The sequence below is a fragment of the Ranitomeya imitator genome, chromosome 2 (assembly GCF_032444005.1).
Source record: "Ranitomeya imitator isolate aRanImi1 chromosome 2, aRanImi1.pri, whole genome shotgun sequence".
Classification (NCBI taxonomy): Eukaryota; Metazoa; Chordata; class Amphibia; order Anura; family Dendrobatidae; genus Ranitomeya; species Ranitomeya imitator.
The window spans coordinates 310,149,076-310,221,164 of NC_091283.1; the positions used below are offsets into that span (position 1 = coordinate 310,149,076).

At 45.2% G+C, this 72,089-nt stretch overlaps 1 protein-coding gene across 1 annotated transcript; it reads right to left on the bottom strand.

Annotated features, from left to right (window-relative positions):
- Positions 1–5,197: 5,197 nt before the first annotated feature.
- LOC138663393 (oocyte zinc finger protein XlCOF22-like) lies at positions 5,198–57,886 on the bottom strand. The gene is made up of 8 exons (XM_069749569.1): positions 57,857–57,886; positions 55,031–55,055; positions 15,003–15,153; positions 14,695–14,871; positions 14,489–14,612; positions 14,305–14,402; positions 14,015–14,105; positions 5,198–7,400 (listed from the first exon to the last, which is right to left on the bottom strand). Exons 2-8 carry the CDS (start codon positions 55,045–55,047, stop codon positions 6,220–6,222), a joined length of 1,839 nt encoding a protein of 612 aa, XP_069605670.1. The 5' UTR covers positions 55,048–55,055; positions 57,857–57,886; the 3' UTR covers positions 5,198–6,219.
- Between the last annotated feature and the right edge of the window lie 14,203 nt (positions 57,887–72,089).

Here is a 72,089-nt window from a genome sequence, read left to right on the forward strand (position 1 = left end):
AGTTCTGACTGGAGTATTTAGGTTTGCAGGACTCTTTAGTTTATTCCTGCTCTGAGTGTATTAGTCTCTGGAGTTGCAGATATACGTTCCACATCTTTAGTTAAATGGAGGAATTTTTTGTATAATCTGCTGTGGATATTTTTGGAAGGGTTTTAATACTGACCGCACAGAACTCTGTCCTATCCTTTCCTATTCTATCTAGAGCGGCCTCTTGTGCTAAATCCTGTTTTCTGACTGTGTGTCTTTCCTCTCCTATTCACAGCCAATATTTGTGGGGGGGCTGCCTATCCTTTGGGGTTCTGCTCTGAGGCAAGATAGTATTCCTATTTCCATCTTTAGGGGTATTTAGTCCTCCGGCTGTGACGAGGTGTCTAGGGCTTGTTAGGTACAACCCACGGCTACTTCTAGTAGCGGTGTTAAGATCAGGATTTGCGGTCAGTATAGTTACCACCTACTCCAGTGAAACTTTTCATGCTGCTCCAAGGTCACCGGATCATAACATTCACTGCAGATAAAACTTTAACACTTCCGCCACTATTTTCATTTTATACTTCTAAATAACACATAGAACAGTACCAGCAAAATACCCAAGATGGTGCAAATTAGTCTCACCCACTGACTCGCTACCTCGACATCTCCCTCGGACATGGAGAAGGTAACGGCAAGAATAGGAAGCTGACAGTCCATTGAGGTACAAGGCCAGGTGCCAGGAAGGTCACAACCTGGCTTCTCCGAACATCTCCATGGAGCCAGGTGACCGGTGAGTCCCATTCCTGGCTTTCACAAATGTATCCATGGGTCTCCGGTGAGTCCAAATCCTGACTACCCCAAATGTATTCTTTGGTTCAGTGATGGTCAATGAAGCAGATGTATATTCTTTCAGCTGGGGCCTGGCTGGCATCCTGTAGAATGTCTGATCTGTGTCACTCGTGATAGCTGCCAGATCATGGTTCTATCCTGTAAAGTGTTCCTAGCTATGGTTATGTAAAGAGTCTCTGGTTCTTTGGATCTCTTGGCTGTCAGGATGCATATTGTTAGAGGCATATCCCACTTATATAGCTCACAATTGTTGTCTTTCAAGCCAGCATCCAGAGGTCAAGAGGAAGACTTGATGAGGTTAACTTGTATAGTTTGACTAATCTATTTGCATAGTTCTTATTCCTTTGTTTTGTAAGTCAACAAGCCACAAGACCCACACAATGGTCATTCAATAAATTAAGCAAACATCCATTGTTCAATGACCCTGCATCAGTGTAATGCACAGAAAGCAGACAATAAAGGTACCATCACACTCAGCAACTTCCCAACGATCACAACCAGCGATATGATCTGGCCGTGATCGTTGGAAAGTCCTTGTGTGGTCGCTGGAGAGCTGTCACACAGACAGCTCTCCAGCGACCAACGATACCGAAGTGCCCAGGTAACCAGGGTAAACATCGGGTTACTAAGCGCAGGGCCGCGCTTAGTAACCCGATATTTACCCTGGTTACCATTGTAAATGTAAAAAAAAAAAAAACACATACTCACATTCCGGTGCCTGTCACGTCCCCGGCGTCTGCTTCCCTGCACTCCTCCTGCATCCTGTGTAAGCGCCGGCCGTAAAGCAGAGCGGTGACGTCACCACTGTGCTCTGCTTTACGGCCGACCGGCGCTGACACAGGATGCAGGAGGAGTGCAGGGAAGCGGACGCCGGGGACGTGACAGGCACCGGAATGGGAGTATGTTTTTTTTTTTTTTTACATTTACAATGGTAACCAGGGTAAATATCGGGTTACTAAGCGCGGCCCTGCGCTTAGTAACCCGATGTTTACCCTGGTTACAAGTGAAGACATCGCTGGATCGGCATCACACACGCCGATTCAGCGATGTCAGCTGGTGATTCAGCGACGAAATAAGGTGCTGGCCTTCTAGCGCCAACCAGCGATGTCACAGCAGGATCCTGGTCGCTGCTGCGTGTCAAACACAACGATATCGCTATCCAGGACGCTGCAACGTCACGGATCGCTATCGTTGTTAAGTTGTTCAGTGTGAAGGTACCTTTAGTTGTAGGAGCTGATGTAAGAGGCAAACAGCCATTTAAAATGATCAAAAATCAACATTTAAGACTCATGACAACAGTGTATGGTTTTTGACCAACTGAAGAACAATTGCATAAATTCAAAAGTCGTCATATAGATAACAGTCTATTCCTCCTGGCTTACTGAAAATAGACATCTGGTTAACTAAAATAAAATGCCGTGTCATCACACCCCCATTTAAAATTTTGCTAGACCTTGCACCGTGCATAAACTTTATGAGTCTAGAAGTCCCACTTCCTAACAATTTTAAAATAATTTTTTAAGAGACCCTCCTTTATGTCTAATACAGGGTGTATCAGAGTCCCTCTTCCTACTAATTTTTGGAAGTTCTTACATTGTCCGCATAGGATTTGTGATTTTCAGAGTCCCTCTATAAAGTAAACAGGATGTGTCTCACTAGGTCACACACATGTCCAGATAAGGTATTAAAATATTAAAATTACATTTACAATGAATGTTTTTTTCACCATTTAAAGCAATGAGAAAATGGAAAAATGCAGCAAAGAGGCTACGTGTAAACACAAACTAAGGGGTGAAGGAAGCTTATTTTTTCTCTTTTTTAAATTGCCTTATATACAAGAACAAATGTTTTTACTTGTAAAACACATTTTATTTTCGTAATGCAAATGCTGAACCAGCAAATGGCGCTAGTCACGATGTGCCCGAAGCCAAAGCAGCAGGCAATCCGACAGGTGTGTTGTGTAAAACTGCCTTAAAACCGAGAAATAAATGAACAGTAAAAGTTAGATTGCTGTGCTGAGAGGCACTTATAAGTGCACGTGTGGTCCTGTAAAGGGTGGTCGGACTTGCGTGGTAGTTTCCTGCCCAATGTCCACTTGTATCAGATGCGGGAGCGTCCTCCCAAAGCTGCAACACCCTGTGAAAATGCTGGTGTTCACAGCGGTTAGCCTCAGCCGATGGCGCCGCTGTAGGAGTAGCGTGGTGAGCGGGAAGGGGGGGTGACTGAACGGTGACGTCACCTGTCCGTTAATGACGGACGTGAGTAGGGGCCAATCCCCCTGTAAATTTTATTTTCGGTTTTGGATGTTTTGTTGTCACTCCTTAAAAGTGGCGTACTACTCCGACAACATTGATCCCAAAAGCGACCTGAGAGTCAGAGATGCATCCAGCCATCTTCCCCATGCTGTTCTCATTCCAATTTAGCGCTGTTTTCATCCATTTCAGCAATTTTCCTGCCCCCTCAGTCTTCCTGGAAACGTCTGCTGAGCATGCGACCTGTTGACTCAAATATTTTAGTGCTCGCTCATCGCTAATAATGACTGCTATCTGTGTGGGATTTTAGATGTTTAAAAGGGTTGTCCACTACTAGGACAACCCCTTCTTATTCCTCATGATTGGTCTATTTAACCCCTTAAGAACCAGGGTTATTTCTGTTTTTGAGTTTCCATTTTTTGCTCCCCTTATCCACACAGCCATAGCTTTTATATTTTTCCGTCAATATGTCCATGTGAGGGCTTGTTTTTTGCAGGACAAGTTGTACTTTTGAAAGGTACCATTTATTTTACCATACCATGCAAGGGAAAATGGGAAAAAAATCCAAATGCGGTTTAATTGCAAAAAAGTGCAATTCCACAACAGGTTTTTTTATTTATTTTTTTACCATGTGAACTAAATGCTAAAAATTACCAGACATTATGATTCTCCAGGTCATTACAAGCTCACAGACACTAAACTTTTTTATTTAAGTGGTGAAAAAAAAATTCCAAAGTTTGTAAAAAAAAAAAGTTTCCATTTTCCGAGACCCATAGCCTCTCCATTTTCGGGACCTGGGGCTGGATGAGAGCTTATTGCTTGCACACCGGTCTGACGTTTTTATTGTTACCATTTTGGTGTAGATACGATCTTTTGATTGCATTTTTGCATTGTATTGCAATGTTGCAGCATTTCAATTTTTTTTCTCGATACACCATTTACTGATTGGATAAATTCTTTTCATATATTGATATAGCAGGCGATTCTGAATGCGGTGATCCTAAATATGTGTATATTTGTTTTTTTAAAAATTTTTTGAATGGCGCGAGAGGGGGGTGATATGAACTTTTATATATTTTTTTATTCAATATTTTTTAAAACATTTTTGTTAACTACCGTATATACTCGAGTATAAGCCGACCCCCTTAATTTTGCCACAAAAATACTGGGAAAACTTAATAACTCAAGTATAAGCCTAGGGTGGAAAATGCAGCAGCTACCGGTAAATGTCAAAAGTAAAAATAGATACCAATAAAAGTAAAATTAATTGAGACATCAGCAGGTTATGTTTTTGAATATCCATATTGAATCAGGAGCCCCATATAATGCTCCATAAAGTTTGATGGGCCTCATTAAATGCTCCATATTAAAATATGCCCCATATAATCCTGCATAAAGGGTAATAAGGGCCCCATAAGATGCTCCATAGACACATTTGCCCAATATAATGCTGCACAAAAGTTATGGCCCCATAAGATGATCCATACAGTCACTTGCCCCATTATAGTGCTGCACAATCGTTATGGCCCCATAAGATGCTCCATACAGTCATTGCCCCTTATAGTGCTGCACAATCGTTATGGCCCCATACAGATGCTCCATACAGTCACTTGCCCCATATGCTGTGGCTGCCATAAAAAAAAAAAAAGATCACATACTCACCTCTCAGTCGCTTAGGACTCCAGCACTTTCACCTGCTCCTCGTTCGGGTGCGGCTCCATCCTCAGCACTGATGTTCAGCAGAGGGCGCGCACTGACAACGTCATCGCGCCCTCTGACCTGAGCGTTACAGCCAGAGGACGCTGATGACGGAGCCGCATCGGAACGAGGAGAGGTAAATATCGCGCTGCACTCTCCCTCCCCGTATACTTACCTGCTCCTGGCGCGGTGCAGTCCCTGCTTCTCCCGGCGCTGCATAGTCTTCCTGTACTGAGCGGTCACTGTTACCGCTCATTAGAGTAATGAATATGCGGCTCCACCCCTATGGGAGGTGGAGCCGCATATTCATTACTGTAATGAGCGGTACCATGTGACCGCTCAGTAAAGGAAGAATATGCAGCGCTGGACGAAGCAGGGACGTGCAGGGACCGCGCCAGGAGTAGGTGAGTATAATTAGATAGCCCCCGCTCCCCCTCCCCTGCCGACCCCTGGGTATGACTCGAGTATAAGCCCACATTTAGATAGGAGAAAAAAGGATCATCCCCGCGCTGCCGCAAGAAGAATTTCAAAAATTGTAGAGGTTTTCAACGTGGTTTATTCTACGCGTTTCAGGGTTCAGGTGTTCCCTTCATCAGGACATACCACAAATATTGTACAAGAGTCATAGGTATACAGGGTTTAAGTACATGTCAGCATTTGGAAGCAACGTCCAATGGATCAGATAACATCTAGTGTCAGTTCAGGCTCATCAGGAAATTCACATACCAAAATTAACAATCATCAGAGAAATACAAATTGATATTTTAAACATTTAGCCTTATTTTTGTTTATAGGATAACAAAAATTGAAAAGAGAGAGAAGAAAAAAAAAAAGAGAAGCACGGTCTCACAAAGTGGAACCGAACTCACATCGGAAAAAATAAAACATTCAGAGGTGAAGGCATTTACTTTGAGCTACTGAACTGGAGGATAGACTCTTGGAGAGCACCTCTGAATGTTTTATTTTTTCCGATGTGAGTTCGGTTCCACTTTGTGAGACCGTGCTTCTCTTTTTTTTTTTTTTTAAATTCTTCTAGCGGCAGCGCGGGGATGATCCTTTTTTCTCCTATCTAAATGTGTGCTTCAATCAGGTCCTACACTGATATATGTCCTTCCTTCAATCTCACCAGGTGAGTAGTTTTCTTGGTGGGCAACTTTGTGTAACGTTTGATAAGACCCTATTTGCGCTTTTGTGTCTCCCTCTTTTCACTGTCGAGTATAAGCCGAGAGGGGGACTTTCAGCCCCCAAAAAATGGGCTGAAAATCTCGGCTTATACTCGAGTATATACTGTATCTACTTGCTTCAATAGTCCCCATGGGAGACTAGAAGCTGCACTTGTCTGATTGCTTCTCTTACATAGAACAGGGCTACAAAATATTTTCCACATTCTGAACAAAAAAAGGCTTCTCCCCTGTGAGGAGTCTCTGGTGTCTAACAAGATCTGATTTTGTCAAAAAACATTTTCCACATTCTGAACAAAAAAAGGCTTCTCCCCTGTGTGGGTTCTCTGGTGTTTATCAAGATCCGATTTCCGGACAAAACATTTCTCACATTTTGAACATGAAAAAGGCTTCTCTCCTGTGTGGGTTCTCTGGTGTCTAACAAGATGTGATTTTGTCAAAAAACATTTTCCACATTCTGAACAGAAAAAAAGCTTCTCCCCTGTGTGGAGTCTCTGGTGTTTATCAAGATCCGATTTCCGGACAAAACATTTCTCACATTTTGAACATGAAAAAGGCTTCTCTCCTGTGTGGGTTCTCTGGTGTCTAACAAGATCTGATTTTGTCAAAAAACATTTTCCGCATTCTGAACAGAAAAAAGGCTTCTCCCCTGTGTGGAGTCTCTGGTGTTTAACAAGATCTGATTTTGTCACAAAACATTTTCCACATTCTGAACAGAAAAAAGGCTTCTCCCCTGTGTGGAGTTTCTGGTGTCTAACAAGATCTGATTTTGTCACAAAACATTTTCCACATTCTGAACAGAAAAAAGGCTTCTCCCCTGTGTGGAGTCTCTGATGTACCATAAGAGTTGATTTTGTCACAAAACATTTTCCACATTCTAAACATGAAAAAGGCTTCTCCCCTGTGTGAGATATTTGGTGTCTAACAAGATTCTCTTTGAGGGCAAAACATTTCCCACATTCTGAACAGGAAAAAGGCTTCTCCCCTGTGTGGAGTCTCTGGTGTTTAACAAGATCTGATTTTGTCACAAAACATTTTCCACATTCTGAACAGAAAAAAAGCTTTTCCCCTGTGTGGAGTCTCTGATGTACCATAAGAGTTGATTTTGTCACAAAACATTTTCCACATTCTAAACATGAAAAAGGCTTCTCCCCTGTGTGAGATATTTGGTGTCTAACAAGATTCTCTTTGAGGGCAAAACATTTCCCACATTCTGAACAGGAAAAATACTTCCTTGCTTTAGGAGCAGTTTGTTTTTTAATGCCTCTTTTGGGTCTTTGATTTTCCTCAGTAGTCGGTAGTGAATCAGATGGCAGATATTTGCTGTGAAGGGATGATACTCCAGATACACTAATGGCATTCACTTCAATTGTATCCTGTGAGATCTCAAGATCATCTGATTTTAAAATTGAAGATGTCAGCTGTCCCTCTGATTTCCAGGTACAGTCATCTGTCAAGAATAAAACCAATTATTTTTCAATAAGATATCCTTGAACTTTATATTTTTGAAGATTTCCCCTAAAACTGTCTGTAAAAATGGTAAGTTGATGTATATACTCGAGTATAAGTAGAGGTTTTCAGCACATTTTTTGTGCTGAAATCACCCCCCCTCAGCTTATACTCGAGTGATGTGTCCAGAACATGGAGGGGGAGAGGCAGCGGCGGAGCAGAGGGTCACAGAAGTAGGACCTGGCTGCTGCAGCTAACTGCGGTGCCCGCTGCTAAAAAGAAATTAATATTCATTTCTCTGTAAAAGCTCGCGCAGTGTCAGCTGCAGCAGCTGGTCCTGCAGCTGCCGGGAGGTAATGTGTGCCTCTACTTAACAGAGATGAATACTCATTCTGAATATTAATTTCTCTTAAGTAGTGGCACACATGACCGCCTGTCAGTTGATGCTGTGTGCGCTACTGAATACTCACTGCCCCACACACATAGTTCCGGCATTGGGAGCGGTGAGTATTCCGGAAGTCGTGCTCTGCTTGTGAGCAGCGCATGATGTCCCTGCCATGCAATGCTTACAAGCATAAAGCAGCTGCTGGCATTGAGACAAGATGCTGCGAGGGAGCGAAGTAAGGTAAGTGTAATGGTTTATTTGTTTAATGTTTTTTGATGGAGGCCAATCATACAAGGATAATATTGGGGGCCATGCATGCAAGGATAGGAATGGGGCCGTGCATACAAGCATAGGGATGGGGCCGTGCATACAAGCATAGGGATGGGGCCGTGCATACAAGGATAGGGATGGGGCCGTGCAAACAAGGATAGGGATGGGGCCGTGCATACAAGGATAGGGATGGGGCCGCGCATACAAGGATAGGGATGGGGCCGTGCATGCAAGGATAGTGATGGGGCCGTGCATACAAGCATAGGTATGGTGGCCAATCATACCAGGATAGGGATAAGGAGCCTTGCATACAAGGATAGGGATGAGGAGCCTTGCATACAAGGATAGGGATGAGGAGCCTTGCATACAAGGATAGGGATGAGGAGCCTTGCATACAAGGATAGGGATGAGGAGCTATGCATACAAGGATAGGGATGAGGGGACAATGCATACCCGGCTTATACTCGAGTCAATAAGTTTCCCACTTTTTTTAGGTAAAATTAGGTGACTCGCCTTATATTCGGGTCGGCTTATGCTCGAGTATATATGGTATGTAAAAATAGCTTTATTGATTTATTCTCATTTGCACAAGGAAAGACTAGAAGCAATGGGATGAAACTGAAGTGGAGGAGACACAGATTGGTATTAGAAAAAAACCTTTTGACAGTGAGGGTGATCAATGAGTGGAACAGGTTGCCACAAGAGGTGGAGAGTTCTTCTTCAATGGAAATGTTCAAATAGCATTATGACTTCCCATCGCTTCTGAGCCTTTCAGTGTGCCCAAATCAAAATTAGGACCCATGTAGTTGTCATTATTATTGTGAGAAGAACCCACTTAATTTACGGTGTGTGTATCTTGGAGCAGAATCTGGGCACTATGTGGTGAGTAATAAAATGGTATATTCACAGTTTTCACTCTCCAACATCCACTGCGCGCTAATTTTTGGAAAGTGGCTGTGGAGTCAAAATAGTCACTACTATAGATTAATTCACTGAAGGTTAATGTAGCACTCCAGGTAACCGGTTGCTACAGTGATGTTGCTTTTCTTTCGGGGAAGGTAATGTCATGATCAGAGGCAAGGGAGTTCTCTTCACCAGGTAAGGCACCCACATGCAACACATTCTGAATCCAGGGGAGCGTCCCCCAGCTATATGTATCCTGACCTGGAGGAGGAGTTAGGTTAGTTGGAGAGGAACAATGAAGTGGACGGACGTCTAGGAGAGACGCAGAGAGGTCTGACAGCCACGAGGGAGCTGCAGCCTCTGGGAAAGAAGAAAGAACCTGGAGGGTTGATGTGGAGTACCTGGAGAGGAAAGGAGCAAAGGTTATGAACAGGGCTCAGAGGGGAACTGTGACCGGGCACCCTCAGAGCCATAGCACAGGAACCAGGTACCAGGAGCTTGAGGGTTTTGTGGAACTCTAGGACACAGAGCAGAACCGGAGGGCCAGGAACTGTATGTAATTGGCCCACACCTCGCCTGAGACGCAGCAGCACCTAAGGAGCTCGGGGCATGATAGAGTCCCTGTAAAACAGCTCGAACTGCCCATCGTGCAGGTACCTGTCCCAGGACAGGGGGAAAATGGAGGACCCTTTTGGAAATTTCAGGCAGCAGGGACTTCATCTTTAAGAGGCGCTAGAGGAAAGGCTCATGGACCTCACCTGGAGAAGGGGACCCTCCATTGCCTCTGAGCTGGCCGGACCATACCACCACCCGTGCCTGGTGCCCTGGACTGTGGCCAGCCAACTGCAGTAAACCAGGTAAAGACGTACAACTTATGTCCTATCTTTATTCACCGGCAGATAACATCCACGCCTTACATCTTAGGACTCTGCTTCACCTGTGGGAAGAGTAACATCAGTGCTGCCAACAAATCCCCCAGAGAACACCTTTAATGCAGCGTCGGTCTCACTATTGACCGAACTCCACAGGTGACATCACGACAGGCTTTAGTCACTTTTCCCTTAAAAGACCGTTCCCCTTTAACGTTGAGGCCCAGGGCCACGGACCGGATCGCAGCCACCGTGACATTCCCCCTCGAGACCGGACCCGATACAGAGTACCCCACTGCCCTGGGGGTGACTCATAATCATTTCCAAAATGGAGTCACTTTATGAGGTTTTAAACTGCTCTGGTTTTCTGCATTTTGTCATATTAAGGCTTGTGAAAATGGCGTGTACCATCTCGCCTGGGATCCACATCTGCCACCTCTACTTCTGTCACCAGGCATGGCCTCATTCATTCTGCAGTCAACACTGGGGATGGAGGAGATATCGGAACCAGAAGCTCTGGATGGTGCAGGCTCTGTTCAGCCTCTTAGATTAGGGTTGCTGTGAACTGTAGTACTGTCACGCTGTAAGCGGCGATAAAGGGGCAGGACAGCATACTGGGACCCGCACCTGTCCCTACCACTTTAATGGGGCCCTGGCTTTCCCTTATCTTGGGGGTACCAATGATGGTTAGGAGGCCCGATCTGCCAGCGTATCCCTGTCGTCTGTGCAGGCTTTATCAGTGGCCCCTATCCCCCAAAGGAGGTGGACTGCACCAGTGTAATAATACAACAAATAACAGGGCATACAGACAAGGTAACTAAAAGTCTCAAACTCACCAAATGCTCACACAACCACAGAGGAAACACAGAGATGGGAAGAGAAGGAATAAACTTAGGAAGGAAAACAGGTTTAACATGCAACCAAAACAGCAGACACCAATCTCTGTAAATAAACCTCCAACACCAACACTATACTCCTTCAACCTCCAAGCCAGGCAGTAGAACTGATCACTGACAATAGCTTGAAGTCAGGACTGGGTCTATATAGAGGAACAGATCACAAAATCCACTTCAGCTGAGAGAGACCCAGCTCTCAGCAATAAGGTTAACTCCTGCACTGCTGGCACAAAGGTCAGAACACAGGTGAAGAGCTTCTGTTCACGGTGTGTGAACGAGGCCCAGAGCGCTGCGGTTCTCTGGAACCTCTCTGTCGCGGTAGCCCCATGACAAGTACCATCCAGTCAGGCATTATGGGTGTGTGTGCTGTCCATCTGGAGTAATCTGCTTCCTGCTTTTGCCAATTGGAAAGCACCCCACCCTACTAAAGCTCAAAGCAAATTGCAGGAAGATGCCAGATACAGCCTTGTTCTCCTCTGGTTCAGTCCTCTCTGTGCTAAGCTGCTGTGACCCCTTAATCTTGCTTCTTATGATTTTGTATTTTCTCTGCCCTCGTGGATCTGACCCAACTACTTGACTATTCGTCATCCTACCTCACTCCACAGAACAGCAGGTAACACCATGGCCCAAGCCTAGGGATCTCTGTGTAAGAACAGATCCATGTAAAGAATGTTGAGCAAGGTAATCCTTGGGATCTGCAAAGCTGAGTAGATAGTGCCAAGCCTGATTGTGGTAGCCACATTTTGAGCTGCCAGGTAACCAATACATTGTGTCTGGAATCTATTCCAACAAGATATGCATTCAAATAGCCAAATGGTGCTTCTTCCCTTCTTAACCCTGCCATGTGCCCAGACAGTAGTGTACGACCGTACAACCGTATACAGGGTATTGTTGGATTCAAGAGATGTTGGAAAATAATTTGTGAGGTCCATTTGTTTCCTATTATTCTTTGTGAAGAATTCTAAAGTTATCACCACAAAAAGCGACATGTCAGATGTGAAAAATGGGAGTATGTTGGGCAGTAACTACTGTAGTCAAAAACTGTGACTATGGACAATAACATCTATCAAAATGTTCAAATTCAACAGTCTTCATCAGTAAAATATGAGTAGTGGTATCAACTCTCTGGAGTAATTAGAGTATGGTGCTCAGTGGCTCTTGGCAATCTAAACTATCATAAGGGCCAATATTTTCTATCAGATGAGATTCAAGAAAAAAATATTAGACATTTAAAGAGAACTTTTTATAATACTGCAGAGCTGGGGCATCTTCAATTTAGATCTCGCACATTTGGAAGAGGTAATGGAGACTTTAAAAAAAAAAAAAAAGATACCAGGGAGTTCCAAACTTACAAACTCACCGAACTGAGGCAGGCTGATCCTACCACAGTCAAAGTATCAACCAGAATGAACATGTAAAAAAAAAAACCATAGAACAAAAAATATGTTATATCTCCCCCAAAAAAGTATGTACGAGGGGAGAACTCCAACACTAAACTGGAGTTGCACTCGTTTATGATGGACAATTGGAGCTACTGAGTCCTGACCAGAAGAGTAGAGAAAGTATTAGCGCCCCCATTTCAGGAGAGATTGTGCAGTAATCTAAATTTCTTATGATTGAAAACATAATGTAATTTATGACATGAAATGAATCTATGAAACCAGGACTCGAGCCATGCCAACACATCTCCTGCAGGCATGCTATTCCTTCCGGTTTGCGTTTAGTTGGACCATCATTTATTTTTCAACAGGATAATGACCCCAAACACACCTCCAGGCTGTGTAAGGGCTATTTGACCAAGAAGGAGAGTGATGGGGTGCTACGCCAGATGACCTGGCCTCCACAATCACCAGACCTGAACCCAATCAAGATGGTTTGGGGTGAGCTGGACCGCAGAGTGAAGGCAAAAGGGCCAACAAGTGCTAAGCATCTCTGGGAACTCCTTCAAGATTGTTGGAAGACCATTTCCGGTGACTACCTCTTGAAGCTCATCAAGAGAATGCCAAGAGTGTTCAAAGCAGTCATCAAAGCAAAAGGTGGCTACTTTGAAGAACCTAGAATATAAGACATTTTCAGTTGCTTCACACTTTTTTGTTATGTATATAATTCCACATGTGTTAATTCATAGTTTTGTTGCCTTCAGTGTGAATTTACAATTTTCATAGTCATGAAAAATACAGAAAAATCTTTAAATGAGGTGTGTCCAAACTTTTGGTCTGTACTGTATGTATATTTATATGTAAATATACTCAATGGGTACTGTTTATAGGATTGGGGCTAGAATAGGATAGGCTAGAACTGTAGTGGGGCTAGAATAGATGGGGGCACGGTAGTGATAGATGATATTATAGGATAGAGCAGGAGGTAGGCAGCACAGGGGTTAACTAAAGGGGAGGTACAGCAAGGAGCAGGGAAGTATAATCAGGATACTTCCTTATTAGAGACAGACACCCGGGCAGCCTTGCCAAGGGCAGGATGCATGCAGTGTATGAGACAGCTACAGGTCAAAGCAGGGTAAAGCTGCGGATGGCAATAAGGGGCCCCAGGCTGGAGAATAGTACAGTCGGGCATCAGCTCAATAGGATCATCCTCAGGGCGGTTCTGGGGTCTACGACTGGGGCTGGAGTCAGTAAGATGGAACTCCTGGCACCTTTGCAAGATGGAATCGGACAAGGGGCTGACAGGGAGCTGGTGATGCAGGTAGTACGGAAGGGGCACAGATTGTCCATAGAAATTGCATGAATTGCTGGGAGAGAAGAACAAGAGGTTATAGAGGAAATGGAGTCTGCCCAGAAGGCAGGGAAAGTGCAAAATATGATGCTTTGTGTGAAATGTACTGCAAAAGTGATGGGTGCCCATGTTGTCAGTAAAGTTGAACTGTTTGAAAAGGACTGTGACGCTGCAGTGTTTTATGGAACCTGGAATCCTGAAGCTGGAGTGAAAGAAACCGAGGGAACTGAAATGAGTACTCTGCTGCACACATCACACACAAACACACCAGAAAGAACTTTGTATTTCATCTGCGGGGCGCCAGGGTGTGGAAACACTACAGTTCATTGCCACGACTACCACCCTGGCCGCCTTACACTTGCAGGTTGTAAGCGCTATACAAAAGAGTTTTCACAATTTCACAAAGCCATTTAAACATTTTCGGATGGAGGAGAATGTTATGCTCTACCCGCAAAATGGGGATCACATGATGCCACGTCCGAACTACACCATTGATAAAGCAGCCACAGCCGGTGACTGAGAAGAATCTGTGACTTCTCTGTAGTTAGTGGTCACTACTCACCTGGGTAGTCATATGCAGGAATCTCCTCTTTACACCGCTCATCACCCCTCACATATGTCTCTGTAGTATTAATATGGGTCAGATCTTCACCCTGAAATAAACATTGTAAAAGTCACAGACAGATGGAGAAAGTCACATCTATAATCAGCTCTAATCCTGCCATCTCCACCATTCTCATGAAACCAGTATGAAACATGTAATACTGGGGGATAAAACAAGACTGAGTACAAGACCTTCACCACCGTCTACACATCATAAGAGAGATCTCAGGACACCTTCTCTCCATCTACCTGATGATCCTGAGGAACATTAGGATCTTCTTGTTTACAGTCCTGTGGAAGAAGAGAACGGGGACATCTCTCGGGTGTTGTCCTCTTACTGGATAGATCTGGAGGAAACACACAGGGACTGAATTCATTCCTTACATACAGATAATACAGATAATTATAGGCTGTGTGTATTTAATCCTATTACCTGGTGATGTGGGGGGCTGGGGAACCTCCATCATGATGTCCTCATACAGATTATTGTGTAATTCTAAATACTCCCACTCCTCCATGGAGAAATAGACAGCGACATCCTGACACCTTATAGGAACCTGACACATACAATGATACAGTCACCCCCCGATCCCTTCATAGTTTTACTGTATAATGTCCCAGCATTCCCAGCAGTGTCACCTCTCCAGTCAGCAGCTCAATCATCTTGTAGGTGAGTTCTAGGATCTTCTGGTCATTGATGTCCTCATGTATCAGTGGTTGAGGTGGAGGCTTTGTGATTGGGCGCAGGGGTCTTTCCCATCCCTCAGACACAGGGTCCTGACAGCGCTCACTAGAGGTCTTCACTACTATGTAATCCTGGTTATGGAGAGACACATTAATAAATCTCTCTACAGACATTTCCAGATTCCTCACCTCTTAAGTTCTGTTCAACAGTTTTATTGCCATAAATAAGAATTATTTAATGTGACGCTATCAAAATCTCTCACCTCTCCAGTAAGACGGAAGAGGATCTCCAGGGTGAGGTGTAATATCCTCTCTGCCATCTTGTCCCTCTTCATATCCATTCTTGATGGGTAGTTAGGAAAAATTCTCTTAATATAGAAGATGTCTACTGAAAGGATCGGATATTGTAGGGACCTGAATAGGAAGACGATGAGAGGATGAATCATTATAAAGAATTCTAATAATAATAAAATTACCGGAGATAGCAAGGGAAACATTTCAGAAGACAGAACGTGTAGATGTTGTATTCTCTAGTCTTGTATGGACTGGAACATAAGCTGAATTACTGAGTAAGACATCTCCTCCATGCAACCAATCACTGGCTATGTTACTCACTGCTTCGGCAATTAACTTGCTGTAGGAATCAAAAGTTCATTGGGACAGACCAGAAAATACAGAGTCTGGCGGGGACCCAAGCAGCAATTACCGTATTTTTCGGACTGCAATATGCACTTTTTCCCAAAAAATTTTTGGGTGGAAAATGGGGGTGCGTCTTCTAGTCGGAATATACTTACAATTAGTGTGACGGCAGCAGGAGTCGGGTGATTCTACGGCAGTCTTACACTGCAGGGAGGTCACACTCCCTTCCTAGGCTGGGGCGGAAGTATTCGGCGGTGTGCAGTGGTGTGGGGCTCTGTCAACATTTTTGGAAAGACCGGAGCACTGCACATCCACACTGCTGCCATGCGTTAGACCCTGGTAAAATGTCCACCGGGTTGGCACATGTACACATTGAGATCTCGGGAGATGAGCTCTTGGAGCCGAGATCTCAATTTACAGTGGCATTTTCCCAGAGGCCATTTTACCGGAGGCCACCGCATTGCAGCAGTGGGGGTGTGCGGGGTTCGAGGGCTTTCACAAAATGACAGCGTAGCGCCCGCAACCCTGAGCACCGACAAACCTGCCGCATCAGCCTGGGATGGGATTTCCCAGAGGCTACTGCTTCACAGCAATGGATGTGCGGGTGCTCCGGGCTTTCAAAAAATGTTGGAGGAGCCACCGCACCACGAGAACCTACCGCATCAGTCTGTGATAGGAGTCATATGCTGGACCACCGAACACCCCCTGTGACCACCCTCCACCAGCGTTACTGATTTCCCACGGTAAGCTGAATTCGGTCTGCATGACGGACCACCATTTGACTTTTTTTTTCCCCCATTTTCCTTCTGTAAATCTGGGGTGGGTCTTATGGTCCGGTGCGTCTTATAGTCCGCAAAATGTTTTTTTTAATTATTTTACAACATTTTTTCTCTGACATCTTCTAATAAAACCTATAAAGTTTAGGCCACAGACAACAAATAGTTTCTTCCTCGGAGTCGGCAGCTGAAAACGTTTCTCATAGACTCATCTTCCATCACGCTAATTCTCGTCTCATTTACAGACCCTGAAATCGGCATTAACAATACTGCAGGAGATATTCATTACACGTGACAGGAGAAATAACTACTTCATGATGAGGATGACATCATCTTCTACTACGGCTCTAGGAACATATTTTTCCAGAGTCCATCACTGACTACATCACCACCGGCCTCTATATGAATGTTTCCAGTCTTCCCTGCACTGTAATCTTTTATCATGTGAGATCTCATGCCTGATTTACACACATAAGTTTGAGGCTTTTATTAACCCCTCTCTGGCCTTAGACGTACTATCCCGTCGAGGTGCCCTGGGCCTATCTGACCCTCGACGGGATAGTACGTCATAGCGATCGGCTGCACTCACGGGGAAAGCGCGGCAGGGTGTCAGCTGCCTATCACAGCTGACATCCGGCACAATGTGCCAGGAGCGGTCACGGACCGCCCCCGACACATTAACCCCCGGCACACCGCGATCAAACTATAAAACTGGCCCACTAGTTAACCCCTTCAGTAAACACCGTAAGAAAAAAAAAAAGAGGCAAAAAACAACGCTTTATTATCATACCGCCGAACAAAAAGTGGAATAACACGCGATCAAAAAGACAGATATAAATAACCATGGTACCGCTGAAAACGTCATCTTGTCCCGCAAAAAATGAGCCGTCATACAGCATGATCACCAAAAAAATAAAAAAGTTATAGTCCTCAGAATAAAGCGATGCCAAAATAATTATTTTTTCTATAAAATAGTTTTTATCGTATAAAAGCGCCAAAACATAAAAAATAATATAAATGAGGTATCGCTGTAATCGTACTGACCCGAAGAATAAAACTGCTTTATCCATTTTACCAAACGCGAAACGGTATAAACGCCTCCCCCAAAAGAAATTCAGGAATAGCTGGTTTTCGGTCATTCTGCTTCACAAAAATCGGAATAAAAAGCGATCAAAAAATGTCACGTGCCCGAAAATGTTACCAATAAAAACGTCAACTCGTCCCGCAAAAAACAAGACCTCACATGACTCTGTGGACTCAAATATGGAAAAATTATAGCTCTCAAAATGTGGTAACGCAAAAAATATTTTTTGCAATAAAAAGCGTCTTTCAGTGTGTGACGGCTGCCAATCATAAAAATCCAATAAAAAACCCGCAATAAAAGTAAATCAAACCCCCCTTCATCACCCCCTTAATTAGGGAAAAATAAAAAAAAATGTATTAAATTTCCATTTTCCCGTTAGGGCTAGGGTTAGGGCTAGGGTTAGGGTTAGGATTACATTTACGGTTGGGAATAGGGTTGGGATTAGGGTTAGGGGTGTGTCAGGGTTAGAGGTGTGGTTAGAGTTACCATTGGGATTAGGGTTAGGGGTGTGTTTGCATTAGGGTTTCAGTTATAATTGGGGGGTTTCCACTGTTTAGACACATCAGGGGCTCTCCAAACGCGACACAGCGTCCAATCTCAATTCCAGCCAATTCTGCGTTGAAAAAGTAAAACAGTGCTCCTTCCCTTCCGAGCTCTCCCGTGTGCCCAAACAGGGGTTTACCCCAACATATCAGGTATCAGCGTACTCAGGACAAATTGGACAACAAATTTTGGAGTCCAATTTCTCCTGTTACCCTAGGGAAAATACAAAACTGGGGGCTAAAAAATAATTTTTGTCGGAAAAAAATTTTGTTTTATTTTTATGGCTCTGCATTATAAACTTCTGTGAAGCACTTGGTGGGTCAAAGTGCTCACCACATCTCTAGATAAGTTCCTTAGGGGGTCTACTTTCCAAAATGGTGTCACTTGTGGGGGGTTTCAATGTTTAGGCACATCAGTGGCTCTCCAAATGCAACATGGCGTCCCATCTCAATTCCTGTCAATTTTGCATTGAAAAGTCAAACGGCGCTCCTTCGCTTCCGAGCTCTGTCATGCGCCCAAACAGTGGTTTACCCCCACATATGGGGTATCGGCGTACTCAGAACAAATTGTACAACAACTTTTGGGGTCCTGTTACCCCTGGTAAAATAAAACAAATTGGAGCTGAAGTAAATTTTTTGTGAAAAAAAGTTAAATGTTCATATTTATTTAAACATTCCAAAAATTCCTGTGAAACACATGAAGGGTTAAAAAACTTCTTGAATGTGGTTTTGAGCACCTTGAGGGGTGCAGTTTTTAGAATGGTGTCACACTTGGGCATTTTCTATCATATAGACCCCTCAAAATGACTTCAAATGTGATGTGGTCCCTAAAAAAAAATGGTGTTGTAAAAATGAGAAATTGCTCGACAACTTTTAACCCTTAACTCCCTAACAAAAAAAAATTTTGGTTACAAAATTGTGCTGATGTAAAGTAGACATGTGCGAAATGTTACTTATTAAGTATTTTGTGTGACATATCTCTGTGATTTAATTGCATAAAAATGCAAAGTTAGAAAATTGCTAAATTTTCAAAATTTTCGCCAAATTTCCGTTTTTTTCACAAATAAACACAGGTATTATCAAAGAAATTTTACAACTATCATGAAGTACAATATGTCACGAGAAAACAATGTCAGAATCACCAGGATCCGTTGAAGCGTTCCAGAGTTATAACCTCATAAAGGGACAGTGGTCAGAATTGTAAAAATTGGCCTGTTCATTGACGTGCAAACCACCCTTGGGGGTAAAGGGGTTAAAAAAAAAAAATGTTGTTTTCAAAAACCCCATGCTCAGAAATTACCATAAGACGCACCCAGGTTTTACATTTTATATGTATACAGCTCTGGCAAAAATTACGAGAACACTGCAAAATTTTCAGTCTCTCTGATTTTTCTCTTTGTAACATAGTAACATAGTTAGTAAGGCCGAAAAAAGACATTTGTCCATCCAGTTCAGCCTATATTCCACCATAATAAATCCCCAGATCTATGTCCTTCTACAGAACCTAATAATTGTATGATACAATATTGTTCTGCTCCAGGAAGACATCCAGGCCTCTCTTGAACCCCTCGACTGAGTTCGCCATTACCACCTCCTCAGGCAAGCAATTCCAGATTCTCACTGCCCTAACAGTAAAGAATCCTCTTCTATGTTGGTGGAAAAACCTTCTCTCCTCCAGACGCAAAGAATGCCCCCTTGTGCCCGTCACCTTCCTTGGTATAAACAGATCCTCAGCGAGATATTTGTATTGTCCCCTTATATACTTATACATGGTTATTAGATCGCCCCTCAGTCGTCTTTTTTCTAGACTAAATAATCCTAATTTCGCTAATCTATCTGGGTATTGTAGTTCTCCCATCCCCTTTATTAATTATGTTGCCCTCCTTTGTACTCTCTCTAGTTCCATTATATCCTTCCTGAGCACCGGTGCCCAAAACTGGACACAGTACTCCATGTGCGGTCTAACTAGGGATTTGTACAGAGGCAGTATAATGCTCTCATCATGTGTATCCAGACCTCTTTTAATGCACCCCATGATCCTGTTTGCCTTGGCAGCTGCTGCCTGGCACTGGCTGCTCCAGGTAAGTTTATCATTAACTAGGATCCCCAAGTCCTTCTCCCTGTCAGATTTACCCAGTGGTTTCCCATTCAGTGTGTAATGGTGATATTGATTCCTTCTTCCCATGTGTATAACCTTACATTTATCATTGTTAAACCTCATCTGCCACCTTTCAGCCCAAGTTTCCAACTTATCCAGATCCATCTGTAGCAGAATACTATCTTCTCTTGTAGTAATTGATTTACATAGTTTTGTATCATCTGCAAATATCGATATTTTACTGTGTAAACCTTCTACCAGATCATTAATGAATATGTTGAAGAGAACAGGTCCCAATACTGACCCCTGCGGTACCCCACTGGTCACAGCGACCCAGTTAGAGACTATACCATTTATAACCACCCTCTGCTTTCTATCACTAAGCCAGTTACTAACCCATTTACACACATTTTCCCCCAGACCAAGCATTCTCATTTTGTGTACCAACCTCTTGTGCGGCACGGTATCAAACGCTTTGGAAAAATCGAGATAGACCACGTCCAATGACTCACCGTGGTCCAGCCTATAGCTTACCTCTTCATAAAAACTGATTAGATTGGTTTGACAGGAGCGATTTCTCATAAACCCATGCTGATATGGAGTTAAACAGTTATTCTCATTGAGATAATCCAGAATAACATCCCTCAGAAACCCTTCAAATATTTTACCAACAATAGAGGTTAGACTTACTGGCCTATAATTTCCAGGTTCACTTTTAGAGCCCTTTTTGAATATTGGCACCGCATTTGCTATGCGCCAATCCTGCGGAACAGACCCCGTCGCTATAGAGTCCCTAAAAATAAGAAATAATGGTTTATCTATTACATTACTTAGTTCTCTTGGTACTCGTGGGTGTATGCCATCCGGACCCGGAGATTTATCTATTTTAATCTTATTTAGCCGGTTTCGCACCTCTTCTTGGGTTAGATTGGTGACCCTTAATATAGGGTTTTCATTGTTTCTTGGGATTTCACCTAGCATTTCATTTTCCACCGTGAATACCGTGGAGAAGAAGGTGTTTAATATGTTAGCTTTTTCCTCGTCATCTACAACCATTCTTTCCTCACTATTTTTTAAGGGGCCTACATTTTCAGTTTTTATTCTTTTACTATTGATATAGTTGAAGAACAGTTTGGGATTAGTTTTACTCTCCTTAGCAATGTGCTTCTCTGTTTCCTTTTTGGCAGCTTTAATTAGTTTTTTAGATAAAGTATTTTTCTCCCTATAGTTTTTTAGAGCTTCAATGGTGCCATCCTGCTTTAGTAGTGCAAATGCTTTCTTTTTACTGTTAATTGCCTGTCTTACTTCTTTGTTTAGCCACATTGGGTTTTTCCTATTTCTAGTCCTTTTATTCCCACAAGGTATAAACCGCTTACACTGCCTATTTAGGATGTTCTTAAACATTTCCCATTTATTATCTGTATTCTTATTTCTGAGGATATTGTCCCAGTCTACCAGATTAAGGGCATCTCTAAGCTGGTCAAACTTTGCCTTCCTAAAGTTCAGTGTTTTTGTGACTCCCTGACAAGTCCCCCTAGTGAAAGACAGGTGAAACTGTACAATATTGTGGTCGCTATTTCCTAGATGCCTGACCACCTGCAGATTTGTTATTCTGTCAGGTCTATTAGATAGTATTAGGTCTAAAAGTGCTGCTCCTCTGGTTGGATTCTGCACCAATTGTGAAAGATAATTTTTCTTGGTTATTAGCAGAAACCTGTTGCCTTTATGGGTTTCACAGGTTTCTGTTTCCCAGTTAATATCCGGATAGTTAAAGTCCCCCATAACCAGGACCTCATTATGGGTTGCAGCTTCATCTATCTGCTTTAGAAGTAGACTTTCCATGGTTTCTGTTATATTTGGGGGTTTGTAACAGACCCCAATGAGAATTTTGTTACCATTTTTCCCTCCATGAATTTCGACCCATATGGACTCGACATCCTCATTTCCTTCGCTAATATCCTCCCTTAAAGTGGACTTTAGACAAGACTTTACATAGAGACAAACCCCTCCTCCTCTCCGATTTTTACGATCCTTTCTAAACAGACTGTAACCCTGTAAGTTAACTGCCCAGTCATAGCTTTCATCTAACCATGTCTCGGTTATTCCCACTATGTCAAAGTTACCTGTAGATATTTCTGCTTCTAGTTCTTCCATCTTGTTTGTCAGGCTTCTGGCGTTTGCGAGCATGCAGTTTAGAGGATTTTGTTTTGTTCCAATCTCCTCGCTGTGGATAGTTTTAGAAATGTTCTTACCTCCCTTCTGAGTATGTTTTCCTGGGTCTTCTTTGTTCAAGTCTAATGTTTTTCTTCCCGTCCCCTCTTCTTCTAGTTTAACGCCCTCCTGATGAGTGTAGCGAGTCTTCTGGCGAATGTGTGTTTCCCAGGTTTGTTGAGGTGTAGTCCGTCTCTGGCGAGGAGTCCATCGTACAAGTAATTCACACCATGGTCCAGGAATCCAAATCCTTGTTGTCTGCACCATCGTCTTAGCCAGTTGTTCGCATCAAGGATCCTGTTCCATCTCCTGGTGCCATGCCCGTCTACTGGAAGGATAGAAGAAAACACTACCTGTGCATCCAGTTCCTTTACTTTCTTCCCCAACTCTTCAAAGTCTTTGCAGATTGTCGGTAGGTCCTTCCTTGCCGTGTCATTGGTGCCAACATGTATCAGAAGAAATGGGTGGACGTCCTTGGAGCTGAAGAGCTTTGGTATCCTATCGGTCACATCCTTGATCATCGCACCTGGAAGGCAGCATACTTCTCTTGCAGTTATGTCCGGTCTGCAGATGGCTGTGCCTCTCAGTAGTGAGTCTCCCACCACCACCACTCTTTGTTGCTTCTTGGCTGTACTTTTTGCTGTCACTTGTTGCTGTGTGCCCTTTTCTTTTTTGCTTGCTGGTATTGCTTCATCCTTAGGTGTGCCATCTTCATCCTCTGCAAAGATTTGATATCGGTTCTTCAGTTGTGTGGTTGGTGATTTCTCCATGGTCTTCTTGCTTCTTTTGGTCACATGCTTCCACTCATCTGCTTTTGGAGGTTCTCTGACACTTTTTTCACCTTCTGTGACCAGTAGAGATGCTTCTGTTCTGTCTAGAAAGTCTTCATTCTCTTTGATGAGTTTCAAAGTTGCTATTCTTTCTTCCAGACCCCACACCTTTTCTTCTAAAAGGGCCACTAGTCTACACTTCTGACAGGTGAAATTTGATTCTTCTTCTGGTTGATCTGTGAACATGTAGCACATGCTGCAGCTCACCATGTAGGTTGTCACATCTGCCATGTTGCTCCTAGATCCTGCTGACTTACTGTGTGTTTTCCTTCTTGTGTAATCTACTCAGCCAAGCTCTCTTGCAATAATGTCCTAGAGGCAAAAATTCGGCGCGCGGTTTGGTGATGCTTTCCAAGCAGCTGGTCCCGGCTGTACCCAACGATCTTCTAGCTTAGGGAGACGCTTCGCTTTTCCCAGAAGGCACCTGGAATATGCAAATTAGCCTCCTCAAGCTTGAATCCCTGGTTTGGTGATGCTTTCCAAGCAGCTGGTCCCGGCTGTACCCAACGATCTTCTAGCTTAGGGAGACTTTTCGCTTTTCCCAGAAGGCACCTGGAATATGCAAATTAGCCTCCTCAAGCTTGAATCCCTGGTTTGGTGATGCTTTCCAAGCAGCTGGTCCCGGCTGTACCAAACGATCTTCTAGCTTAGGGAGACTCTTCGCTTTTCCCAGAAGGCACCTGGAATTTGCAAATTAGCCTCCTCAAGCTTGAATCCCTGGTTTGGTGATGCTTTCCAAGCAGCTGGTCCCGGCTGTACCCAACGATCTTCTAGCTTAGGGAGACTCTTCGCTTTTCCCAGAAGGCACCTGGAATATGCAAATTAGCCTCCTCAAGCTTGAATCCCTGGTTTGGTGATGCTTTCCAAGCAGCTGGTCCCGGCTGTACCCAACGATCTTCTAGCTTAGGGAGACTCTTCGCTTTTCCCAGAAGGCACCTGGAATATGCAAATTAGCCTCCTCAAGCTTTAATCCCTGGTTTGGTGATGCTTTCCAAGCAGCTGGTCCCGGCTGTACCCAACGATCTTCTAGCTTAGGGAGACTCTTCGCTTTTCCCAGAAGGCACCTGGAATATGCAAATTAGCCTCCTCAAGCTTGAATCCCTGGTTTGGTGATGCTTTCCAAGCAGCTGGTTCCGGCTGTACCCAACGATCTTCTAGCTTAGGGAGACTCTTCGCTTTTCCCAGAAGGCATCTGGAATATGCAAATAAGCCTCCTCAAGCTTGAATCCCTGGTTTGGTGATGCTTTCCAAGCAGCTGGTCCCGGCTGTACTCAACGATCTTCTAACTTAGGGAGACTCTTCGCTTTTCCCAGAAGGCACCTGGAATATGCAAATTAGCCTCCTCAAGCTTGAATCCCTGGTTTGGTGATGCTTTCCAAGCAGCTGGTCCCGGCTGTAACCAACGATCTTCTAGCTTAGGGAGACTCTTCGCTTTTCCCAGAAGGCACCTGGAATATGCAAATTAGCCTCCTCAAGCTTGAATCCCTGGTTTGGTGATGCTTTCCAAGCAGCTGGTCCCGGCTGTACCCAACGTTCTTCTAGCTTAGGGAGACTCTTCGCTTTTCCCAGAAGGCACTTGGAATATGCAAATTAGCCTCCTCAAGCTTGAATCCCTGGTTTGGTGATGATTTCCAAGCAGTTGGTCCCGGCTGTACCCAACGATCTTCTAGCTTAGGGAGACTTCGATTTTCCCAGAAGGCACCTGGAATATGCAAATTAGCCTCCTCAAGCTTGAATCCCTGGTTTGGTGATGCTTTCCAAGCAGCTGGTCCCGGCTGTACCCAACGATCTTCTAGCTTAGGGAGACTTTGCTTTTCCCAGAAGGCACCTGGAATATGCAAATTAGCCTCCTCAAGCTTGAATCTCTGGTTTGGTGATGCTTTCCAAGCAGCTGGTCCCGGCTGTACCCAACGATCTTCTAGCTTAGGGAGACTCTTCGCTTTTCCCAGAAGGCACCTGGAATATGCAAATTAGCCTCCTCAAGCTTGAATCCCTGGTTTGGTGATGCTTTCCAAGCAGCTGGTTCCGGCTGTACCCAACGATCTTCTAGCTTAGGGAGACTCTTCGCTTTTCCCAGAAGGCACCTGGAATATGCAAATTAGCCTCCTCAAGCTTGAATCCCTGGTTTGGTGATGCTTTCCAAGCAGATGGTCCCGGCTGTACCCAACGATCTTCTAGCTTAGGGAGACTCTTCGCTTTTCCCAGAAGGCACCTGGAATATGCAAATTAGCCTCCTCAAGCTTGAATCCCTGGTTTGGTGATGCTTTCCAAGCAGCTGGTCCCGGCTGTACCCAACGATCATCTAGCTTAGGGAGACTCTTCGCTTTTCCCAGAAGGCACCTGGAATATGCAAATTAGCCTCCTCAAGCTTGAATCCCTGGTTTGGTGATGCTTTCCAAGCAGCTGGTCCCGGCTGTACCCAACGATCTTCTAGCTTAGGGAGAATCTTTGCTTTTCCCAGAAGGCACCTGGAATATGCAAATTAGCCTCCTCAAACTTGAATCCCTGGTTTGGTGATGCTTCCCAAGCAGCTGGTCCCGGCTGTACCCAACGATCTTCTAGCTTAGGGAGACTCTTCGCTTTTCCCAGAAGGCACCTGGAATATGCAAATTAGCCTCCTCAAGCTTGAATCCCTGGTTGTTTTTTGAGTAAAATGTACACTGTTTAATTTTATAAAGTACTGACATGTCTCCGAAATTTAAAGCTAAAAATGTTGTATTTATTTTCAGCAAATGAGAAATTGACAAAATAATAAAAAAGAAACAGTGCTTTCAGACCTTAAATAATGCAAAGAAAACAAATTCTTATTCATGTAGAAACAACAATACTAATATTTTAACTCAGGATGAGTTCAGAAATGAATATTTGGTGGAATAACCATGATTTTTAATCACAGTTTCCACCAGTCTTTCCCACTGCTTTTGGGTGACCTTATACCACTCCTGGAACAAACATTTAAGCAGTTCTTTGTTTGATGGCTTGTGACTATCCATCTTCCTCTTGGTTACATTCAAGAGGTTTTCAATGGGGCTCAAGTCTGGAGATAGGGCTGGCCATGACAGGGTCTTGATGTGGTGCTCCTTCATCCACACATTGATTGACCTAGCTGTATGGCATGGGGCATTCTCCTGCTGGAAAAACCAGCCCCCAGAGTAAGGGAGCATTGCCTGAGCAGAAGGAAGCAAGTGGTTTTCAAGGATAACCTTGTATGCGGCTTGATTCATACTTCCTTCGCAAAGATTAACCTGCTCAATTCCAGCCTTGCTGAAGCATCCCCAGATCATCACCTATCCTCCACCAAATGTCACAGCGGGTGCAAGACGCTGTGGCTTGTATGCCTCTCCAGGTCTCTTTCTAACTATTAGACGACCAGGTGTTGGGCAAAGCTGAACATTAGACACATCAGAGAATTACTTACTCCAGTCCTCTATGGTCCAATCCTTAGGGTCTTTGGCAAACTTCAGCCTGGCTCTCCTTTGCTTCTCATTGATGAAAGGCTTTTTTTCTAGCTTTACATGACTTGAGGCCTGCCTCTAGGAGTCTGTTATGAACTGTTCTTGCTGTACACTTCACCCCAGCTGCTATTTGCCATTCCTTTTGTAGGTCACTTGATGTCATCCTGGGGTTGCTGAGTGACATTCGAATAAGAGGAAAGTCATCCCGGTAAGTGGAGAGTCGCTTTCACCCTCTGCCGGTCTGTAGCTTTGTTGTCCCCAAGGTCTGCTGCTTGACTATGTTGTAATGGACTACAGTCCGTCTACTAGTAAAGCCAGAATTGAGCCCATCTTTTCCTCACTCAAGAACTTTCTTTTCAACTTTTTTGACATGGTTACAAATTATTTTTTCATTCAAATTACCGTAATTAACTATTAACTAAATAACTATTTCTAGCACTTGTTTGGTCATCCAGCTTGTCCTATTGCAAGAGGATTGTGAAGACCACAACAGTGTTTTTTTTATACTTTCCCTCGTTGAATAAGATTTTGTTCATCTGATCACCTAATCTGAATCACATTAAGTAGAATGAGGTGTACTTTGGTTGGAAATGAACTGACCCTGGAATGGAATGGCTGTCAGACATGCAGAGATGGTGATTTTTATAAAACTGTGCAGTGGTCTCTTTATTTTTGCCAGAGCTGTATATGTTTTAATCCTGATATAAGTGGCTCCATTCAGGTATATATAACATCTATCATGGTATGTATGTCCTCATTCAGTTATATATGGCCACCAATCCTCCAGGTATATGTGCCCCCCACTGAGTATACATGGCCCCTTATCCTGGTGTATATGGCCCCCACCCCCATCCTGGTTTACATGGTTAACCATCCTGGTATATATGGCTGGCCCCATCCCGGTATACATGGCACCCCATCCTTGTTTACACGGCCACCATCCCCATCCTAGTATACATGTCCCCCATCTCCATCATAGTATACATGGCCCCTATCCCCAACCTCATATACAGTACATGGCCACTATCCCCATTTTGGTAAACATGGCTCTCATCATTGTCATGGTATAGATGCCACCCAATCCTGGTAAACATGGCCCTATCACGCTGCTCACATAAAAAATAAACGATTTTATGCACCCTTTCTCTGCTCAGCGCCATGTTTGATTTAATCAGCTGATTTCAGAGTGCAAGCAGCGCACAACGTGTAAGTAGTCTCCACACGCTGAGGTCAGCTTCCAGAATATTCACTGCTCCCCACGCCCATATTTTTGGGCGTGGTGAGCAGTGAATATTCATTTTCTTTAATAGTGGGTGGGCGATCATGTGTGCCCGCTATTAAAGAGAATGAATATTCACTGCTCCACAGGCCCAGTGAGAGGGACTGTGGGCGAGAGGGACTATGGGCGTGGGGAGCAGTGAATATTCATGTTCTTTAACAGTGGGCAAATGTGTTAGCCACAGCTGCTGGCTTCTGCCTCCTGTAACCTGCTCCTCTGTCTCTGCCACTTCCCCCCCGCCCATAGCCACTATAAAGTACATCTGGGCTATAAGACGCACCCTTTTCTCTAAAATTTTGGAGGGAAAAAGTGCGTCTTATTGTCCAAAAAATATGGTACTTGACACCAAAGTCTCCATATACAGTGTTTTATGGGGTTTATTTCTGGCCTTAGGCTTTTCTACATTACAAGAAAGACAACAGAAAAAAGCAAATATTAAAATGTTTAAAAAAAGAGAAAATAGACACCAACAATTCTTGAAGAAAAAAAAACATAAAAAAGCAGAAGACACATTCTATTATTTTTAACACGCTAAACATTTGTTTTTAAATAAACTCTTTTGGACCCCAGAACATAGATGTACACCGCAGGGACAGAACAGGTGCGGCTGCAACAAAAACCCTGGCAGTTTAGGGGTGGATGACTGTATGAAAATAGTCGTGCGGTCAGGCTTCCACTAAGTGCGCCTAGTGGATCCTGTGCCTCGGGCAGGTATTGTCAACCCACAGGATATTAACCTAAATGAGACCCAACTGAGGTCTCATTTAGCGGTAACCCTGATGAAGAAGGACGCTACTCCTTCGAAACGCATCGGATACCCTCTTGGCCTCAGCACTGCTCCATCACATGCCAGGCTTTCCCACGGCCACTCTTCCCCCGCTCGTATCCACGGACGCCACCGGCCGGGGCTCTCCCTGACTCTACGCAGCTTCTTTGCATTCCTGCTGTGCCGCGGCTGCCACTAATCCACCTTCCTGCCATCTGAACACCAGGACCGCCACCACGGATCTTTTCAGGCAGCAACATATAAAGCAGAACCACATCCACAACTCATTTGGATCCTGTTGAGTCCTCAGCCGGCCCTACCGATGTATGTGGTTTACACAATTTACATGTGTGCATATATACGCCACACACCCATACCCTGTAGTGTGCAGAGCACTTTAGTCAGGTCACATTTAAGTTAATATCCTGTGGGTTGACAATACCTGCGCGAGGCACAGGATCCACTAGGCGCACATAGTGGAAGCCTGAACACACGACTATTTTCATATAGTCATCCACCTAGAATATAAGACATAATTTCAGTTATTTCACACTTTTTTGTTAAGTATATAATTCCACATGTGTTTATTCATAGTTTTGATGCCTTCAGTGTGAATGTACAATTTTCATAGTAATGAAAATACAGAAAAATCTTTAAATGAGAAGGTGTGTCCAAACTTTTGGTCTGTACTGTAGATGTCCATCTGTAGCCACGCGCCCCGACGCGCAATTCGCAATGTCTTCCTTGGGGGGCTGGGATTTAATTAGAAACACCTGGAAATCTAATTATCACATGTGTTTAACACCTTCATGACCCAGCCTATTTTGACCTTAATGACCTGGCCGTTTTTTGCAATTCTGATCAGTGTCCCTTTATGAGGTAATAACTTAGGAACGCTTCAACGGATCCTAGCGATTATGAAATTGTTTTTTCGTGACATATTGGGCTTCATGTTAGTGGTAAATTTAGGTCAATAACTTTAGCGTTTATTTGTGAAAAAAAAAATGGAAATTTGGCTAAAATTTTGAAAATTTTGCAATTTTCAAATTTTGAATTTTTATTTTGTTAAACGAGAGAGTTATGTGACACAAAATAGTTAATAAATAACATTAACCACACATCTACTTTACATCAGCACAATTTTGGAAACAAAATTTTTTTTTACTAGGAAGTTATAAGGGTTAAAATTTGACCAGCGATTTCTCATTTTTACAGCAAAATTTACAAAACCATTTTTTTTAGGGACCACCTCACATTTGAAGTCAGTTTGAGGGGTCTATATGGCCCCATTCTAAAAACTACACCCCTCAAGGTGCTCAAAACTACATTCAAGAAGTTTATTAACCCTTCAGGTGCTTCACAGCAGCAGAAGCAACATGGAAGGAAAAAAATGAACATTTAACTTTTTAGTCACAAAAATGATCTTTTAGCAACAATTTTTTATTTTCCCAAGGGTAAAAAGAGAAACTGGACACCAAAAGTTATTGTACAATTTGTCCTGAGTACGCCGATACCCCATATGTGGGGGGGAACCACTGTTTGGGCGCATGACAGGGCTCGGAAGGGAAGGAGCGCCATTTGACTTTTTGAATGAAAAATTAGTTCCAATCATTAGCTGACACCATGTCGCATTTGGAGAGCCCCTGTGTGCTTAAACATTGGAGCTCCCCCACATGTGACCCCATTTTGGAAACTAGACCCCCCATGAAACTAATCTAGATGTGCGGTGACCACTTTAAACCCCCAAGTGCTTCACAGAAGTTTATAACGCAGAGCCATAAAAATAAAAAGTCATTTTTGTTTCCTCAAAAATTAATTTTTTAGCCTGCAATTTTTTATTTTCACTAAAATAACAGGAAAAATTGGACCCCAAAAGTTGTTGTCCAGTTTGTCCTGAGTATGCTGATACCCCATATGGGGGGGGGGGAAACCGCTGTTTGGGCACACGTCGGGGCTCAGAAGCAAAGTAGTGACGTTTTGGAATGCAGACTTTGATGGAATGGTCTGCGGGCGTCACGTAGAAACCCCCCACAAGTGACCCTATTTTGGAAATTAGACCCCCAAAGGAACTTATCTAGATATGTGGTGAGCACTTTGAACCCCCAAGCGCTTCACAAAAGTTTACAACGCAGAGCCGTGAAAATAAAAAATCATTTTTCTTTCCTCAAAAATGATGTTTTAGCAAGCAGTTTTTTATTTTCACAAGGGTAGCAGGAGAAATTGGACCGCAATAGTTGTTGCCCAGTTTGTCCTGAGTATGCTGGTACTCCATATGTGGGGGTAAACCACTGTTTGGGCGCACGTTGGGGCTTGGAAGGGAGGGAGCACCATTTGACTTTTTGAATGCAAGATTGGCTGGAATCAATGGTGGCGCCATGTTGCGTTTGGAAACCCCTGATGTGCCTAAACAGTGGAAACCCCTCAATTCTAACTCCAACACACCCCTAACCCTAATCCCAACTCTAGCCATAACCCTAATCACGACCCTAACCCCAACACACCCCTAACCACAGCCCTAACCCCAACACACCTCTAACCCTAACCCCAACCCTAATCCCAACCCTAACCACAACCCTAACCCCAACACACTCCTAACCCTAACCATAACCCTAATCACAAGCCTTATCTTAACCCTATTTCCAACCCTAGCCCTAATTCCAACCCTAACCCTAAGGCTATGTGCCCATGTTGCGGGTTCGTGTGAGATTTTTCCACACCATTTTTGAAAAATCTGCATGTAAAAGGCACTGCGTTTTACCTGCGGATTTACCGCGGATTTCCAGTGTTTTTTGTGCGGATGTCACCTGTGGATTCCTATTGAGGAACAGGTGTAAAACGCTGCGGAATCCGCACAAAGAATTGACATGCTGAGGAAAATACAACACAGCGTTCCCGCATGGTATTTTCCGCACCATGGGCACAGCGGATTTGGTTTTCCATAGGTGTACATGAAACTATAAACCTGATGGAAAACTGCTACGAATCCGCAGCGGCCAATCCGCTGTGGATCTGCAGCCAAATCCGCACCATGTGCACATAGCCTAATTCTAAGGGTATGTGCACACGCTGCGGAAAACGCTGCGGATCCACAGCCTATCCGCAGCTGCGGGTCCGCAGCAGTTTCCCATGAGCTTACAGTTCAATGTAAACCTATGGGAAACAAAAAACGCTGCGCACACGCAGCGCTTTACATTCCGCAGCATGTCACTTCTTTCTGCGGATTCCACAGCGGTTTTACAACTGCTCCAATAGAAAACCGCAGTTGTAAAACCGCAGAAAAACCGCAATAAATCCGCAGCGGTTTTGCACTGGGGATATATCAAATCCGCTGCGGAAAAATCCGCAGAGGACCAGAATACGTGTGCACATAGCCTTACCCTAGTCCTAACCCTAGTTCTAACACTAACCCTAGTGGAAAAAAAATATATATATATTTTCTTTATTTTATTTTTGTCCCTACCTATGGGGGTGATAAAGGGGGGGGGTCATTTACTATTTTTTTTTATTTTGATCACTGTGATAGGTTACTGTGATCAAAATGTACCTGGAACAAATCTGCCGGCGGGCAGATTCGGCGGGCCCGCCATTTTGGAAGATGGCAGCGCCCATGGAGAAGACGGACAGACACCGGGAGGCTCATCGGAGCACGGGGGGGGAGGGAGGTGGATCGGAGCACGAGGGATCGGAGCACTGGGGTGGGATCGGAGCACGGGGGTGGGATCGGAGCACGGGGGAGCGGACAGGAGGATGGAGGGGAGCGGACCACAGAACGGAGGACTGGGGAGGAGATCGGTGGCGGTAGGGGGGGGGGGGGGCAGATCAGAGTTTCCAGCCATGGCAGATGATATTACAGCATCGGCCATGGTTGGATTGTAATATTTCACCACTTTTCATAGGTGAAATATTACAAATCGCTCTGATTGGCAGTTTCACTTTCAACAGCCAATCAGAGCGATCGTAGCCACGGGGGGTGAAGCCACCCCCCCTGGGCTAAAGTACCACTCCCCCTGTCCCTGCAGATCTGGTGAAATTGGAGTTAACCCTTTCACACGATCTGCAGGGACGCGATCATTCTGTGACACAGCATATGCGTCACAGGTCGGATTGGCACCGACTTTCATGACGCATACGCTGTGTCACAGGTCGGGAAGGGGTTAAGATTGATTTCAGTGATCCATTGAGCGCTGAGACACTATACCATCCACAAGTTTATTTGAAAAACAAAACAATGAAATCTTTATGACACTTAAATCCAATTTGTATAATAATTTGGAAACATTATCCTGTGTGAATAGCAAGCTGCTATTGTTGGAAAAGTATACTATGTAGGGGGGTGGCGGTAATGTGGGAACATTATACTGTGTGTAGGAACCTGCTATTGTGGGAACATTATACTATGTAGGAGGATGGTGGTACTGTGGGAACATTACACTGTGTGTGGTGGGATGATGGTACTATGGAAACATACTGTGTGGAGAGAATGGCGGGACTGTGAGATTATACTATGTTTGGGGGGTATGGTGAAACTGTGGAAATATCTTTTGTGTGAGACATGCCAGTACTGTGGAAACTTTATACTGTGTGAGGGGAATCATATATACTGCATAAGGGGTGTAAAAACATGTGTCATAAGAAGAAGAAATCCTCAGGATTGGCGGCATTTGTACAAAAAGACTGCCATCTGCCATTCAGACAGGACCCTTCAGAATCAATGGGAAGAGAAAGAGTTTCAGGAAGAAACAGTGTAGATGGTACACCAGGTCAGGTGACCTTGATGACACAGTTTCCTGTTATTATAAAGGCCATAGCCCCAAAGCCAGAACATGTTTAGCAACAAGCAAAAAAACAGGGTGCCAGTGAAGAATCTGAGGTACCAGGCCATGGTAAACTGCCCGAGGCAGCTGGTTGTGGTGGCAGTACCCAGGCGGCACCAGATGAGTCCCAGAGTCCAGACTATGCCAGCCAAGGCTTGAGAACCACACCTGCGCTGATCAAGACCCGGAGTCCAGACTATGCCAGCCAAGGCCCGAGAACCACACTTGCGCTGATCAAGACCCGGAGTCCAGACTATGCCAGCCAAGGCCCGAGAACCACACCTGCGCTGATCAAGACCCGGAGTCCAGACTATGCCAGCCAAGGCCCGAGAACCACACCTGCGCTGATCAAGACCCGGAGTCCAGACTATGCCAGCCAAGGCCCGAGAACCACACCTGCGCTGATCAAGACCCGGAGTCCAGACTATGCCAGCCAAGGCCCGAGAACCACACCTGCGCTGATCAAGACCCGGAGTCCAGACTATGCCAGCCAAGGCCCGAGAACCACACCTGCGCTGATCAAGACACGGAGTCCAGACTATGCCAGCCAAGGCCCGAGAACCAGACCTGCCCTGGTCAAGACCCGGAGTCCAGACTATGCCAGCCAAGGCCTGAGAACCAGACCTGCGCTGGTCAAGAGTAATACCAAAAAAGTCCAAATATATAAAGCGAATGGTACTTCCTAAATACATATAAACCAACCACAAGATGGCAGTAAAATCCCTGTCATCTATAAAGAAGCTGACCATAGATAAAAAAAAAAAGCAAATAAATTTTATTACACAAAAAAATATAAAAAAAAATATGAATAGTACACATATATCTAAAAAAGCTACAGCATTTCATCCGGGTAATACCCCATGGGAAAGCCGTGAGAAGCACACCACAAAGATATCCTCAGAGCAAAATAAGGTACATATATAACAGACCGCCTATACTTCTAAATGGACATATACAAATATAGGTGCAGACCGCATCCCTTCCTAAATATCAATGTCCCATATATAGAGGCAGCCCTAAAACACTACTACCCTACCATATCTCCATAAACCTGTCATAAGACCCGTATCAACGTAAGGTAAGTAAGAGAAAAGGTATATATGAGCGGTTACCAAATAAAGGTCTGGATGATGTGCGTCCTCCCACGTCTCCTTCCCAGCGCCCCGATGCGCGTTTCGCCCTGGCTTCTTCCGGGGGCGTGTCTATACCCGGGCAGAGTGACCTTATATAATGCCTCTGATCCAATCCCATGCCGCCAAAAATCACGGTACTACCGCCAGTGAGTTACCGCCAGTCTCCATGGATGACCCGGCGGCGCATGCGCAGATCAAACTAACTCCGGAAGAAATAGCACTTCATGACAACCGCTGGGTGGACCGCAAGCTGGAACGCAAGCGGATACCACCAGTGACGCTGGCTGAAGCGCACGGAGAGGGAGACCCGCGCACAATCATCCCGGAGACTGGGGGAAGAAAAATAAATAAATAAATAGCCCCAGAAAGAACTAATGAGATAAGGGACCATACTGCCGATATTACTCCCAATAAACAGATATAGATAAATACAATAAGGGTCCAAAAAACCAAATGGACTAAATGAATAAATAGATATAAAGTGCATGGTGAACGAGTTAATACCCTAATACGTGTAAAGTGCGTCCGATATTAGAGCCATAAAAATAAATAAATATATATAAAGTGCATAGTGATCGAGTTAATACCCTGATACGTGTAAAGTGCGTCCAATATTTGATCCACATGTATAGTAATACATAAATAAAAACAAATCTATCTATAGTAAAAAAGTTAAAAAATCACATGGACATACATAGATGGATCACAGTGTACAGTGACAACAATATCCATAATAGAGCGGTGCATAAAGTGCGGACTAATAATAAAGATACAGTGAAGTGATAAGTTTGGGCACACGGCCGGGCTTGGAAGGGAAGGAGCGCCATTTGACTTTTTGAATGAAAAATTCGCTCCAATCGTTAGCTGACACCATGTCGCGTTTGGAGAGCCCCTGTGTGCCTAAACATTTGAGCTCCCCCACATGTGACCCCATTTTGGAAACTAGACCTCCCATGGAACTAACCTAGATGTGCGGTGACCACTTTAATCCCCCAAGTGCTTCACAGAAGTTTACAACGCAGAGCCGTGAAAATAAAAAATCATTTTTCTTTCCTCAAAAATTATTTTTTAGCCCGCAATTTTTTATTTTCACAAGAGTAACAGGAGAAATTGGACCCCAAAAGTTGTTGTCCAGTTTGTCCTGAGTACGCTGATACCCCATATGTGGGTGGAAACCACTGTTTGGGCACACGTCGGGGCTCGGAAGGGAAGTAGTGGCGTTTTGAAATGCAGACTTTGATGGAATGGTCTGCGGGTGTCACGTTGCGTTTGCAGAGCCCCTGATGTACCTAAACAGTAAAACCCCTTATGAGAAAGGAAGCGATGGCGCACTACCAATATAACATATCATATCACAGGGGTGCAAACTAGTGGTAATAAAGCTGAAATGACCTCAAAAGAACAAGAAAACCACCATAGGGAATGCACACCACTATTGAATAAATATAAAAGGTAAACTTTTATTGACACACTGTTTAAAAACAATTAAAAACTAAAGACCAACCAACACCTCCCACGCATGTGAATAACCCCACAATAGTACAGGTATATGGCACAATATTGCATGTGAATGTATAAACGTACTTACAACATTATATGTCAAACCATTGTATGTCCATAATGATGCAAAATACCTCAACCATAGTAATCCCTGCACACCCCTGATAATGGCAAAAAGATCCTAAATGTAGGATAATGAGGAAAAAATCTCCTAGAGCAATAATCTGCAGAAATAACCACAGGGAAGCAAAAGGTACGCCAAAAGGACACAATGCGTCAATTGCCCATGATCAGAGCTGGGGGGCCCGTGGGCCTGCTGAAATAAGCGATCTACCTGAGTCCACGTAAAGGGAATAACCCCCAAAGTGATCACAGCACTAATGCTGAAGGGACTTGGAGCGATGAAGTGGACTGCTGACATGTGCAGATAGAGCCAAGGCGTGCAGTTCCCGAGGAGAGAAGAGCCAGGGGGAGGGGAGCGGGGAAAGCGTGGGAGGCAGGAGCCCAACGCGTATCGCTGTTGCACGGACGGCTTCGTCAGGGGAAGTGTGAGGTATAATGTCAAAACCCAAGTATAAATACCTTACAATCATCGCATCAGTGAGCGCAGGTGTGTGAGCCTGGTCAGCCGGCGAGAAACCGGAAGTGATGTAAGACACAAAAACTAAGGGCAGACGTGTCTGCCCATACAATCCAATGCGCACGCGCCAGACATAGTCAGTGCGGTGCATTGGAAAGAAAATTGACCACCAGAGAGCGCATGCGTAGAATGAAAAGTGACTCAAAGCAGACCAGGCTAATAGATGAAGGCAGCCGAAAAAGTAAGATTACAGCAGGAGCAAAGAGTAGCGCTGTGGAACTTCAAAAAAACAAAACTGCACATATTAGGTAATGCATACAATAAACCAAAATAAATAAACACACATAATTCAATAAAGAAAAGAAAATAAATAAATACAAAAAATGAATAAATAAAGAAAACTAAATAATAAAAAATAATGAAAAAAAAAAATAAACGGTCAAAGAATATTATTATAATGCTCCTGAATATCAATGCCAAAAACAGAGTATAGCCACATAACAAGATCCAGAGTGTAATAAAAGGCAAAGTCCACTGCTGACTGGAAAATAGTCCATTGGCGTAATAGGCCACAAAATCTTCGCAACCATTGGTACAGTAAGCCGATCCGGACACAATGCATGGACCCATATTGAGAGAAGACGTATAAAATCCGGTCCATTATGATAATATTGCCGTGATCACAAGAGCCATGATGTCAAAAAAGGAAATTCCAAATCCAATGGGTCCACAGCACCTGCTGTGAATCCGTGTCCAAAATACATAGTTCTACCAGCCGTGATATAAACTTGATGACCTGAGGGAAGTACAAGATCAATGAAATTCAAAAAGAAGCAGGTAAGTTACCCAAGAAATCCCGTAAATAGGAGATCCTCATTCATGCCATTCGGCACTGAGGAGTGTAACAAGAAGATCCACCATGCTTCAATTTGTAAAAGTTTTTGAGCCAGTGAACCACCTCTGTCCGAGCACCTAATGTGCTCAAGACCCACAACCCTCGTATTTAGGCACCAACCTCCATGGTGAGTCAAATAGTGGGAGGCGACTTTTTGAACGCAAGATTAGCTGGAATCAATGGTGGCGCCATGTTGCGTTTGGAGATGTGCCTAAACAGTGGAAACCCCTCAATTCTAACTCCAGCACTAACCCCAACACACCCCTAACCCTAACCACAGCCCTAACCCCAACACACCCCTAACCCTAATCCCAACCCTAAACATAATCCTAACCCTAATCCAAACCCTAACCCCAACACACCCCTAACCACAACCCTAACCCCAACACACCCCTAACCATAACCCTAACCACAAGCCTAATCTTAACCCTATTTCCAACCCTAGCCCTAATTCCTACCCTAACTCTAATTCCAACCCTAACCCTAAGGCTATGTGTTCACGTTGCGGATTCGTGTGAGATTTTTCCACACCATTTTTGAAAAATCCGCGGGTAAAAGGCACTGTGTTTTACCTGCGGATTTACCGTGGATTTCCAGTGTTTTTTGCGGTTTTACACCTGCGGATTCCTATTGAGGAACAGGTGTAAAACGCTGCGGAATCTGCACAAAGAATTGACATGCTGCGGAAAATACAACACAGCGTTTCCGCGTGGTATTTTCCGCACCATGGGCACAGCGGATTTGGTTTTCCATAGGTTTACATGGAACTGTAAAGCTGATGGAAAACTGCTACGATCTGCAGCCAAATCCGCACCGTGTGCACATAGCCTAATTCTAAGTCTATGTGCACACGATGCGGAAAACGCTGCGGATCCACAGCGTTTCCGCCGCTGCGTGTCCGCAGCAGTTTCCCATGAGTTTACAAAAAACGCTGCGCACATGCTGCGGAAAAAACTGCGCGGAAACGCAGCGTTTTACATTCCGCACATTTCACTTTCTGCGGATTCCGCAGCGGTTTTACAACTGCTCCAATAGAAAACCGCAGTGAAATCCGCAGAAAAAACGCAATAAATCCGCAGCGGTTTTGCACTGCGGATTTATAAAAACCGCTGCGGAAATATCCGCAGAGGACCAGCATACGTGTGCACATACCCTCACCCTAACCCTAGTTCTAACTGTAGTGTAAAAAAAAAAAATTTTCTTTATTTTATGATTGTTCCTATCTATGGGGGTGATACAGGGGGGATTCATTAACTTTTTTTTAAAATTTTGATCACTGTGATAAAACCTATCACAGTGATAAAAATGTACATGGAACGAATGTTCCGGCCGGCAGATTCGGCGGGCGCACTGCGCATGCACCCGCCCTTTTGGAAGATGGCGGCGCCTATGGAGAAGACGAACGGACACGGTGAGCCTCGGTAAGTAAAAGGGGGGGGAGATCGGGGCACGGGGGGGCGTCGGAGCACGGGGGGTGGCATAGGAGCACGGGGGGAGCGGACAGGAGGACGGGGGAGTGGAGCACAGGACGGAGGGGAGCGGACCACAGATCGGTGGCTTGGGGGGGGCGATCGGTGGGGTGGGGGGGCACATCAGTGTTTCCAGCCATCGCCGATGATATTGCAGCATCGGCCATGGCTGGATTGTAATATTTCACCAGTTTTTTTAGGTGAAATATTACAAATCGCTCTGATTGGCTGTTGAAAGTGAAACTGCCAATCAGAGTGATCGTAGCCACGGGGGGTGAAGCCACCCCCCCTGGGCGGAAGTACCACCCCCCGTCCCTGCAGATCGGGTGAAATTGGAGTTAACCCTTTCACCCGATCTGCAGGGACGCGATCTTTCCATGACGCCACATAGGCGTCACAGGTCTGTTTGGCACCGACTTTCATGATGCCTACGTGGCGTCATGGGTCGGTAAGGGGTTAATAATGGCCCTTTAAGAAGATTAATGCTGCCTGATGCACCAGTAAAAATAGGCCCTGTGACTTTAAGGCTAAGTGCACACGTTGCAGTATTGCCGCGGAAATTTTGCAACTCCTGACGCAGGTATATCGCATGCGGAATCGGCATGCCTTTTCCTGCTAAATGCTAGCGTTTTGCAAGCGTAATTAGTTTGCAGAATGCTAGCGATTGACTGGTTGGTCACACTTGTCAAATTTAGTGTTTGACAAGTGTGACCAACTTTTTACTGCCTGTGCAGCATCAATAGTAAAAAGATCGAATGTTAAAAATAATAGAAAAAATAATAAATCGTGATATTCTCACCTTCTGGCGTCCCCCGACAGCCTTTCCCGCTCCTCGCGATGCTCCGTTCCCAGTAATGCTTTGCGGCATGACCTCAGTTGACGTAGCGGTTTCGCGAGACCGTATGTCATCACAGGTCATTTTCGCAATGCATTACTGGGACCGGAGCGTTGCGAGAAGCAGGAAGCCTGCCGGGGGACTCTGGAAGGTGAGAATGTCATTATTTTTTATTTTAATTATTTTTTTTAGCAATTATATGGTACCCAGGGCCTGGAGGAGAGTCTCCTGTCCTCCACCCTGGGTACCAACCGCACATGATCTGCTTACTTCCCACATGGTGGGCATAGCTACATGTGGAAAGTAAGCGGATCAATGCATTCCTATGTGTGTGGAATCCCCACGATTCCGCACAAGGAATGAACATGCTGCGTTTTTTCCAAAATGTGATTCCGCTGCGAAAAAAAGCATGTGCACAAAAAAATGCGGAATGCATTCTAATAATAGGATGCTTAATGTATGCGTTTTTTTCGCGGTTTTATCGCGAAAAAAACACGAAAATTCCTAAACGTGTGCACACAGCCTAAGAGTCCCTCCTTCATAAATGAAACAAGATGGGTCTGCTTATGTGTCACATACCACATGGCCAGCTAGGGGTGTTAAATGTTACAATGACATTTTCCAGTGAATGTATTTGTAGTGGTTGAAAGCAATGTTAAAGTTGAAAAACTCTTAAAAAACGCTGCGTCTGAACTAAGCCCAAGTAGGGGAGGAAATTTTCGGTCTGCGGTTAATTATTTGGCCTTACAGGCAAGTCATTGACCTGCAAAGGATGTGCCTTAACATATTTCCCTGCAAAATCCGTTTTGGTTTTGTTTTAGTGTGTTTTTTGCGTCATGAATCTCAGAAAAAAATTGTTTAAAGCTGTGAACTAGGAGTCAGGAATGCTTTCAGGGGCGATCCCCATGAGGTCCCTGTGTCATTTGAGCAGTGTTTCCATCATTTTCAGACGTTTTTAGACCTTAAAGGACCCCCGGGGGGAATCGTGGTAAAAATACTCGGGTCTCCCATAGACTTACATTGGGCTCGTTGCTCGGGTCGAATTAACAACAAGTGGAACACAATTGTGAAGTTGAACGAAATGTATTACCGTATATACTCGATTATAAGCCGAGATTTTCAGCCCATTTTTTTGGGCTGAAAGTCCCCCTCTCGGCTTATACTCGAGTCATACCCAGGGGTCGGCAGGGGAGGGGGAGCGGCAGCTGTGTAATTATACTCACCTACTCCTGGCGCGGTCCCTGCGCGTCCCTGCTTCTTCCAGCGCTGCAGCTTCTTCCTGTACTTCCCATAGAAGTGGAGCTGCATATTCATTACTGTAATAAGCAGCAACTGTGACCGCTCAATACAGGAAGAAGATGCAGCGCTGGAAGAAGCAGGGATGTGCAGGGACCGCGCCAGGAGTAGGTGAGTATACGGGGAGGGGAGCGCTGCGCGATATTCACCGTTCCTCGTTCTGGTGCGGCTCCGTCTTCAGCGTCCTCTGGCTGTGACGCTCAAGTCAGAGGGTGCGGTGACATTGTCAGTGCGCGCCCTCTGCGTGAACGTCAGTGCTGAAGACGGAGCCGCACCAGAACAAGGAGCGGTGAATATTGAAAGTGCCGGGGGTCCTGAGCGACGAGAGGTGAGTATGTGATATTTTTTTTTAAACACAGCAAAAGCATATGGGGCAAATGACTGTATTGAGCATCTTATGGGGCCATAACGTTTTTGCAGCACTATATGGGGCAAGTGACTGTATGGAGCATCTTATGGGGCCATAACGTTTGTGCAGCACTATATGGGGCAAGTGACTGTATGGAGCATCTTATGGGGCCATAACGCTTGTGCAGCTATATATGGGGCAAGTGACTGTATGGAGCATCTTATGGGGCAATAACGTTTGTGCAGCATTGTATGGGGCAAGTGACTGTATGGATGATCTTATGGGGCCATAAAGTTTGTGCAGCATTATAAGGGGCAAGTGTCTGTATGGAGCATCTTATGGGGCCATAAAGTTTGTGCAGCTTTATATGGGGCAATTATCTGTATGGAGCATTTTATGGGGCCATAACGTTTGTGCAGCATTATATAGGGCAAATATCTCTATGGAGCATCTTATGGGGCCCTTATTACCCTTTATGCAGGATTATATGGGGCATATTTTAATATGGAGCATCTAATGGGGCCCATCAAACTTTATGGAGCATTATATGGGGCTCCTGATTCAATATGGATATTCAAAAACACATAGCCTACTGATGTCTCAATTAATTTTACTTTTATTGGTATCTATTTTTACTTTTGAAATTTACCGGTAGCTGCTGCATTTTCCACCCTAGGCTTATACTCGAGTCAATAAGTTTTCCCAGTTTTTTGTGACAAAATTAGGGGTAGAGGGGTCAGCTTATACTCGAGTATATACGGTAGTTATTTTAAATTTTTGCGGAAATTCAAAAACTGAAAAGTGAGGAGTGCAATATTATTCAGCCCCTTTACTTTCAGTGCATCAAACTCACTCCAGAAGTCCATTGTGCATCTCTGAATGATCCAATGTTGTCCTAAATGCCTAATGATGATAAATATAATCCACCTGTGTGTAATCAAGTCTCCGTATAAATGCACCTGCTCTGTGATAGTCTCAGTGTTCTGTTTGAAGCACAGAGAGCATCATGAAGACCAAGGAACACAACAGGCAGGTCTGTGATACTGTTGTGAAGTTTAAAGCCGGATTTGGATACAAAATGATTTCCAAAACTTTAAACATCCCAGGGAGCACTGTGCAAGCGATCATATTGAAATGAAAGGAGTATCATACCACTGCAAATCTACCAAGACCCGGCCGTCCCTCTAACTTTCATCTCAAACAAGGAGAAGACTAATCAGAGATGCAGCCAAGAGGCCTATGATCACTCTGGATGAACTGCAGAGATCTACATCTGAGGTGGGACAGTCTGTCCATAGGACAACATTCAGTCGTACACTGCACAAATCTGGCCTTTATGGAAGAGTGGCAAGAAGAAAACCATTTCTCAAAGATATCCATAAAAAGTGTCATTTAAAGTTTTCAACAAGCCACCTGGGAGACACACCAAGCATGTGGAAGAAGGTGCTCTGGTCAGATGAAACCAAAATTGAACTTTTTGGCAACAATGCCAAATGATATGTTTGGCGTAAAGGCAACACATCTCATCACCCTGAACACGCCATCCCCACTGTCAAACATGGTGGTGGCAGCATCATGGTTTGGGCCTGCTTTTCTTCAGCAGGGACAGGGAAGATGGTTAAAATTGATGGGAAGATGGATGGAGCCAAATACAGAACCATTCTTGAAGAAAACCTGTTGGAATCTGGAAAAGACCTGAGACTGGGACGGAGATTTGTCTTCCAACAAGACAATGATCCCAAACATAAAGCAAAATCTTCAATGGAATGGTTTACAAATAAACGTATCCAGGTGTTAGAATGGCCAAGTCAAAGTCCAGACCTCAATCCAATCAACAATCTGTGGAAAGAGCTGAAAACTGCTGTTCACAAACGATCTCCATCAAACCTCACTAAGTTCGAGCTGTTTGCCAAGGAAGAATGGGCAAGAATTTCAGTTTCTCGATGTACAAAACTGATAGAGACATACCCCAAGCGACTTGCAGCTGTAATCTCAGCAAAAGGTGGCGCAACAAAGTATTACATTAAAGGGGCCGAATAATATTGCACGCCCCACTTTCAGTTTTTGAATTTCCACAAAATTTAAAATAACCAATACATTTCGTTCAACTTCACAATTGTGTTCCACTTGTTGATTCTTCACCAAAAATTTGCATTTGGTATCTTTATGTTTGAAGCGTGATATGTGAGAAAAGGTCGAAATGTTCCAGGGGGCCGAACACTTTTGGAAGGCACTGTACTTTATCAAGGACAATCTTAGCTCTAAAAACGTATATGTGAAGAGGTGGAAGTCCGGCCTTGGTACAGACTTGCGAACTGAACAATGGGACAGCGCTGAAAAAAACACATACCAGTCAAACATATCTATGGCGTTCCAGGAGTCCTACTTTAAAATAATGACAAGATGGTATCTAACGCCCATCAGATTGTCACATATAAACCAGGAACTCTCCCTTATGTTGGAGAGACTGCGGACAACAGGGTAATCTCTTTCACTTATTTTGGGGTTGTCCGATAATAAAAAAATCTCTGGTTCGAGGTATTGCGCCATATTACGGTAACTCCTTTTCTGAAAACGTTGTCATCACCCCTCAAAGGGCGCTTCTTTCCCTTGACATGGAGCAATGTGACCCCTCGGTTAGAAATTTCATCATACAGATCCTCCTAGTTGTCAAAAATGCATTGGCATTCTGGTGGAAAAAACCCGAAACATTTTTGGACAAAATTCACCAACATAGCGCTCTGGAATGGAGATTTGCGGCTAACAATAGCAGTGTTTACAAATATTCTAAGAAATGGAAGATCTGGAACAGCAAATATAAGGTTTAAAATTGCCATTTTGTGTCTCTTTCCTCGGAATTGTATACATTTAACTATTACATAAACATACAACATTCTTCAAATTGCAAATCATAATTTGTTAGAGACTGTTATTAGGGTTCTCTAATTTTATTGAACCCTTCCACTGTCCACTGTTAACCCTTCCCTTCCCTTATTTCCCTCATCCCGTTTTTTAATACAAAACCTAATAAAAATATTTTAAAAAGAAAAAATATGGGACTAGTGTGTTAGAAGTAGAGTTTCCTCTTCTGCACAGGGGGAATCTCCATCCGTGTCTGCTGCGGTCTCCCATTCTGCATCGGCCGCAGTGGAGCCTGCTCAGCGGAGACGTCGCTCCCAGTGTCTCGCTGAGACTGGTACTGTGCAAAGGGTTACTACTGCCTCTCCAGGCTCTGCTATTGTACCCTGCACTGTTCTGCGGTGAGCAGGCTTTTCTGGGACTAAGTCCTACTTTGCACACACTGAGCATGCCCAGGGCAGGATCTCTCAGTGGAGATCTAGGGTCACATGCTCAGGTACTGCAGCGACTTCCATTGTTCCTACTTGGAAGGTCCTGAAGGTGCTGCAACTATTTAAGGCTCGCATGGCATGTGCTAGTATCTTCATATGTTATGTGCTTTGCGCCAGTATGGTCATGTGTTTGCATGTGTTCAGGGACCCGGCTGAAATAAGCCCCTAGAATGCTGGCACCTCCGGCGAGGAGTTTTGTGTGCATGCATGACCACTGACTGCTCTCATTTGGGTAGTTAGCCTGTGCCTCTTGTGAAAGTCTAACAGGGCACAGAGCTTTGCCTTCTCGGCTGCTCTGTGAAGCTAACAGAGCTGGTTCTTACCGCCATATAGTGCCGCCATTTACTTAGCAGCAGGTTCTTTCCTGCACGGTGGATCTCGGGTTGCGAACGCACCAATCTCACTTAATAAATATATTCGGTGCGTTCCGCCAACCCTAACAGTATACTAGCGCCAGGATCTGGCTAAGTAATGGCGGATGAACAGCGATTGCAGGGGTACATCCAGCTGCTGGAGGGCTGGTTGGCGTCTCTTGAGCGTGCAACCTTGGGGGTGGATGTTACCGCAATAGCTGTTCAGGCTGCTAGCGTGGCTGCAGCAGCTTTACCCACTGCCCCCTCTGTTCCGACCCTACCTCACCTCCCTTTGCCTGAGAAATACTCTGGGGACAGTAAGTCCTGTAGGGGTTTCGTGAGCCAGTGTGGTATACACTGTTATGAAAGGCAATTCAGTATCACAATGGACATGGAGGTCAGAGCACATACAGTGATCTGACAATAACCCAAAATAATAGAACGAGCTCTGAGACGTGGGAACTCTGCAGACCGCAATCCCTGATCCTCTCCAAACACAACTAGAGGCAGCCGTGGATTGCGCCTAACGCTCCCTATGCAACTCGGCACAGCCTGAGAAACTAACTAGCCTGAAGATAGAAAAATAAGCCTACCTTGCCTCAGAGAAATACCCCAAAGGAAAAGGCAGCCCCCCACATATAATGACTGTGAGTAAGATGAAAAGACAAACGTAGGGATGAAAAAGATTCAGCAAAGTGAGGCCCGATATTCTAGACAGAACGAGGATAGGAAAGATAACTTTGCGGTCTACACAAAACCCTAAAGAAAACCACGCAAAGGGGGCAAAAAGACCCTCCGTACCAAACTAACGGCACGGAGGTACACCCTTTGCGTCCCAGAGCTTCCAGCAAAACAAATAGACAAGCTGGACAGAAAAAATAGCAAACAAATAGCAAAGAAGCACTTAGCTATGCAGAGCAGCAGGCCACAGGAATGATCCAGAGAAAAAACAAGTCCAACACTGGAACATTGACAGGAAGCATGAATCAAAGCATTAGGTGGGGTTAAGTAGAGAAGCACCTAACGACCTCACCAGATCACCTGAGGGAGGAAACTCAGAAGCAGCAGTACCAGTTTCCTCCACAAACGGAAGCTCCCAGAGAGAATCAGCCGAAGTACCACTTGTGACCACAGGAGCGAGCTCTGCCACAGAATTCACAACAATACACCTCGAGCTCCTGGCTGCACGTTTTCTCACAGAGCGGGCAAAGGTGGGATTCATAATATCTCTCTTGTTGGACAGGGCGTTGAAGTGGGCTACGCCGCTGTGGGAGCGCAACGATCATGTGGTGCGGAGTGTTCCTCGGTTTTTGAACACTCTGAAACAGGTCTTTGTAGGACCTCAAGTCACCCATGATACAGCGCTCCAACTGCTGGCTTTGACTCAGGGTTCAACCATGGTCAGCCATTTTGCTGTTCTCTTCCGGACATCAGCGTCTGAGTTGGAATGGCCAGATAAAACCCTCATTCCCGTATTTTGGAGGGGGCTGGCTGACCATGTGAAGGACGCTTTGGCTACTAGGGAGATTCACGCCACACTGGAGGAGCTCATAGCTGTATCTACTCGCATAGACCTTTGTTTTCACGAGAGAAGGTTGGAGCGAGCCCAGTGTAGGCAGAGGTATCGTCTGGCTCCCACCTTCGCCAAACCTTTGGAATCTCCAGTCCAGGCGTCCGAGTCACATGAGGCCATAGAGGTGACACGAGCGGGATCCAAGTCCCAGTCCACTCATGCACATAAGGTCTGTCATGTTTGCCGGCAGTCAGGACATCTTGCCTCCAAGTGTCCTCAGCGGTAAGGGAGACGTCAGCGTCTAGTGGCAGTTGGAGGAGGTACACTAGACACGGCGACGTTTGCCTCAAAGTTGTCCTTCAAGGGGACAATTACCAAAGGCCCATCCACTCTTATGGTAGAGCTATGTGTGGACTCTGGGTAATTTTATGTCATCTGCTTTCGCCCAGCGTCACGCAATACCCCTGGTGATGCTCGCCAAACCAGTAACCGTTCGAGTGGTAAATGGGTCGACACTACCCTCACAGATTACCCACCAAACCATTCCTATCATGCTTTCTGTGTCTCCATCACATCAGGAGATTATCTCCCTATTAGTCATTCCTGAGGGAATTGATGTGGTCCTGTTGGGGATACCTTGGCAACGCTATCATTCTCCTCATATAGAGTGGTCCACAGGGAGAATTTTGTGATGGAGTAAATCCTGTGAGGGTAGATGTCTGAGGGAGTGCGTTCAGGTTGCTACAACACAGGTACCCGCAGATCTTTCCTCTCTCCCCAAGCACTATTGGCCCTATGCTGACGTGTTCTCCAAAAGGGCTGCGGAGACCATTCCGCCTCACTGCCCCTATGACTGTCCTATTGACCTATTGCCTGGTGCTGAGCCTCCCCGGGGTCGAGTCTATCCGTTATCTCTCCCGGAGACGGAGGCAATGTCTCAGTACATCCAAGAGAATCTGGCAAGAGGATTCATCAGTGTCACCTGCAGGGGCTGGATTCTTCTTCGTACAGAAGAAGACTGGAGACTTACGTCCATGCATAGACTACAGGGGTCTTAACGCCATCACCATTAAGAACAAGTACCCATTACCCCTGATATCTGAGCTTTTTGATAGGCTTAGATCTGCGGGGTGCTTACAACCTGATTCGCATCCGTGAGGGGGACGAATGGAAGACGGCTTTTAACACCAGGGATGGGCACTATGAATATCTGGTGATGCCCTTCGGGCTCTGTAATGCCCCAGCCGTTTTCCAAGACTTTGTGAACGACATTTTCCGGGATATGCTCACCACCTCGATCGTAGTTTATCTGGATGATATTCTCATCTACTCTCCAGATATTGACTCCCATCAGAGAGATGTTCGCAAAGTCTTCGACCTCTTACGGGCAAACTCCCTCTACGCCAAGTTGGAGAAGTGTCTGTTTGAGCAGGAGTCCTTGCCTTTGCTTGGTTATATTATCTCTGCCCAGGGTTTGGCTATGGATCCTGCCAAACTACAGGCTGTGATGGACTGGCAGGAACCCCATTCACTTAAAGCGGTGCAGCGCTTTATGGGGTTCATTAACTACTATTGTCAGTTCATTCCACACTTCTCAACTTTGGTAGCTCCCTTGGTTGCCCTCACCAAGAAGGGAGCAAACCCAAGTTGTGGTCAGAGGAGGTCTCCAAAGCCTTTCTCTTGATTAAGTCACACTTCGCTAGCGCTCCCATCCTACATCGCCCCGATGTAGATAAGCCATTTATCATGGAGGTGGATGCCTCATCCATTGGTGCTGGAGCAGTCCTTTTCCAAAAGGATGCTCAAGATCGGAAGCATCCTTCCTTCTTCTTCTCCAAGACCTTCACACCAGCGGAGAGGAATTATTCCATCGGGAACAGGGAGTTGCTGGCCATGAAGTTGGCTTTATGGAGACACCTCTTGGAGGGAGCTTGCTTTCACTTCCAAGTGTTCACTGACCACAAGAACTTGGTATATATACAGACGGCCCAGCGGCTGAATTCTCGCCAGGCTAGATGGTCCCTGTTCTTCTCCCGGTTCCATTTTAATCTCCATTTTCTCTCTGGGGAGAAGAAAATTCATGCCAACGCTCTCTCCCGCTCCGTAGTGTCATCTGAGGAGGAGGAGCCTCGGCTGATAATAATAATAATAATCTTTATTTATATAGCGCCAACATATTCCGCAGCGCTTTACAGTTTAACAGTTTAAAACACAAAAGTCATAAGTAACAACGTTAACAATACAATAATTAAAGCAAAATATGACGACCCTGCTCGTGAGAGCTTACAATCTACAATGAGGTGGGGGAGATACAAAGTACAGGTGTGTATTTACAATGATGTATTTACAATCATGGTCCAGCCATCTTCAGGGGTTGGGGAATAGATGGGGATGGTGAATGGGCTACACACAAACATAACATAACTTTGATTAGTGAACGTGATAGGCCGCTCTGAACAAATGTGTTTTGAGCGAGCGCCTAAAACTATGCAAATTATGGATGGTCCTAATATCTTGGGGTAGAGCATTCCAGAGGATTGGCGCTGATTGTCCCTTCTGAGAGCCTGAGAACTGTAGCTCCGGTTTCGCTAGAGTCTGTGCCCCTGGGCAAGACTTTCATGCCAGCGAATTTGCGAACGGAGGTTCTCGCTTGGGCTCACTCGTCCAGAGTGGGTGGCCATTTTGGGACCAAAAGGACATCCGAGCTTTTGGCGAGAACGTACTGGTGGCCGCATATGGCTCGTGATGTCGGAAACTATATTCCAGCGTGTGTTTCCTGCGCCCAGAATCGGTCTCCTCGGCAACGGCCTGCTGGGTTGCTTTACCCTCTACCGGTGGCAGACAGGCCCTGGGAGATGGTTGGGATGGACTTTGTGGTGGGATTACCCATGTCACGTAGCTGCACCTTTATCTGGGTTGTCACCGACCATTTCTCTAAGATGGTGCACTTGGTGCCGCTTCCACGATTACCTTCTGCACGGGCCTTGGCGGCGTTGTTCATTAAGCACGTTTTCCGATTACATGGTATGCCTGATAAAATTGTCAGCGATCGGGGTCCCCAGTCCGCGTCTCGGTTTTGGAGAGAGCTCTGCCGTTTACTCAGCATAGAGTTGAACCTCTCTTCTGCATACCATCCAGAGACGAATGGGTTGGTGGAGAGGACCAACCAGACTCTGACATATTTGTGACATTTTGTCTCTGCTAGGCAGGATTACTGGGCATCTTTGCTACCTTGGGCGGAATTTGCCTTGAACAACGCCATAGCCAATTCCACTGGCCAGACTCCTTTTCTCCTTAATTACGACCAGTATCCGCGTGTCCCTGTGCCCATGCCCATGTCATCCACCGATTCTAGGGTGGCAGACTGGACGGTGGAGGCACGTGACATCTGGGACGGCACACAGGATGCCATCCGGGCCTCCAAGGAGAGAATGAGGGTTTCGGCTGATACACACCGGCGTCCCGCTCCGACCTTTGCTCCTGGCGACTTAGTGTGGCTCTCCGTCCATAACATCAGGCTGCGAGTTGAGTCCACTAAGTTTGCTCCTCGCTACTTTGGCACGTTCAAGGTTCTGGAACAGGTCAACCCTGTGGTCTACCGTTTGGCTATTCCTCCACGCCTTGGTATCACCAATACTTTTCACGTTTCCCTCTTAAAGCCCGTTCATTTGTCCCGGTTTTCTGAGTCATCTGCCGGGACATCGGGTTCATCCACGGATGAGTTTGAGGTGAATGCTATCGTGGGGTGCAAGGTGGTACGTGGCAAGAAATTTTATCTGGTGGACTGGAAGGGTCACGGTCCAGAGGAGAGAACCTGGGAGCCTGTGGAGCACATTCGAGCGTAGCGAGGCTCAAGGAGGGGGGGCCATGTTAGGAGTCGAGTTTCCTCTTCTGCACAGGGGGAATCTCGATCCGTGTCTGCTGCGGTCTCCCATTCTGCAGGTACTGCAGCGACTTCCATTGGTCCTTCTTGGAAGGTCCTGAAGGTGCTAGGACTAAGTTCTGCTTTGATATATCTAATTTGGCCTGCACTCTATATTTAGATAGGGGTGCTGGTGAGACAGACCGTAAGGTCTAGTATCAATATTATTGAAATCCACCGCACTCCCTGTGTGGAATATCTTAGAAACAAAATAATTTTTTGAAACTTGCTAATTTATTCAACTGAAAAACAGAAATCAATCAAATGTGACAGATCAAATAGTAGGCACTTATTAAACAATTGTACAAGCGACTCAATGTGATTGACGTTTCGACCCTCCCGGGTCTTACTCTAAAGTCGCACTGTGAATACAAAACAGTATATACAAAATCTTTAGATACATAATATACAAAAATTACAAGACAACACATATACAAAACAATATATACAGTATAAAGAGTATGTTTAGACTTATAATATTATACCCCAATAGACTACGTTGTGAGGCCAAGTTGTAGCATGAGGTCTGTCAAACGGGAGTCAGTCACGTGACAATGTGTCTACGAGTGCTTCTGTAGTAAAAAGTATAGCTGTTACCTTAATCCAGGATTTATGAGTGGCTCTTATGGTAAAGAGGATGTTCTTCCTGTCGTGTCAAGGGGCTGAGGAGAATGATAGTGACGTTAGCAGCCTGTGATGGATAGGCAGTTACATAGAGGCCCAACATACGTCCAAAAGTAATAGTGATTTACCAGGTACAGTCTCTTTGATACCAAGTATGGCCTAATAGTTGATTTTTCTCTGAGTATGACCTGTAATACCATATACATAAGTGTCAGTGAAAGGTAGTTAATATTAGTACCCTGGTGTATCTAGAATGAATAATCACTTTGTTGAGGAATAGCAGCGGTGCATCAGGGTCTTGCTGCTGTTTGCATATATGCGATTTAAATAAAAAGTTGGTATGTCACTGGAGACAACCTGGAATGTATAATCACGATAGTAAGGGGCGATAACCATATATGTTAGTGGTGTCCAGAGGTTGCTAGAGGGGAAAATACCTTTTTTGCAGGTGCTAGCGTATCAGCCTTAAATTGCTGGTAAGTTGTATGTGGTTTAATGGATTTGCCAATTCTGGATAAAGCCTGCAATGTTATAGATAATTGGTCAGCCATGCTGTTGGTATTGGGCAGTGTCCTAAGGGAGGTAAGATGAGTTTTTACCTTGTAGAGGGGTAACAGTGGCGCATCTGCGTCTTGCTGGTGGACATGTAGGCTTAACCCCTTTCTGACCTCGGATGGGATAGTACGCCCGAGGTCAGAAGCCCCGCTTTGATGCGGGCTCTGGCGGTGAGCCCGCATCAAAGCCGGGACATGTCAGCTGTTTTGAAGAGCTGACATGTGCCTGTAATAGGCGTGGGCAGAATCGCGATCTGCCCGCACCTATTAACTAATTAAATGTCGCTGTGAAACGCAGACAGCGGCATTTAACTACCGCATCCGGCCGGGCGACCGGAAATGATCGCATCGCCGACCCCCGTCACATGATCGGGGGTCGGCGATGCTTCAGTATTGTAACCATAGAGGTCCTTGAGACCTCTATAGTTACAGATCCCCGGCAGCTGTGAGCGCCACCCTGTGGTCGGCGCTCACAGCACACCTGATTTTCTGCTACATAGCAGCGAACATAAGATCGCTGCTATGTAGCAGAGCGGATCGTGCTGTGCCTGCTTCTAGCCTCCCATGGCTATTGAAGCATGGCAAAAGTAAAAAAAAAAGTGAAAAAAAAAGCATTAATTACATTTTTTTGGTCACCGCAACATTGCATTAAAATGCAATAACGGTCGATCAAAAGAACGTATCTGCACCAAAATGCTATCATTAAAAACGTCATCTTGGCACGCAAAAAATAAGCCCTCACCCGACCCCAGATTATGAAAAATGGAGACGCTACGAGTATCGGAAAATGGCGCAATTTTTTTTTATATTTTTTTTTAGCAAAGTTTGGAATTTTTTTTCACCACTTAGATAAAAAAAAAACCTAGTCATGTTAGGTGTCTATGAACTCGTACTGACCTGGAGAATCATAATGACAGGTCATTTTTAGCATTTAGTGAACCTAGCAAAAAAGCCAAGCAAAACAACAAGTGTGGGACTGCACTTTTTTTTGCAATTTCACCGCACTTGGAATTTTTTTCCCGTTTTCTAGTACACGACGTGCTAAAACCAATGATGTCGTTCAAAAGTACAACTCTTCCCGCAAAAAATAAGCCCTCACATGGCCAAATTGACGGAAAAATAAAAAAAGTTATGGCTCTGGGAAGGAGGGGAGCGAAAAACGAACACGGAAAAACGAAAAATCCCAAGGTCATGAAGGGGTTAATACCCTGGGGGGGGGGGGATCACCAAAGTGCGGTAATCAGTATATTACATGCATAACCAGGCATATACAGATCGGCTTCCTCAAACAGAAAATGTAAGGTGCTCAGCTTTGTTACCTTAGTGGATGGGGGATAGCGCTCCTGCGTCCTGTGGGAAGGCATGATATGTTCCATGTGGGGCTCTTTAAATAGTCTGACTGCTCTAATGGGGATTGCTAACCGGAAATGACGTTGTGCTCCCTTAAACTGGGCTACTGAGCATGCCCGAGTGTTTGTGTACTCAGTAACCATGGTGCTGCACCCTGGTGAGTGGGAGGTGGGTTGCCGACGTAGCGCTTGTGGCTGTGCATGTCAGGAGATTGTCTTGCTTCAGCTCTGGCTGGAAATGATATACCTCACTGTCCAAGCGTAGGTAACCATGGCGCTGCTGTGTACTGAGTGATCTCACGGAAAAAAACGCATCCATGTGCACAAAACATGCAAAATACATTCTAAATGATAGAATGCATAATGTGTGCGTTTTTAACCCCTTACCGGCATCGGACGTACTATACCGTCCGATGCCGGCTCCCCTGCTTTGATGCAGGGCTCCGCGGTGAGCCCGCACCAAAGCCGGGACATGTCAGCTGTTTTGAACAGCTGACATGTGCCCGTAATAGGCGCGGGCAGAATCGCGATCTGCCCGCACCTATTAACTAGTTAAATGCCGCTGTCAAACGCAGACAGCGGCATTTAACCACCGCTTCCGGCCGGGCGGCCGGAAATGACGTCATCGCCGACCCCCGTCACATGATCGGGGGTCGGCGATGCTTGTGAATGGTAACCATAGAGGTCCTTGAGACCTCTATGGTTACTGATTGCCCGTCGCTGTGAGCGCCACCCTGTGGTCGGCGCTCACAGCACACGTGCAATTCTGCTACATAGCAGCGATCAGCAGATCGCTGCTATGTAGCAGAGGCGATCGAGTTGTGCCTGCTTCTAGCCCCCTATGGAGGCTATTGAAGCATGGCAAAAGTTAAAAAAAAAAGTTTAAAAAAATGTGAAAAAAATAAAAACAACATAAAAGTTTAAATCACCGCCCTTTCGCCCCAATCAAAATAAATCAATAAAAAAATATCAAATCTACGCATATTTGGTATCGCCGCGCTCAGAATCGCCCGATCTATCAATTAAAAAAAAGTATTAACCTGATCGCTAAACAGCGTAGCGGGAAAAAAATTTGAAACGCCAGAATTACGTTTTTTTGGTCGCCGCGACATTGCATTAAAATGCAATAACGGGCGATCAAAAGAACGTATCTGCACCGAAATGCTATCATTAAAAACGTCATCTCGGCACGCAAAAAATAAGCCCTCAACCGACCCCAGATGATGAAAAATGGAGACGCTACGAGTATCGGAAAATGGCGCAATTTTTTTTTTTTTTTTTAGCAAAGTTTGGAATTTTTTTTTCACCACTTAGATAAAAAATAACCTAGTCATGTTTGGTGTCTATGAACTCGCAATGACCTGGAGAATCATAATGGCAGGTCAGTTTTAGCATTTAGTGAACCTAGCAAAAAAGCCAAACAAAAAACCAATGTGGGATTGCACTTTTTTTGCAATTTCACCGCACTTGGAATTTTTTTCCCGTTTTCTAGTACACGACATGCTAAAACCAATGATGTCGTTCAAAAGTACAACTCGTCCCGCAAAAAATAAGCCCTCACATGGCCAAATTGACGGAAAAATAAAAAAGTTATGGCTCTGGGAAGGAGGGGAGCGAAAAACGAACACGGAAAAACGAAAAAAAAAACCCGGTCATGAAGGGGTTAATGAGTTTTTATAGCGTGAAAAAACGCGAAAAAAAACGCAAAAAAACCTGAACGTGTGCACATGGCCTAAGTGATAAATTCTAGATAGTGTAAGGAATTAACCCCTGACCAATAAGCCTCTTTGGTATGTTGAAACAAATAGATTCATGCACTGCTACAGCTGGAAAGATGAATGGAAGGAAATAAATAAATGTGGATGACCTGGATGATGACGTAATGGAAAATTAAAAATAATAGTAAATATAATGAAAAAAACAATGTATAAAGAAAGAAAAAATGAAAAACCGCAAACACGGGAAATTTTTTAGAAGATAAAATGACATGAAAATCATGAAAATAAAGTTGAATAAAGACAAAAAATGAAAAAAATAAAATAATATATCCAGGGGAGTTAGGAGTGGACACTCACCTAGAACCGAATGGCATCAGCGTGTCTAAAAGGCAAAAGGAGAGTGGTTAGAGATATTTAGATGAGCCAATTGATTTCCCTATTAAAGGGAACCTGTCACCCCGAAAATCGCGGGTGAGGTAAGCCCACCGGCATCAGGGGCTTATCTGCAGCATTCTGTAATGCTGTAGATAAGCCCGCCGATGTTACCTAAAAGAGGAGAAAAAGACGTTATATTATACTCACCCAGGGGCAGTCCCGCTGCTGGTCAGGTCGGATGGGCGTCTCCGGTCCGCTGCGGCGCCTCCCATCTTCATTACAAGACGTCCTCTTCTGATCTTCAGCCACGGCTCCGGCGCAGGCGTACTTTGCTCTGCCCTGTTGAGGGCAGAGTAAAATACTGTAGTGCGTAGGCGCCGGGCCTTTGACCTTTCCGGAGCCATGGCTGAAGATCAGAAGAGGACCTTGTGTCATTATTGTCTGATCATTGTTATGATTTTAAAATCACAATGTTTTGTACTTTGAATAAAGATTATTTATGAATTTGATTGATCCAGTTTTGGTCGTCTCTTGTGGTTTCCACACCCCCCGTTGTATTGGTTAATAAACGACTTGGTTTTGGTATAGTCCGCTACATAGGCAACAGAAATATATTTTACATCTACGTGATGTTGCTACTTAATACCTTTATTATTTTGCACACACTGAGCATGCCCAGGGCAAGATCTCTCAGTGGAGATCTAGGGACACATGCTCAGGTACTGCAGCAACTCCATTGGTCCTTCTTTGAAAGGTCCTGAAAGTGCTGCAACTATTTAAGGCTCGCATGGCCGCATGGCCATGCGCTAGTATCTTCATATGTTATGTGCTTTGCGCCAGTATGGTCATGTGTTTGCATGTGTTCAGGGACCCGGCTGAAATAAGCCCCTAGAATGCTGGCACCTCCGGCGAGGAGATTGTGTTTAAGTGTGTTCAGGGACACGGCTGAAATAAGCCCCTAGAATGCTGGCACCTCCGGCGAGGAGATTGTGTTTAAGTGTGTTCAGGGACACGGCTGAAATAAGCCCCTAGAATGCTGGCACCTCCGGCGAGGAGATTGTGTTTAAGTGTGTTCAGGGACACGGCTGAAATAAGCCCCTAGAATGCTGGCACCTCCGGCGAGGAGATTGTGTTTAAGTGTGTTCAGGGACACGGCTGAAATAAGCCCCTAGAATGCTGGCACCTCCGGCGAGGAGTTTTGTGTGCATGCATGACCACTGACTGCTCTCATTGGGTGGTTGGCCTGTGCCTCTGTGAAAGTCTAACAGGGCACAGAGCTTTGCCTTCTCGGCTGCTCTGTGAAGCTAACAGAGCTGGTTCTTACCGCCATATAGTGCCGCCATTTACTTAGCAGCAGGTTCTTTCCTGCACGGTGGATCCCGGGTTGCGAACGCACCAATCTCACTTAATAAATATATTTGGTGCGTTCCGCCAACCCTAGCATAGTGAATGCAATATTACTGTGCAAAAAGGGAAATAATAAAAGTGCAGATGTGCTGCTAAGTACTAAACTCAAAGTTATCCCAATTGTAAAATATGTTTTTTGCTGTTATTGTGAACAGGTAAGCAAGTTAAAGATTAAATGATGTCTAAAAGGCCTAAAGTTAAAGATGACACATTTCCTTTGTGTGTTAGGTATATATATTTGCATTTTTTATATTTTAAAAAGTACAAAAAGGAAAAGGGGGTGATGAAAAAGTTTGGGCAACGCTTGGAGATGTGTGCGCTCAGATAACTTTGACCCAGGTTTCAGACCTTAATTAACCTGTTAAGGTATCGTCACATTTAGCGACGCTGCAGTGATATAGACAACGATGCCGATCGCTGCAGCGTCGCTGTTTAGTCGTTGTGTGGTCGCTGGAGAGCTGTCACACAGACAGCTCTCCAGCGACCAACGATGCCGAAGTCCCCGGGTAACCAGGGTAAACATCGGGTTACTAAGCGCAGGGCCGCGCTTAGTAACCCGATGCTTACCCTGGTTACCATTGTAAAAGTTAAAAAAACAAACACTACATACTTACATTCCGGTGTCTGTCCCCCGGCGTTAGCTTCCCTGCACTGTGTCAGCGCCGGCCGTAAAGCAGAGCACAGCGGTGACGTCACCGCTGTGCTCTGCTTTAGGGCCGGCCGGCGCTGACACAGTGCAGGGAAGCTAACGCCAGGGGACAGACACCGGAATGTAAGTATGTAGTGTTTGTTTTTTTAACTTTTACAATGGTAACCAGGGTAAGCATCGGGTTACTAAGCGCGGCCCTGCGCTTAGTAACCCGATATTTACCCTGGTTACAAGTTCAGCGATGACAGCGGGTGATCAGCGACCAAATAAAGGTCCTGATCATTCCCAGCGACCAACGATCTCCCAGCAGAGGCCTGATCGTTGGTCGCTGTCACGCATAACGATTTCGTTAACAATATTGTTGCTACGTCACAAAAAGCAACGATATCGTTAACGAAATCGTTATGTGTGAAGGTACCATTAGGGTTATCGCTTGTTCACTATCATTGTTAGGAAAGGTCAGGTGATGCAAATTTCCCAACTTTGTAAAAACCCGGCCTCCTCCAACCTTGTGCCAAAAACCAGCAGCCATGGGCTCTAAGCAGCTGCCGAGCTCTGACAATGGTGGAGGCCACAAAGCAGGAGAAGGATAGAAGAAGATAACAAAGTGTTTACAAGTTGCCCTTTCCTCAGGTTGGAATGTAATTAAGAAATAGCAGTTACCAGGAACAGTGGAGGTCAAGATAAGGTCTGGAAGACCAAGCAATATATTTCTAATATTAATGCGCCAGTAATGGGGAATCTCCACATACCTTCACCTGCAGAGCCGCACACCACATATATGGCAGTTCTGTGCGCACAGGACCTGTGATGAGGTCACAGGAGGGGAGGAGTCAGGGGTCACATGATCAGGGGCCTCAGTGTATGCAGGACTCTGCTGTGCTGGTTGTCATGGTGCTGGATGAGGGGAAGTTTATGTGTGAGGTCAGGAGGGGTTTACAGTGTGGATGTAGCTGAGCCGTGTGTGTATGAGGTGTACGGAGCGGAGCCGTGTGTGTATGAGGTGGATGTAGCTGAGCTGTGTGTGTACGAGGTGTACAGAGCGGAGCCATGTGTGTTCGGAGAGGAGCCGTGTGGGTATGAGCTGTACAGAACAAAAGAGATGTGGGTCAGTAAAGACCCAATAAACGACCAAAGACCCAAATAAAGATATATAAACATCAACTTTATTGTAGTACAAAAATGTATGTCTATATAAAAATACACATAATACAAAGGAACAGGTGAGGCTCAGTACCACAGGGTGTACATGGACACCACTGAAAGAGCATAAAAGGAGCGCACGGAGCCGGGATCAAATTCTACTCCATACTAATACAAGGTGGACTATAGAGTCCATACCACTATGCTGGAAAATATTAATGCCATTATAAATCCAAATAGACATTAAAAGGGCCCAATACCATAAGTATCATGAATGAATACACATTACCTGAAACAGGGCCAATGGGTAAACCAGATCCAGGGTCCGTGCGCCCTCCCCAATGCACGTTTCGGTGATAAACCTTCCTCAGGGGGAACATACAGAAAGATCAAGTGTGCAACTATTTAACTACTAACACCGGAAATAGAGGGCCGCCGTAACCGGAAATGAAACACCGCCGCAACCGGAAGTGACATGTGGTCACTAGGCAACCAATTCCCCATGTAACCAAGTGAGAGAATCTAAGCGGCGATGTCACCGCTAACCGACACCAGCGGGTATGCCACACAACGCCGCACACTGGGTCGGCACAGGGCCCTGTGTCCCCTAGCAGCGAGCGCACAGCGGCACAGCCACGGCGTCAGGGAAACACGGGAACACAGCAGCGCATGCGCAGAGGCATGCTATGGACAGAGACTCCATCTTGGAATAGGGAAAAGGGGCAAACTGCGGCAGAAACGGCAGGGGTAGAAGGAAAATACCACAAATAGACATATACAGAAAGGGACATGTGGAAGGCAGGGCCGCCATCAGGGCATTACAGCCATCACTACAGTATGGGGCCCGATGAGCTGAAGCAAAAAGGGGGGCCCCTGGGATATTTTGGTTAAAGCTGCCGCAGACCAGATACATAACAACACTGTGGTGATTTAACGTTACACCTACAGCGTTGTTAATGTATCCGGCAGAGAGAAATGGGCACTATACCTTTAATTTGCGGGCCCTGGTGCATCATGGTCCCGACGACTTGTTACACACTGAGCACTTCCTCATTCTGGAGGAGTGTGGCGTGTGTTGTCGTCGGGCGGGCTGAGGCAGAGAGCAGGAGGAGTGAGGAGACTGCGACCAGTGAGAAGAGGCTTCGGGTGGCTGCATCTGCTGGCGCTAATTCAGGTCTCTCCTCCTCCCCCGTCTGGCAGTGGTGCAGCTCTGTGCTCTTAGTGACGGAGAACTGTCACTCCAGTCCTGTTGGACTCAGTGGGGGCAGAATGCTGGACACAGTGGGGCAGAATGCTGGACACAGTGGAGCAGAATGCTGGACACAGTGGAGCAGAATGCTGGACACAGTGGGGCAGAAATGCTGGACACAGTGGGGGCAGAATGCTGGACACAGTGGGGGCAGAATGCTGGACACAGTGGGGGCAGAATGCTGGACACAGTGGAGCAGAATGCTGGACACAGTGGAGCAGAATGCTGGACACAGTGGGGCAGAATGCTGGACACAGTGGAGCAGAATGCTGGACACAGTGGAGCAGAATGCTGGACACACAGTGGGGGCAGAAATGCTGGACACAGTGGGGGCAGAATGCTGGACACAGTGGGGCAGAAATGCTGGACACAGTGGGGGCAGAATGCTGGACACAGTGGGGCAGAAATGCTGGACACAGTGGGGGCAGAATGCTGGACACAGGGGCAGACTGTGAGACCCGGGGGCAGAATGCTGGACACAGTGGGGGCAGAATGCTGGACACAGTGGGGCAGAATGCTGGACACAGTGGGGGCAGAATGCTGGACACAGTGGGGCAGAATGCTGGACACACAGTGGGGCAGAAATGCTGGACACACAGTGGGGCAGAATGCTGGACACAGTGGGGCAGAATGCTGGACACACAGTAGGGCAGAATGCTGGACACAGTGGGGGCAGAATGCTGGACACACAGTGGGGCAGAATGCTGGACACACAGTGGGGCAGAATGCTGGACACAGTGGGGGCAGAATGCTGGACACACTGGGGGCAGAATGCTGGACACACTGGGGGCAGAATGCTGGACACACTGGGGGCAGAATGCTGGACACAGGGGCAGACTGTGAGACCCGGGGGCAGAATGCTGGACACAGTGGGGGCAGAATACTGGACACAGTGGGGGCAGAATGCTGGACACAGTGGGGGCAGAATGCTGGACACAGTGGGGGCAGAATGCTGGACACAGTGGGGGCAGAAATGCTGGACACAGTGGGGGCAGAAATGCTGGACTCAGTGGGGGCAGAATGCTGGACACAGTGGGGGCAGAATGCTGGACACAGTGGGGGCAGAATGCTGGACACAGTGGGGGCAGAATGCTGGACACAGCGGGGGCAGAATGCTGGACACAGTGGGGGCACAATGCTGGACACAGTGGGGGCACAATGCTGGACACAGTGGGGGCGCAATGCTGGACACAGTGGGGGCAGAATGCTGGACACAGGGGCAGACTGTGAGACCCGGGGGCAGAATGCTGGACATGGGGGCATGGTTGGAGACATAGGGGGCAGAATGGAGACATGGGGCATGATTGGAGACAAGTGGCAGGATTTCAGACATGGGGGCATGGTTGGAGACATAGGGGGCAGAATGGAGACATGGGGCATGATTGGAGACACTGGGGGCAGAATTGGAGACAGATCGTGCAGGATCATGGGGCAGGATGGATACGATGGAGACAGATGGGGCCGGATAGAGAGATCACATGGGGCGATCATATGGGGCAGGATAAGGAGATCATATGGGGCAGGATGGATACTTATGAGGGCAGGATGGGAGAACATAAGGCTGACGCCAGGAATGAGACACACGGTGGCCAGGATGGGGAATATTATTACCATAGGGGCTAATTTAGGGATATTATTACTGCAGTGATGTATTTATTTTATTTTTTGAGTATACTGTTTTAAATGAGGGGGCGGTCCTGTTACTGTATAGAGTGACACTATGTCGCCTCTTTTTCTTCATGTGGTGTAATTTAGAAGTTGGGAAAAATTAAGTAATGTATTCTACAAGCCGAGCTCGAGAGAACTGTGTTATTTCCTGCAGAGAGAAGTCCTGGCTGCATGAAATGATGGCGGTCTGGGCTGGATGAAAGATGAAGGACTTCACCTAGAGACGTCACTGGTGAGTCAGTGTGTTACCTATACACTGACACTATACACTGTATACAGAGCTCCTGTGTATAATTTCACTAGTGATCACTATATTATCTGTACACAGACACTGCATACTAAGTACAGATTTCCTGTGTATAATGGCACTTATGGTGATAGTATGGTGCTTTTTTTTAAATTACTGATCAGAATTGTAGTATTCAGTCACTATGTGGTGGTAATATGTGGTCTGGACATGGTGTTGCGGTATTTGTTCCTTGTATGTGATATTATTCGATCACTGTGGTGGTAATATGCGGTCTGGTCATGGTGTAGCGGTATTTGTTCTTTGTATGTGATATTATTCGATCACTGTGGTGGTAATATGTCATCTGGTCATGGTGTAGCGGTATTTGTTCCTTGTATGTGATATTATTGGTCATTTTAAAAATTGAAAAATAAATAAAAATATACCTAAATTGTATTGCATATTTTAACAAATATTTAGTAGGTTACAGTAGAGTAGGGCCCGGCCAAAAGTGTCTACTGTGTTATGATGGCGGCTTAAAAAATCTTTTGGCCAAAACAAAAGCTGCCGGCTATATGTGTGATCTGGTGATGGGAACTGTTAATGTGTGATAGGTGAGAAGTGGAGTTTTTCCAAGAGAGAGCGGTGGGACTGTGGACAGTTCGAGGGGTGGAGCCTAGAGGCGGGGCTGGGGTGGAGCCTGGGCGGAGTCTCAAGGGGGCCCCGAAAATTTTGCCAGTATGGGGCCCCGAAATTTCTAGCGGCAGCCCTGGTGGAAGGTACAGATAAGCACCTACAAACAGTAAATAAAACAAATAACATACAAAAACATATATCTATACAAAATAAAAATAAAACTAGGGAAAAACAAAATGAGAATTATACCTATAAGGTCGTATACAAGTATATGTAGAGCGCACAGAGCAAGTGCAATAACATTAATGACCGGCTGATAGTAGATATAAATAAGCAAAAGCAACTTGTAATCAGATCATATATTGTAGCATTCAGTCCATGATGTCCGCTCCACTACATAGGGGCTATTAGTAATAAAGTCCATATATCTTCAGAAAAAACGACCAACTGTGTAGAAAAACCCAATCCAAGGACTCGACCCGTCTACATGTCCACATCAACACGTAACACCACCAATACGAAAAAAGGCACAACAAGACCTAAATATAAATAACAATGACAAATATTAATAAAATAACAAAAGAACAATTGCTAAAAACAACATACAAAATTACAAACAGTGTCCCGCACACATGTGCAGCAGGAGGAGAATCACAGGAAGGATGAGAAATTAAAATACTCATTAAGCCCAAAGACGCTGAGAAATATTGCCCCCCCGAATACCCGGGTAAATGCAATCAATGCCCATAACACGAAGACCCTTGCTATTACAGCTATGATGTATCTTAAAATGTTTCGGAATTGTATTTAGGAGCGCTATGTCGTCTTGTTCTCTTGCCGCCTCAATGCCACGCACGTGCTCCCTGACTCTCACCTTAAGTTGGCGTGTGGTAAGGCCAACATAAATCAGGGAGCACGGACACGTGGCATTGTAGATGACATTGCTCGATTCACACGTAATGGACTTATCGATATCAAACTTCTTACGCCCAGAGGAATCGACAAAAGAGTTACTGCGTTCGATGTTTCTACAGGCGACACAGCGCCCACAAGGCCTACAGCCTCTTCTAACAGGGATATCATCAAGGAATGTGCGGAGGGACGTACTCTCATAGTAACTTCGTACAAGACAGTCACGCAAATTCTTCCCGCGGCGAAATGTAATAGAAGGTTTTTTCGGAATAATCTTAGCGATGGTCTCATCGGTCATCAGAATGGGCCAGGCTTTTGTAAGGGCGACACGCACCGACTCAGACTGAGTGCTAAAGTTAGTGACAAACCTCATCACGTTAGCATTTTTCGTGTCAGTACAGGTATGATATAATAAAGAATCCCTATTCGCCCACTTAGCCCTATGATAAGCCCTCTTAACGGCCCTACGGCTATATCCCCTTTCCAGAAACCGCTGACTAAGCTTCTCTGCCTCCACCTCAAACAGTAACTGTGTAGAGCAAATACGTCGAAGTCTTAAAAATTGCCCCACAGGTACAGCTCGAACCATATGTGAAGGATGCGAGGAGGAGGCATGCAGCAGCATATTGGTGGACGTTGGTTTACGAAATATATTCGTACCAATTCTTCCGTCGGCCTCCCTCCGTAAAGACACATCTAGAAATTCAATTACATCCCGATGCTGGTTAACGGTAAGACGAATGTTAAGGTCATTCTTATTGACTCCCTCAAAAAATAAATCCAAAGATGAAGAAGTACCCTGCCAGATGAGAAACACGTCGTCGATGTACCGTGCCCAATGAAGTACGCAGTCCACCGATGACGGTCGCTCATCTGACAGGAAGAGGTCCCTCTCCCACAGCCCCAGGAACAAATTAGCATATGAGGTGGCAAAGGCCGCCCCCATAGCTGTGCCCTGGAGCTGGAGGTAGAGGGACCCCTTAAAAGTAAAAAAAATTATGCGTAAGGGTAAACTCAAGCAAATCCAAAACAAAAGCTCTGAAACTGGGGGAGTAATCGGACGTTTCCAAAAAGAACTTAACAGCACGTATACCGTCACAATGACGAATGTTCGTGTATAAGGATTTGACATCAGCTGTGGCTAAAAGTGTATCCGGATCGAGGGATAAACCATCCACCGTCGGGAGCAGCTGTGTCGTATCCTTGAGGAAGGAAGGAAGACCCACCACCAAAGGCTGTAAGATGGAATCAATCCATTTATTAATATTCTCCAGGAAATTCCCCCGACCAGATACAATAGGACGTCCGGGGGGAGTACGGATATTTTTGTGAATCTTGGGGAGGAGATAAAACGTGGAGATAGTAGGCTCCTTAACCACCAACGCTGCGGCCAACTCTTTCGTAATCACTTCACCATCCACAGCAGCAGACAAGATGGTAGAGAGCTGTGCACAAAAGGCGGACAAGGGGTTAAATGTGAGTTTCTTATAACACACCTGATTTTTCAACTGATGAAAAGCTGTTGTGAATTCTGTGGCAGAGCTCCCTCCTGTGGTCACAAGTGGTACTTCGGCTGGTTCTCTCTGTGAGCTTCCGTTGGTGGAGGAAAGTGGTACTGCAGCTTCTGAGTTTCCTTCCTCAGGTGATGTGGTGAAGTCGTTAGGTGCTTCTCTATTTAACTCCACCTAGTGCTTTGATCCTGGCCTCCAGTCAATGTTCTAGTATTGGACCTATTTCCTCCTGGATCGTTCCTGTGGCCTGCTGCTCTGCATAGCCAAGTTCCTCTTTGCTATTTGTTTGCTGTTTTTTTCTGTCCAGCTTGTCTATTTGTTTTTTTCTGCTTGCTGGAAGCTCTGGGACGCAGAGGGTGTACCTCCGTGCCGTTAGTTCGGTACGGAGGGTCTTTTTGCCCCCTTTGCGTGGTTTTTGTAGGGTTTTGTGTTGACCGCAAAGTTACCTTTCCTATCCTCGCTCTGTTCAGAAAGTTGGGCCTCACTTTGCTAAATCTATTTCATCTCTACGTTTGTCTTTTCATCTTAACTCACAGTCATTATATGTGGGGGCTGCCTTTTCCTTTGGGGTATTTCTCTGAGGCAAGGTAGGCTTATTTTCTATCTTCAGGCTAGCTAGTTTCTCAGGCCGTGCCGAGTTGCATAGGCAGCTTTAGGCGCAATCCACGGCTGCCTTTAGTGTGGTTGGAGAGGATTAGGGATTGTGGTCAACAGAGTTCCCACGTCTCAGAGCTCGTTCTTGTTTTTTGGGTTATTGCCAGGTCACTGTATGTGCGCTGACCTCTATGTCCATTGTGGTACTGAATTACCTTTCATAACAAAAAGCCTCACGTTCATACATAGTAGTCGGCCAAATTACAATATTACCCCCTTGTCCGCCGGTTTGAACACAACCCCTGGAAGATGCTGCAGATGGCGCAAACGTTGTCTCTCCTCCCCAGTAAGATTATCCCCCCGGATGTGCTGAGGAATTTTCCTGAGGTCATTAGTAACTACCTGCACAAAAAGATCAATTGCGCTGCAGCTGGACAGAGGGGGGAATTTCCTGGAGCGAGATCTAATTGATGGGGGTATCCTACCTCCCTCAGTAGACTTATGTTCATCCGATAACTCCTTCAGAATCCTCAGAGCGGTTTGTTCTTCATCTGTCGGAAAAAGAATATGTAAATTGTTATTAAAAAAATGTCTTTTAAAAAGTAAAGAGCGGGCAAAAAGATGTAAATCCTTGACAATAGAAAAAATGTCAGGGCCTGCCGCTGGTGAAAAAGATAAACCTCTATTTAATAGAGATAAATCAGAGGGAGTCAATACGTAATCGCTAAGATTAATTACCTTATTACTATTAGGTTCATTATCTGGAGAGCGACCACCATGGCGTCTATAGGGATGAAAATTATGTTTCCGAGATCTCTTGTACCCCATACCAGACGGAGTCATCATAGAAGATGCAGAGGCATCAGAGATATCACCGGCTGAGGAAGCCGATGAAAAAGAACCAGTACGATTTCTCACATAGGTTTGTGGTGTAGCTTTAACCCAATGATACAGTCTTAAACTGATAATCCTTAGTATCACGGTTAAACTTATTAGTTTGATTATCTTGAATTTTTTTTTCAAAGTCTGATCAAGGGTTTTTTCTAAAGTCCGTTCAAAACTGTGAATTTTCTCGTCAGTACCCAACGTCCGAAGATCCACCTGTGCTGCATCAATAGATTTATCCAGGTCTTCAATTGACTTCGTATTCAACTTGATCAATAATTGCATTAAGGTTTTGGAACAACTGCTGCATGCCTCCTCCCATTCACTAACAAAAGCCGCATCATCAACTGGATAAGCAGGGGCAACTCTCACCCTAAGACCTCTGGGAATCATGGAGCATGATATATATTTTTCTAAAAAGGCACGGTTCCACCATAATTTGGTGCGTTTAATCAAGAGATTCTGAACCGTGCCACATTTCTCATCCGACATGCGATCACCTGCCTGCTGCACCCCAGCGGCACCTTCCCCAAAGACCTGCTCCATTTGTCCGAGCCAAACACGTTCTCTGGCTCTATAGTCCATTTTGTCATGCAAAGAACCTGTGCAAAACACAGTAACAATATAATGAGAAACCAAGCACACGACAAAGAAATGCATAGCAAAAATCATGTCAATCAATGATATACCAGTAAAAATGCCATGCCACCAAGACTAATGTATAAAAATAGGGATAAGTCGCTAGCAAATACAGAACAAAAGAGATGTGGGTCAGTAAAGACCCAATAAACGACCAAAGACCCAAATAAAGATATATAAACATCAACTTTATAGTAGTACAAAAATGTATGTCTATATAAAAAGACACATAATACAAAGGAACAGGTGAGGCTCAGTACCACAGGGTGTACATGGACACCACTGAAAGAGCATAAAAGGAGCGCACGGAGCCGGGATCAAATTCTACTCCATACTAATACAAGGTGGACTATAGAGTCCATACCACTATGCTGGAAAATATTAATGCCATTATAAATCCACATAGACATTAAAATGGCCCAATACCATAAGTATCATGAATGAATACACATCACCTGAAACAGGGCCAATGGGTAAACCAGATCCAGGGTCCGTGCGCCCTCCCCAATGCACGTTTCGGTGATAAACCTTCCTCAGGGGGAACATACAGAAAGATCAAGTGTGCAACTATTTAACTACTAACACCGGAAATAGAGGGCCGCCGTAACCGGAAATGAAACACCGCCGCAACCGGAAGTGACATATGGTCACTAGGCAACCAATTCCCCATGTAACCAAGTGAGAGAATCTAAGCGGCGATGTCACCGCTAACCGACACCAGCGGGTATGCCACACAACGCCGCACACTGGGTCGGCACAGGGCCCTGTGTCCCCCAGCAGTGAGCGCACAGCGGCACAGCCACGGCGTCAGGGAAACACGGGAACACAGCCGCGCATGCGCAGAGGCGGAGCCATGTGTGTACGGAGCGGAGCCGTGTGTGTACGAGGTGTACGGAGCGGAGCCGTGTGTGTATGAGGTGTATGGAGCAGAGCCGTGTGTGTACGAGGTGTATGGAGCAGAGCCATGTGTGTACGAGGTGTATGGAGCAGAGCCATGTGTGATATATGGAGTGAAGCCACCTGTGTACAGGGTGTGTTGAGTGGAGCTGTGTGTGTACAGGGTGTACGGTGCTGAGCCGTGCGTGTACTCTATGTACAGAGCAGAGTTGTTTGTGTATGGACAGGAGCCATGTTTGTACGGAGCGAAGCTATGTGTGTACGGAGCGGAGCCATGTGTGATATATGGAGTGAAGCCGCCTGTGTACAGGGTGTGTTGAGTGGAGCTGTGTGTGTACAGGGTGTACGGTGCTGAGCCGTGAGTGTACTGTATGTACACAGCAGAGTTGTTTCTGTATGGACAGGAGCCATGTTTGTACGGCACGAAGCTGTGTGTCTACGACATGTACTGAGCAGAGCTGTGTATGAGGTGTATGTAGCGGAGCCGTGTGTGTATGGTGCAGAGCTTTTTTCGTTTAATAAGTAAATTTTTTTTTATAAAACAATGATTGGATCCATCTCAATATTACATGTATTGTTCTCCAATATTTCCTCTCTATTATTCCTATCTGTGTATTATCGTCTTGCGTCTTTTTCCTTCTTCCTAATATTATTCTGTTCCGCAGCTGCAGGAGAAAATGGTGAAAGTAATGACTATCATGAAGGAGAATCTTCTCCAGGCACAGGCAAGGGTCTATGACCAATCAGCGAGACTGAGGCAGTTCCAGCCCGGGAACCCCATGCTAGTGCTTTCACATGTAAAGCGCCATGGATTAAATGGCGCTATAAAAATGTATAATAATAATAAAACAATAAAAGAGCTTATCTGTATGGCGGAGAGCAAGTTCTTAGCTAAGTGGAAAGGCCCATATGAGGTGGTGGAAAAACTGGGTGAAGTTATTTACAAGGTACACAGCTGGGCCGAAGGAAGCCGCACCAAGTCTCATCATGTGAACTTGCTAAAACCTTGGCGAGACTGAGAATCGCTGGACGTCCCTTGCCTGGGAGCCAGTCCCAAAGCCACAGTGGATGAAGTCACTGTTGCGGAGACTCTTGCACCCACCCAGAGGCAACGGTGTCGGGAGCTGTTGCAGCAGAACCATGACCTGTTCTCGGAGCTGTCAAGGCATACTCAGGTGGTAGAGCATGACATGTTAACAGAACCGCATGTCAGGGTGAACCTCAATCCCTATAGAATTCCGGAAGCAGGTCAGGAGGTGATTTCAAATGAGATGAAGAGGATGCTAGATCTCGGGGAGATAGAGGAGTCGAAAAGTGGATGATCGAGTCCAGTCGTCCTTGTGCCAAAGCCTGATGGTGAGTGGCGGTTCTGCAACAACTACTGCAAGCTGAATGAAGTCTAAAGATTTGATGCATACCCGAAGTCTTATGTGGACGAGCTCATCGGGAGACTTGGTCCCACAAGGTACATTACAACTCTAGACCTGACGAAGGGCTATTGGTAAATCCCCATGTCCCATAGTGTCAAGGAGAAGATGGCCTTCTCGATGCCTGATGGGTGTTTTCAATACACCACGATGTCCTTCGGTCTTCAGTGGGCCACGGTAACCTTCCAGAGGGCGATGGATCGGATCCTGACTCTGCATAAGAAGTATGCCGCAGCGTACCTCGATGACATTGTGGTCTTTAGCCCTGACTGGGCTTGTCATCTGCCAAAAGTACAGTTGTGGATGTTTTAAGAAATGCGGGGTTCACCATAATTCCGAAAAAATATGCCAAGTTCCTAGGCTATGTCGTTTGGAGGGGCAAAATTAAGCTAAAAATAAACAAGATCGAGGCAATTCAAGAGTGGCTGCAACCACTTTCCAAGAAGCAAGTGAGGGCGTTTCTTGGAATTGTGGGTACTATCTGCTATTCATTCTGAGTTTCGCTATAGCAGCCGCGCCATTGATAGATCTTCTTAAAGGCACCTGTTAGAAAAAATATAAATTTCTTACTTTTTAACTAAGAGCACAGTGAGGATAGAAATGAAAACAATATTGAATTGTGTGGATAAAACAAATCTTGTTTAAAATTCATTCAAAAAATTGATTAGAAAAATGAAGAAAAGTAAGTTCATAGCACCCAAAAATATGTATTAGATTATAGAAGAGAAAACAAGCATTCAGTGGTTCTTACATATGGTCTTGAGGTTGTTGTGGTCTGGGTTGGAGATTCTCAAGGTATGAGAGCTCTGTCTGAACAGGAGTTAGGTCGGCTTATATACTATTTTGACCCATAGACTTACATTGGTTGCTCTTTTTCCTGTCTCATAACCACTTATGGTGATTTGCCGCTATATTCATACCCTCTACCATATTAGAACAACACTAGTAACTTATGGAATATGATTTTTAATTATTTGCACATTACCTCATTTTGAAATACTTAAGCCTATGACCTTTGGGAACCATTTACTATCTCCAAATAGACACATATTGACAGTTCTAACAAAAGCCCTATAGTTCTGACAGAGAACAGCTGTATCTACCAAAGTCCTCAGAATAACTCAGTCGCCCACTAACCAGAGTTAGACTTAACTGCATATGTTAAGTACTCTATATTTTTTATTATTGAAATAGATATTTTGCAGTCCCCCTGATTATGATTTGAGAAATATTATGATCAATCCTAAACTCATTCTCTCACCATTCATATCACATTCATTCTTTATTCTGAAAACTTTGTATCAACCCCAAAATCGAAGGTGAGCTAAGCCCACCGGCATCAGGGGCTTATCTACAGCATTCTGCAATGATGTAGATAAGCCTCCATTGTATCCTGAAAGATGAGAAAAAGAGGTTAGATTATACTCACCTGGGCGGGCGGTCCGATCCGATGGGCGTCGCGGTCCGGGGCCTCCCATCTTCTTACGATGACGTCATCTTCTTGTCATCACGCTGCGGCTCCGGCGCTGGTGTACTTTGTCTTCCCTGTTGAGGGCAGAGCTGTTATGATCAGGTGGCCTTGGAGCAGCATGAAATGACCTTCGCTGGAGCAGTGGTAACTTTACTGACCGCAAACCCTGATCCTATCACCGCAACTAGAAGTAGCCGTGGGGTGTGCCTAACCAGACCTAGACACCTTGACACAGCCTAAGGACTAAATATGGAAATAGGAAAACTCTCTTGCCTCAGAGTAGATCCCCAAAGGATAGATAGCCCCCCACAAATAATGACTGTGAGTAGGAGAGGAAAAGACACACGCAGACAGAAAACAGGGCTAAGCAAAGGAGGTCACTTCTACCTAGATAGGAAAGGATAGTACAGGATACTATGCGGTCAGCATAAAACACTACAAAATATCCACAGCAGAAAAATGCAAAAACTCCACCACCGAACTAAAGATGTGGAGAGTATATCCTCGGCCCCAGCGAGTCCAACTAGACTGAGAAAAACATCAGGCACAGTCTAGCAGGAACAAAATAGAAACAAGATAAGCACAGAAAATAAACACACAGCAGTGTGTCTAAAAAAATGAAGCAAACACTTATCTTAGCAGAATTGGCAGCAAGCAGGAGAGGCCAGGCAGAGGACCAACACTTCCAAAGGAACATTTACTACTGGCAAGGACTAATGAGTCCTGCACAGCTAAATACCCCAGTCAGAATTGCAATTAGCAGAAACACCTGTCCAAGACTGCTGCTCAGGAATAACTGCATTACCATCAACAACCACCGGAGGGAGCCCAAGAGCAGAATTCACAACACAGAGCAGAGTACTGCAGCGCCCACATGCTAGGACTCTCTGACCTTTCCCGGCGCCTGCGCACTGCAGTATTTTGCTCTGCCCTCAACAGGGAAGACAAAGTACGCCTGCGCCGGAGCCGCAGCGTGAAGACAAGAAGAGGATATCATCGTAAGAAGATGGGAGGCCCCGGACCATGATGCCCATCAGACCGGACCACAGCGGGACTGCCCCTGGGTGAGTATAATATAACCTCTTTTTTTTATCTTTCAGGATAAATCGGGGGCTTATCTACAGCATTACACAATGCTGTAGATAAGCCCCTGATGTCGGTGGCCGCAGCTGATCTTCGATTTTGGGGGTGACAGGTTCCCTTTAACAAACCCTTGTCTTTCTTTATCTCATTTGTCCACATATCCCAAGGAAAATTATTTATTTGTGACAAACTGAACTGTATCGGGAGGATTTTCAGATTTCTTAAGCTTGTTGATGTAATATTTAAACGTCCTTTTTTGAGAGTTTTCACATTTTCCTCAATACAATATAAACCTATTGTCAGACTTTCGGCTTGTACACAAGATGAAAAGAATGCAGAAACAACTTTTTCTGCCATAACTTGGAAACAAATCTTGTCAGCGCTTACTGGTGTCCCCAAGTCCTGGATCGTGTTTACATTCTCCACTCTGGCGTGTCATGAGGTATGATTATGGAAACATGAATAATTAATGACGTTATCCTGTCCAGGTAGACACATTACCTTAGAAATAACATTTAAGCATGAAGAAATGTCTAATTGTTCAGTGTTTGTGAAAACAAATGCAAAATACGTGTCCTGTAATTGATAATATAGCAATTGTGTTGGACTAACAGGAATTCCCAGAACAGTTATAGGAACCA

Excerpts from the sequence above, each read along its gene's own strand:
- LOC138663393 (XM_069749569.1), bottom strand. Across the intron at positions 14,613-14,694 it reads TTGAGCTGCTGACTGGAGAG|GTTCCTATAAGGTGTCAGGA; the intron begins GTGACACTGCTG and ends TGTATGTGTCAG. Across the intron at positions 14,403-14,488 it reads CCAGCCCCCCACATCACCAG|ATCTATCCAGTAAGAGGACA; the intron begins GTAATAGGATTA and ends TGTTTCCTCCAG.